The following is a 52,345-nucleotide window of genomic DNA, read 5'->3' as shown; positions in this document are numbered from 1 at the left end:
AATCAAGTGGTATAAAAGCTTAGGTCGCTGTAATTTCTTAATTCCAGCAGGCCTTGGGAGTTAAAGAAAAGAATCAAAGCTACTTGTGTTCAAGAATCATAGAAGAAGAAAGAAGCAAGAACGAACAAATTTTGCTGCTTAGGGACAACCTTCTTAGTCTAAATCTTGGAATTTAGTTATAATCGGAAGCAAAGAAGATGAAATAGCACATGTTGTTCGTGAGATTTCTCTGTTAGTGGCTATCTTTCCGCTCATTTTCTCTCTCTCTCTCTCTCTTGGATCTCATCTCTTATTGTCAGCTTGTAATAAACAAGATCTGAATATATTTCAAATAGATGAATTCAAGAATCTTGTGAAATGTGGATCGGCTATGTGTCCAAGATCCAAGATCCCTATGGTAAAAGGTGAAAAAAACATATCAGATCTGGAACTTTCATGTTTCTCTTCTAGATCTAGTGCTGATTTGGATCTTTAAGCATTTGGAAAGGTTGTTGGCTCTGTTTGAATTCGGATCAACTAAGAAATACAGAAATTAAGAAGAAGAGGTGTGGAATTTTAAGAAATCGAGAGTTAAATCATTGGACAGAGTTATGCAACATCTGTTAAATTAGTCCTTCATTCATAGTAGTGCTATTCAGACTTGAGAAGAAAAAGACTTGAGAAGGAAAAGATTATGTTATTTTCTTAGATTTGAACTCCTATTCCATACTCAAGTTTACAACAAGGCTTGTTTTGAAAAGAACCGACCTACATCTATCCCATTGTGTGTTGATTTGAAGAATTGGACTTAGACAACCAATACAGTCTCTCCATTTGCATTAATGTGGTTTTGTTAAACCAATTGGTGGACAAGAATTCAGCCTAAAGACCATCACGGTTTGTTATAGCTGCTGAAATTTCAACTTCCATTTCTCTGGTTACAGATGTGAGCTCCTTTATAAACTTTAGCTTCTCTTGGTATTATTGAAGCTTCATGTTCAAATTCAGAACTTCATAAGCAAATTTTCATTGTGGCTGAAGTAATGTGAACCAGAAGTTCAATCTATCCATGGATTATGAGAAAAATTAAAAGTATCTTGCAGTTGAAGTTGTGCAAAACAACATACATTGTTTTATCACTACGAGCTCTTGGAGTTTCAGTTGTACAAATTTGCACTACCTAGGTTTCAAAGTAAAGTTGGAGGGTCTCTATCAGGGGAAGTGTGGTAATTTCTTGGATAGAAGTAAAACACCACAACAAACTGATTTGCATAGCAGAAACAGTTTCTTCCATAGTACAGGTATAATAGTTGGATAGCGTATTGACATGGCTGCACGGCACAACCAGTCCCTTCTATTATATAAGCATTCTTTTCAAGAAAGGGAGCAGATTGGCCAAAAAGAGGATGATTTTGAGTAGTTTTCTACACGTAAATCAGTCCATAAATGCTTTTCTAACTCATATGGAGATAGACAAATGAAGATCCCAAAGTTTCATTGAGGAATGGAAGCCGAAGAGATCCGTAGTTGGATAAGCACTGTTGAGTGGGTTTTCACCATCAAGAAGGTCATTCTAGAGAGACAAGTACCTTTAGCTGCATCGAGATTTCAAGGCAAGGCCCGAAGTTGGTGGTGTACTTTGATATATCAACGACGAGAGATCGACAAGCCTCCAATTCAGACATGGGAGGAAATTAAAAGGGTAATTGCACGGGAATTAATTCCATCACCACCACCATAAGTTCGACACACAGTTACTCCTACTCCTGTTAGATTGGTAGTGGGATGCATTTGTTGTGGTATGCTTGATCACGACATGTGGAGTTGTCCGACTCGATGTCCGCCTCCACCTATTGCCACCACCATTGATGTTGATGATGACAGACACCCAGATTATCAGGTTGTCGTAGAGGAGATTGGCGATACTAGTGGTGGACTAGTTGTTCTTAGTGATGAGGTCAACATTGATGATCTTGTTGTAGAGCATACTAAGTCTGAGCCTATTGCTAAGATTGGAGATGTAGAGTCTATGGAGTTGACAGAGGTTTCCGTGATTTGTGATATAGTTGAGATGCCTATAGTTGCAGATGTTACTCACGAGAGGCAAGAGGACACATACATTACGTATGGCCATACAGTTACCGAGGAGATATTTGTAGATGTCGATCGTGTTGAGATGGTATTGCCTACAACATTTATAGCGAGTTGGCATGGTCGGCCACTACTTTTGTGTCATGTTCAGTCGATCATTGGATTGTGCCATATTGCCACTACTCCATTTTGTCGCACTTGTCAAGATGGATTGTTTTGGATAATCCTTATCATGGGTGACTTTGACGGCCTTCTACGCCTCCTAAAAGAATGGGTTATCTACATATTTGACCTAGGCGGACTACCATGAAAGTGAGGCTGGTGGGGAACTCAAGGACAAGTTCTTTCTGATGCATGAGCATCCCCTTGGCATTCACTACATCAGCCCATATTTGCTCATTAGGATAGGCGTTTCTTTTGTGTAGTGGTAGTTTAGTGATTTTAGTGGCTTTACTTGTGCTTTGATGTCATTTTTACACTAGTAGGGGTAGAATGGAAATTATAGTTACATTGGGGGTATTTTGAAATTTTCATGTTGTATTAGGGGGCTGCCAATATAAAGCATCTTCCCTCTCATTTGTAGTTAGTTTTTTAGATTTGGGATTGTAGAGATTCCTCCTTTGGAGAGAAATTAGGGAGATATTTTTTCTCTTCTCTTTTATCCCTAGTATTTCTTGAAATTAGGGCTATATAAGCCAATGATTCTTTCCTCCACTTTTCAATACGGGACTATTCTCTTTTGTGAAGGAAGAGAGAAAACTCATGTTTCAAACCAGTGTGGCTATTTTGTAGATAAAACAAACTTTTAGAAATACAAAAGAATGCCACATTTTGTATTAAAATACCAACACATCAAACTCTTCTAACTCTTCAAATTACTTCATTGGACCATGCATAAAGACATCTTTAGAAGGCACAAGCAAAGTGTCACGCCCTAAACTGCCTACCATGGCTTGGATCATAACAACACCATATACCTGTAAAGTAACCTCCACAACCATGCATGGCTAGCAATATCAAGAACCATGCTCAATAGATAAATCCAAATAAATCCATCCATCCACAATAAATTATTTAATCAATTACATCAAATATCCTTCTCCTCTCAACCAATACTAAAGAAATAATATAAGTCATTTGTGTAGAATTAGATGTAGGTAATTGAGAGAGAGAGAGAGAGAGTAAGAGAGAGAGTGAGAGAGAGAGAGAGATGACACACCACTCGTTACACAATAGAAGGCGAAGAACTAATTCTACATACTTGTGTTTGCAGAGTTGTAGTTATTAATAGGGTTGATACCATACAATATAGATGGCAAATGCCATATTTACATTGATCTTTTACAGTATGAAAATGGTCAATTGTGGAGTGATTTAAGCTATACAGATTCTAGATGGAAACTAATTGAAAAATTGACAATCCTTTAACAATATAAGAGGAAAGAATAGTTGGCTGCCATTTTCCTTAATTGGAATGTGTCTCACGAGAGATCCATGTGATCCTCGTGAGATCTAAGATTTCCTAACACATAGCTACACATTTACTTGTCAAGTAGAAACAGCGTAAGCCATTTGATGAGCTGTGTCCAATCAACTCAAAGCCTCACAAGATAATTTTTTTGTTGTTGTGCAAAGTTGTTCAGGTCTATGTTCAATGGTTCAAACCATGCTAGATAGTTCATGTACCACAACTAGGACAACATATCAGAAAACAAATATCCAACACATGCCATGACAAATTGTCATACTTCTCTAGTAATCACCTTAACTCACATACACCTACACTGATATACACTCACGCACTCTCACACACATACAAACACACACTCTCACAGACATACACTCACACACTCTCACTCACATACAAACATATACACTCTCATAGATATCCACACACACACACACACACACACACACACACACACACACATATATACGCACATACAATCATACACCTAGATACAGACAACACACACACATGCACACAACACACACACACATACTCACAACACACTCATACACCACTTCACATAGGCATACTCACAACACACTCACACATATATATACAGATGCAAACACACTGTATTCTAGCCTTCATGAAGAAATTATTCTCTAATGATACCCTCCGACTTTCATTTGATGAGTTAACAAATGAGACAACGTGACTATAAACGGAAGCACAATTTCATGACCTATTAAATCGTATAACACAATCATGTTAGCTTTCTCTTGTGTTATACTTTGAATTGATTCATTTATAGACAAATTGACTTTATTCTCTTAATGTCCCTGAACAAACTAATCATCATAAAAATAGATCATAACATGAGTTCTCCTTACAATTTTTAAAGCAAAATTGATAAAACAGCGCAAAGCTCCAAAGATTATGTAGTCAATATCCTTAAAGAACACACACTACAATCCTATAAACAAACTTAGTTTTTTCGAAGAAATAGATGATGAAATACAAGAATTTCAGTAGTTATACGATGTACATCCACAAAGCTCTTAGCAGGCTTATGAACATGCAAGTTTTACAACCTTCTAAAGGAAAATGATGACAAAATACAAGAATTTCAGAGACTGTTCACATCAGACCTATTAGCATGCAGTTTTTACAACCTTCTAAAAGCAAATGATGATAAAATGCTAAAATTTCAAAGATCAACTACAAAAATTTCAGAAACTATTCATGGCAGACCTATGAACAAGTAGGTTTCACAATTTTTCTAAGGGATACTAATGATGAAATGTGAAAATTTCAAAGATTATGTGATACTCAACCACAAAGAACACATAGCAGGCCTATAAACAAACAAATCTGAGATTTTCTTCGAGTTAAATCAAGCATACTATAAAATCAGAGATCTAATCAAGACAAGTAATCATCGCACCTTAAGAGACGAAAAACAAAAATCTCAGATGCCTTGCTGAAAATCTTCATATCTTTGAATTGTGTTGAATCTAGCGGTATTCGAGATCAAATCAGAGCTTTGCCAAAAGCTTTGGAGAAGAAATATTGCATACCGGAACTCCAGTAAGATTGGCCGGAGAAGAAGACACCAAAAGGTTAGGGTTCGAAAGGCACAGCTAGAGTTTCTAATTGTTAAGATAAAGTTTCTACTGCAAAAGGAAACAAAACTAAGCAAGGTAAAGCAGAATGGGTGTGATGATGAAAGAAAATTGCCGGCCATAGTACAAATCCTTGTCGGAATCTTGGACGATGCTCGATCGGAAGAGAAGAAGAAAATTAAATGGCTAGAGTTTGAGTAATGAGATTCGGCAGCTAGAAGAAGAAGAGGATGACAGAGAACTGGATTCAAGATAGTTAATGGCCGGCCGGAGCTCGAATCTGCCTGTGAATTTACCAGAGAAGAAGAGTAGATAAACTAGGGTTTGATAATTTGAAGATTTTTTTTCTTCTCTTTCTCGCTCTCTCCTAATCTCTCAAACGAAAAATCAGAGTCCCCTAAATGAGCCCTCTCAATCGGTATTTATAGGAGATAGCCACTATTTTTTACTTCCCCTCCAACTTGTTTAAGACACCCCTTATTAGTGTATTTTACTTTGTTTTGATTTTGAATATGGTGGTCTACTGAAAAAGACTTTAATGAAAAATAAGCTAAATTCTCGCCCCTTAAGGTGCCTAGGGACAACCTCCTGCTACTATTTAAACAATAAATTGCTCTAACAGGTCAGCCCTCAGACTGGATAAAGTACCTCCCTTTTGCTACACTATATTTTCACTATGCTAACTATTACACTCGATTGCTAAGCAAACCTTGGCGGATTTCGATGAAATTTTAGAGAGACCTACTTGGGACCCTAACCTATCTTAAAGTACGATTTAGGACTCTAAAACATTAGTTCACTAGGGTTTTTATTCGAACCAGGTTATTAGGGTTTGTGGACCCCGATCCGAGAGAGATGCGGCGGGGGACGGGCCCCACGCGCGAACAGTCTCAGGATCATCCACGTGAATGGAGAGCTCTACCAAGGAACTCTCGAAAGAAGAATGCCTCTCACAGCATGAGTGACGATATAAGGTGAGATACCTCTCGATTCGGAGACTAGCCCAGATTCGAGGCATACCTTAAACAAAGAAGAGTCGCCATCCAAGGAAGTGGGCCAATGATCCCATACTATGCTCTGTTGCAACGGATAACCAGAGATTATAAAAAGAGAGTTCGTGCCTCATTACGAATTTGGAAGGTCTAAAGAGCACCTCATCCGCCCAAGTGCAAGCACCTGGTCTCTTATGCCATTTATTATTGATTTTGAAGAGTTTTGGGCGAAAGTCATATGAAATAGGAACGAATATCTCTGAGAAGACGTCTATCTAATCATGCATGTCTCGGAGATGAAAAATAAGCATACATAAAAAGAAATGAAAGAAGTGTCACCTAAGAATAACTAGGTTATGAGTGTCATACCTAATTGGTGTCTGAGTTCTGGTGTGCAAACACATGCATGCTACAGCTAAAGGTATAGGATCTGTACATGAAAGTAAAAAAACACAGCAAAACACACAACACAATTCAATTCTATACATGACTGGACAAAATGAGTCCTAACTCTAATGCGACCTGACTCGGACCAAGATGGCCGTCCATCCCAGCTGCTCTACGTATCCCGGCCTCGGGAAGAATCGGAGTCAACGTAGTTCGATGCCCTATTCTAAACTACTATGCCTAACCATCTAAAGCCGCTATCCTAGACTCGATTCCACTAGACTCGACTGATTTTTAAAGCTTTTTTGTACAATTGCTTAAAAACATGTGAGTTGTGATTTTTAGGACTCTATATGCCCTAATTAATGCAAGTTGGTTAGCCTTAAGCTAATGCAAGTGGGCCCTACATCTTATGTGTAACTAGGCTGTGCATCCTAAAGAAAACTATGGGCTGACTATATGCTTCCTAGTCTAGCCATCAGTTCGACTAAATGTCTAACCGATCAACTTGAGGCCTCCTAACTCTAGGGACACTCACACGACTGGACACACCATATCAATACAAATCAAGACAGACTCCTAATTCTAAAATACCCTAAACAGCTAGGACATACTCCTAACTCTAGAGGAAGATCTTTTTGAAAAAGGATTTGAATATTTTTGTAATTTTGAAAGATTTGAAATGTTTATTTTTAAGGTTTGGCTGGACTTGGGATGTGAATCCCAAGCTGCACTACGTACCCTGTTAAAAGGGATCAAGCCAACGTAGTTCGGAAAAGAAATCCTAACTACTCTGAATGACTCAAGATTTTTAAGATTTTTGGTTTATCAGATGTTTTTGATGTTTTTGACACAAGAAGACAACATCCTATCATCATAAGGGGAGGACAGACTCCTGATATCCCGCAAAGGTTGGACAGCATCCTATGCTTTGCGGGGGAATGAAAAGAATAACAACTCTGCAAGGGTTGGACAGCATCCTATACCTTGCAGGAGCGCATAAAAAAAACACATGACTTGATAAGAGGTTGGAGAGAATTCTAACCCCTATGATGATAGGACCGACTCCTGAAAGAAAGACTGACTCTCTAGCTAAGGACAGACTCCTAGGCTAAGGACTGACTCTGAAAATAGGATTCTAAGAAGGAGGTGCTAATGAGACAAAGCCTGTCTTCTAAAAGAAAATGAGATAAAGGAGGGTGCTAGTGAGACTATGCAAGTCTCCTAGACACAGAAGTGGGCTCCAAGAGAGGTGCTGACGAGACATGGCATGTCTCCTAAGGGTGAACTCACTAATGAGACAAAGCTTGTCTCTAAAGAGTGTATGACATTTCTGCGCCTGAGACATAGCCTGTCTCCCTGAGAGGGCTCTAGAGAACTGTTTCATTGCCCTTGCAATGAATGAGTTTCTAATGTCTAAGGGATACACATATAAAAGACTGGTCAAGTCTTTTGAAAAGAAGAGGGGAGTGCTATTTGGACTGAGTAAGTCCCTTAATGATGGGCTTGGGCTAGCGCCTTCATCGCCCTTGCAATGATAAGGGCAAGGGTTTAAAGGATGTCTAAACATGTCTACAAGACTTGATAAGTCTTCTAAATGAGAGGGGGATACATATATTTTAATTTGTACATTGAAGCAACATCAGAAGTTTTGAAGCAAATACTACCACATAAATGTCAAGCCTTGAAACTATACAGAACCTATCTAAGTCATAATTCAGTACCTTTAACATTTAAACCAATTCATTTCTTCGTAAGCACATGAATGACCTATCTGCTATCATCCTAACAAAGCTGAAAAGCACACTTTTAATTCTAAAAATACAACAAATCTACTTATATTATTTATGCCAGATGAAGAGCCATTAATAGGATAATAATAATAGAAATGACACCTTTCTATTCCATACATGAGAAAATGTGTTTGCTTACTTTTACATTATAAAACATGTTGCTTACCATGAAAAATACTCTTGCACCTCAATCTCCCCTTGAAACCTTATTCCACAACTAGCTAAACAAAGTAGGGTATTCATTTTATTTTATTTTAATCTTACATGGAAAACATTTTACTACTGAGCCATGGGATCCTGTCGTAAAAATATGGGATTTTTATTTTAAAATCTCCCATACACATCAAGATATTTATCTAAAAAAAAAAAAACAACATAAGCTAATAGAGGACAAAGCATACCATTATGCACATGACGTTTTTGCCTTTAAACCCAACAGATGCTCATCACAACATAAACCAATGACACAACAGCCTTATGATTTGAACCAGTGGAAAACAGAATTTTATCCAAAAATTTGTAAACGAGACAAACATATTTGAGACCCAAGAGGTAGTCATCAAAGCCCAAAGTATCCTTCAGATCTTATGCATATCAACTTCATATACTCTAGAAAACGACATTATCAATATCCTTTTAATTAAAATCTCTAATTTAACCCTTCATCACTTTAAAAAAAAAAACTATTAAAATTTTCAACCAATAAAATTCTTCACAAAATAAGCTAAATTAGTTTAGCTCTCCAAGCCTAATGATGTTCATAAATACCAGACTCAACTCCTACAATCCTAATGCATTGTCTGAAGAAGACACCATCAAATTCAGCTCATTGTAAATGCCTTATGCTTACATCTGACACATCTTGAGACCATTCATAGATAAACTATCACCTAATGCATAGGGGTAAACAAAGGTAAAAATCTTCACTTTCTCATAACCCAGACAACAAGAATTATAAGATCTTCATCATGTATAGGTATGGATAATGACAATAACCACATTCTCATTTCAAACCCCTGTTATACAATGGGATACACTATGACACAAAACACTAACATCATCTCTCTACCAACATAAAACATGACCCGAGAACCTCCTTCTCTATGCTTGGGTTTGCTTAGATCAAAGAAATAGAATCTGATAAGGAAATTTGAAATGGATTTCAAAGGGGATTTCAAGTGATTGTTGATGGTACAGAGAGTAGAAAGTAGAGGGGATGAGAATGACGAAGGTTCAGCCAAATAACAGCAGTACAAGCCCACAATGAGCTTGCGTATTACCTTTCTTCTTAAGATTCTTTGCACTGCAAGTCCGAACCCAATTACCTCTCATTGACATACTCTTCTAATGTCTGAAATCTCTAATTCCTCTTCTTTCTTTTCTTTTAATGTCCAAAGGAAAAACTCCTCATCATGATTTACATCAAATCCATGAACCAAATATAATCAAATGAAAGAAATTTCATAATTATATATATGATCTCTCAACAAAAAAAATAAGTATCCTATCTCAATAAATCCAGAACAAACAGAAAACTTATCTACAATTATACAGAGTAAACATCAAAATGAATTTCTGCTTCAATATGATCCCAATTCCGGCATCAGATCAAAATAATAGTAATGCATTTGTAAACATAGCAATTCGTTAATTAACACACACACACACAAAATCCTCATAAACTTCTTAATTATAAATATTAATTTCATGAGAAATATGCAATTATTCTGCCATTTACTACAATCTAAAGGACTTTTTCTAAATTAAAAAAAAACTATATAATCAGTATAACATCATGAAAGTGAACAGTAAGAGTCCATACCTATTGAGAATCGCAGATTTCTTTCGTTATACCTCTGCCTTTGGATTTTAGTGTAAAAATGCTTTCAATTAGCCTTCTCCTCTTCCTTGTTCTTCTCTTTTCCAATCACAAACGAAAAGATCTATGCCTTTAAATGCTAAATATAATGAAATTGATGAGGAATGCTTAGATTTTACAAGAAGGAGGTTGAATCTACTGAGAGGTTGAAAACAGAGCTAGCTAAGATTAGAGAAAGATCTTAACTAAGGATTGATCGGAGCTGAAGATCCGGCCGAAGAATTAAACGGTATTTGGCCAGAGAAGATAACCGGTGGATGGAATTAGGGTTTACACAGAGGAACAGAGGAAGAAGGAGAAAAGCTTGATCGGAGGTTAGCCGGAGTTTAAGCTTGCCGGAGAAAGATCGGAAAAAATAGCCGAGGTTAGGGTGTGGGAGATGATCTCAGAGATCTGTAAAAAAAAATGGATTTAATGGTGAAGAAATGGAGATAGATGAAGGTTTGTGTGAAGGGAAGAAAAATGAGCAGAAAAATAGTCGGAGCTGGTCCAGATTCCGACCGGAATCCCGTTGGAGAAGACAACAGAAAAGGTAGGTTTGGGGATCTCTCTTTCTATGATTTTTTTTAAAATGAAAAATGAGCTACGGTTTTGAAAGAAGAATCAATAGATTCAAATAAGAATAAAAAAAGAAAATAAAAGAAATTCCTTGATCGGACTTCGCCGGAGCTAGACCGGAGAATGATCGGAGAGCATCAAGATCCCCTTTCTCTCTTGAAAAATGCAGAGCTTCTCTCTCCTCTGTTCTCACAGATTTTCTCTTCTTTTTTTTTTAAAGAATAAATGGCTATTTATAAGGGAAATTGAGGAGTAGATATCGGCACAACCAGATTTGATGGGCGCGCGGTTTGCGCGATTTTTGATGAAACGTGCCACAGAATCATGTCCTATTCGGCCAAAGCACACCCGTTCGAGGATAAATTCGCCCTCCTACCAGATAAATTCACCCCCCTTTTGCGAACTTGCACTATGACTTTGCTTGACTCGTTCGCTAGGCAAACGCGCTCGGATTTCGACGAAATTTCGCAGGAACCTTGGTGGGACCCAAAGCTAGCCTAGGATGAAGCTTGGGACCCTAACTCATTGATTTGATGGGGTTTTGCGCAAAATCGGAAGGATTAGGGCACGGTCAAAATGGGGTGTCTACATGGTTCGGTCAAAATGGGGTGTCTACAGAAGTCCTCAGATTTATTTACAAAAATTAATCTAAATATATTTTTTGGGCATAATCTCAAAGCCCAAATCTTAGAGTTCAAAGCCAACTTCTTGATCTCTTAGGGATATATCAATTCATCCCTTAGATTATCACACAAAGATTCTAACACCTTAATTCTATTCACCACACATTACTTCCTCGTTTTAAATTTTCTTTAACCACACAAACAGACTATAAATCTCTTACCTGGATTTGTAGACAGAGATTCCACGGTCGATTCTCCAAGGTCGTTCGCCCGAAAATCTTTCTCACAGGGCTGCAAAAATGATTAGGGCTAGTATTATGTTTTGCAGAACTCTAACTTCATATTTATAGCTTTCAATTAGGTCTCCTAATTGAATTCAAGAGACCAAAATACCCTCCTTATTAAGGACTGGCGAAATTGTCACTGGGGGTACTTTTGGTAAACAATTCGGGTATTACACAAAGATGGCATGAAAATGAAGATGTATAGAAATTATTAAATTTTGAATAGGAATTTGCTAGCGTCCATCGCATAAGGCATTTCGCGAAATTCCTGTTGCATATGAGAGCAGCCACCTCGAAAATTAAGACAAAATCGGCTGAAAAGTGAGCCTATGTGGCTGCTCTCACGTGTATTAGGCCATCCGCAAAATGCCTTCTACGATGGACGCTAGCAAATCCCTTTTGAATATAGGGGGCGTGGTTTCTGAGCTAGAGCTCAGGCTGAGCTAGAGCTTAGAATACACCATCTCCCATAGTAGTTCTACTCATCCAACCCATTCATTATATACTACCTCATATAGAGGGTGTCCCTAACAAACCAGCTCCATACCAAAATCCTAACCATTCGATCTATAGAACCCCATTTTCTAGCCATCCATTTTAAACCTCCACAAATCATAACCCTAAACTACCTAAAGCATGCATGTACATCCATGCAATATAAAAGGAGTTTTGCAAGTCATGGGGGGCCATGGCCCCCCTCATGATATATGTGCCTCCGCCCCTGATCCTAACCATAACCATAATCATAACCTATAAAGTAGGGCTGCAACAGGGTCGGGTTGGGTCAGGTTTTTCAAAACCCTAGCCCAACCCTGGATCCCATTATCTCGGCCCTGACCCGCCCTGACCCTGAGTCAGGGCCAGAAAACCTCAACCCATTGCCCGCCCTACAGGGCTCAACACGGCCCTGGCTCGCCCTGATTGGGCCGGGTCGGGCCAGGCTGGCTCTGATTGACCCTAGTGCAAATACCTGTTAAGAGTGCCAAAAATAAAGCAACCACATATCATATAGAACAAAATACTCAACAAAAAAAAGGGAACAAAATAAGACAATATGAATTCAACAACGTGATGGGCAACAGAGACAATTAATAATAATAATCTAAAGAAGCATCAATCCAAGATAATAGAAAACATTAGCAAAAGAAACATGCACAGATGGTTCAATTCTATAATAGAAAACTTAGGCTCGGGTCGGGTCGAGCTGACCCGAGGTATTAACCCTGAACCCGACTCGAGCCTGAGTCAGGGCCTAAAAAATGAACCCTGACCCACCCTCAGGGTTGGAAAGCCAGCCCAGACCCTGTTCGGGCTCAGGGTGGGTCAGGGCTGACAGGGCCAAACTTGCACCCCTACTATAAAGTGACTGGATTGGATATATATATATATATATATATATATATATATATATATATATATATATATATATATATATATATATATATATATATATATAAGTAAAGTGTTTCTGAGCTCTAGCTCATATAGCTTATATGAGCTCGAGCGTCAAAAACTCATGTGGGCCCACATTTTTGCAGTGATGCAAAGCATTCATTTGAAAGGCCCTTACATGGATAGGGTGCCTACAAAAAATCAGGTCCATATGATCATCCTAACCCATCCAAAAGTGGAGGGAAATGGACAGATATCGTTTCTCCACAGATCTGCCCATTTTTTCCCTCCACAAATTGAAGGGTTAGGATGATCCTATGGACCTGATTTTTTGCAGGCACTGAAATAAACAAGAGGGGGTTTGAATTGATTTTAACACTAAATTAACCCTTTTGAAAATTAATTATGAATCCTAATTTGAATTTTCTTCTCTTGATTAAATTTTTGGTTAGTGCAAATATGATTAAACACAAAATGAAATGCCAAACCAAAAACAATAATGAAAGTGCAAGAACAAGAAGGAACACACCGATATATAGTGGTTCGAGCAAAGTCCTACTCCACTCTTCTTAAGATCGTCCTTAAGGATTTTCACTATGCGAGACCTCCACGATGCCCGGCTCCGAGGCGGTTACACTTCCAAGGGATATTAAATGAGGATGCCCTTACACCTTTACAATGACTCTCCTTCTCCGCCGAGTTCTAAGCGCTTGCTCTCTAGGGAATTAATATAGGATGCCATTAAACTTTTACAAGAAATGAAAGAGAGATAGCTTGGCTTCTTCTTGAAAGCTTGATGCTCTTTGTAGTCCCTTGATTGCTCTTCAATGATGGTTGCAAGTGAGAGCTCTAAAATCCAAAATCAAAAGATTTGCAAGTTGCAAGGCAAGTTTGAGAAAAACAAATTCTTAAGCTTGAAAGGATTGCAAATGTGTTTGAAGGCTTAAGGAAGTTTTTCAAATGATCAAAGAGAGAGGAAATAATCCTCTAGATGTTGTACAAATAGTCTCTCCTCAAAATATGACCGTTTGGGGGTGTGGATATCAAAAATCAAAAATTAATTCGAATCCCAACGGCTATATTTTGGTCTGTCGCGAGGTTCTCGAAATTCCGAGAACCATTCTCGGAGCTCCGAGAAATATTCTCGGAGTTCCGAGAGAACGGCCAGAAGAAGAAAATATTCTACTGGACCATTTCTCGGAGTTCCGAGGGAACTCTCGGAGTTCCGAGCTCGGAGCTCCGAGAAAAATCTCGGCGTTCCGAGAAGCCTAAAAATCAGCATATTTTGAGATTTTATTGCTTGTTTGATTTTTGGCTTTTGGAACTCAACTCCTATGATAATTTTGGAATGTTTATGAGGGTCCCAACATGTTGGTTCACCACATAACCATTCACTAAACCTTTAAAGTTCTTTAAGTGTTTTTGAAAACTATTTTTAAAACACTTTGCCTTGACTTGAAAATCTAAAGAGAATGGATGTACAATGATACCTATGCAACCTTCAATTTCTCTTTAGTCTTGGTCTTCAATTGATCTTCCATTTTGTGTATGCTTACTTGAGAGATGATGTGAGCTTCACGTAGCTCCTTTGACTCTTGTTGGGTACATCTTCAAACATGACCATGCAGTGTGTTGGTTTCATCAATGATTAATCATATCTTAAACACAACACTTCAAAGCAAATTGATTAGTATTCAATAACACAATCAATTATGTTTAGAATCATCAAAACAAGATAGGAGAGTAGACCCTTGGGCTTACAATCTCCCCCTTTTTGATGATGACAAACAAAATTGATTATGAGGTGTGTGTGGAGTGACATAGTAGGCAAGTGAATGCTGGAACTCCCCCTCAATATATGCACACAGAAAAATGATAGTAATTAAAAGCATATGGTGCATATAGTCAATTGAATAGATAATCAATTTCAAACTTCTCCCCCTTTTGTCATCGACAGAAAGGGTGTACTAAAAAGTAAAGCAATTTTGGAGTAGATGAAGATTGAGTTACGTACTCCCCCTAAATCAATGCTTATGGTATAAAAATATATAACCAAGTAATGCACATATACCTGTTGATGATCGAGATGTTGACAAATGTCAAATTGTTAGGTATTTTTAATTAAAGTGAAGGTACCTCTCCAACTTAGAAAACTAAGAAGGCTAAGAGTACCAATTGAGTGATTTTTAAGATTAATATTTGACATCTCATTCATGCAGATACTACCAAACAAGGATGATATATATATATATATATATATATATATATATATATATATATATAAATACTATATAGATAAGCTGTTGAAAGGCACAAAGTATTTATTTGGCAATTTCTTTGACTTGATCCGCACTCCAAATGTTTAAGGCACTTCGGATATAACAAATTCTGTCATCACTAAGGGGTTTTGTAAAGATATCTGTCAATTGATCCTCAGTATTGATATATTTTAAGCAAATATCCCCTTTTTGTGAGTGATCTCTAATGAAGTGGTGCCTAATCTCAATATGTTTTGTTCTTGAGTGTTGTATGGGGTTCTTTGTTAAACTTATAGCACTAGTATTGTCACATTGGATGAGAATGATTTTTATTTTAATTACATAGTCCATCAATGTGCTTTTCATCCATAGGACTTGTGCACAGCAAGTTTCAGCTGCCACATATTCTGCTTCTGTTGTGGACAGAGCTACTGAGTTTTGTTTCTTGCTAAACCATGAAACAAGTGATTTGCCCAAGAATTGACAAGTCCCACTAGTGCTTTTCCTATCCACTCTACATCCAGCAAAGTCTGCATCTGAATATCCAATGAGAGTGAAGGCAGATGATCTTTCATACCATAGTCCTAGACTTTGGGTTCCTCTTAAGTACTTGAAGATCTTCTTGACTGCCGATAGGTGAGACTCTTTTGGATCCGATTGAAATCGAGCACAGAGACAGACAGTAAACATAATGTCTGGTCTGCTGGCTGTCAAATAGAGTAAGCTACCTATCATACCCCTATACATCTTTTGATCTATAGATTTGCCAAATTCATCATTTTCTAGTTTAGCAGTTGTACTCATGGGAATTCTTGATGTCTTACTGCTATCAATGCCATACTTCTTTAATAACTCCTTCGTATATTTTTCTTGATTTAAAAATATCATATTTTGGTATTGTTTAATTTGGAGTCCTAAGAAGTAGGTTAACTCACCCATCATGCTCATTTCAAATTCACTTTTCATTAGAGTTGCAAATTCATCACACATTTTTTGATTAGTTGAGCAATAGATGGTGTCATCCACATAAATCTGGACAAGGAGGATATCTTGATTTTCTCTTTTGATAAATAATGTTTTATCCACCTTTCCCATCTCAAATCCTTTTTCGGCTTCCTTGATGGTTTTAGGTTCTAATTCGAATAGGAACTCCAAATTGTTACTCACAGTACGATAGTATGATCTAGTTCTTACCGGCGATGTGGCATCACCTAAGATTTGGGATTCAGGATGATCTACCAATATTCTCCTATCCCTAGGCAATGAGTCATCATCTACATTTTCTACTTCCTCACTAGGCAATGTATTACTTGTAGATGCATGGGAAGGAACATTTGTCTTGGGTAATAGATATTCAATAGGTTCATCCTCATCATGTGGCATTTTTTGAAGTGTTGGCTCTCTCTCATCAAATGTCACATGCATGGATTCTTCTACAACTAGAGTTCTTCTATTAAATACTCTATATGCCTTGCTATGTGAAGAATACCCTAAGAATATGCCATCATCCGACTTCTTATCAAATTTGTGCAAATTATCTTTAATGTTTAAGATGAAGCATTTACATCCAAACACTCTAAAATAGCTTATATTTGGTTTAAAGCTTTTCCAAAGCTCATAAGGTGTTTTCTTAGAAATTGACCTTATATATACCCTGTTTATGATATAGCAAGCGGTGCTAACCGCTTCCGCTCAAAAATATCTAGGGAGATCATTTTCATGCAACATAGTTCTAGCCATTTCTTGGAGGGTTCGGTTCTTTCTTTCTACAACCCCATTTTGTTGAGGTGTCCTAGGTGCCGAAAATTTGTATTTTATGCCATATTCATTACAGTAAGTGTCAAAATGTATATTTTCAAATTCCGTTCCATGATCACTCCTAATGTAAGAGATGGCAATACATTTTTCATTTTGTATTTGATTGCACAATTTAAGGAAGTTTTCATAAGTTTCATCTTTATGTGCTAGAAATATGACCCCAGTAAATCGTGAGTAGTCATCCACAACTACAAACACGTACCTCTTTCCACCTAGGCTACTTGTCTTCATTGGTCCAAAAAGATCCATATGAAGTAGTTCCAAGGGGTAGGAGGTTGAAATCATATTTTTAGGAGCCAATGAGCTCTTCAATTGTTTCCCTAATTGACAAGTTCTACAAATGTGATCTTTGGTGTATTTGAACTTAGGCAATCCTCTAACAATTTCTTTTGAGGAGAGGGTCGAAATGAGATCCATTCCGGCATGACCCAACCTCCTATACCACAACCAAGAATCTTCACTAATGGCATTAAGACAAGTCACATTTTGGAGTCTAAGATCATCTAGTCCAATAGTATAAATGTTATTGTCTCTAGAACCTATGAATTTTACTTTTCCATCTATCTTATTTTTAACAATACATTTGTCGGGGTTGAAGACTACTTCAAATCCATTATCACATAATTGACTAATGCTAATAAGATTATGGGACAAGCCATCAACAAAGAGTACATCATGTATGGGAGAGGTAGAGTTACCTATGGTGCCTTCTCCTTTGACTTTTCCTTTCTTATCATCTCCAAAGGTAACGTCTCCACCATCCTTGAGTGATAGGGATGCAAATTGAGTGAGGTCTCCGGTCATGTGTCTAGAGCATCCACTATCAAGGTACCATGTGTTCTTCTTGTTATGGCTTTTAAGGCATACCTACATATGAATAGGCAAATGAGATCCCTTAGGTACCCAAATCTTCCTAATCTTGCTATGTTCATTTATTTTCACTTTAGAGTTCAATTTGATTTTATCTTGTTTAGCATGCAAGCAAGCAACTTTATAATGACCTTCTAAACCACAATAAAAGCAAGTTTTTGTACTACTAGAAGAAGCTTTTACAAATCTATTTTTATAGTTTGATATGGTAGTATTCCATTTATGTCCAAGTCCACTTTTATCATGTGACATTTTTTGAATGTTAACAAGCCTATCCAATTTCAATGAACTATGTTCAAATTTTTCAAAAAGTTTCTTTAGTTCATCATATTCAGAAGATAGTTTACCATTTTCATGCTTTAGCTTGTTGTTTTCAATAGAAAGTTCTTGACGATTTTCATTCAAAATCTTGATGGTAGCATTTAACTCGTGAATCTCAACTTTATATTTTTCATTTTCATCATCTAAAAATTCATGGTCTTTCTTTAACCAACCAAATTCTTTTGTCATGTTAGCAAGAGAATTTTCAAGTGATGCATTTTTATCAAATTCAATCTCGAGTTCATCATGTGCATTTTGCAAGGAATCTAGAACTTCTTTAAAGACAATGACATCATTTAAAGTATTTACCTCTTTATTGTCGTTTGTTGAGGCCATGAAGCAAACGTTTCTTGCTATCAAGCAATCTTCCCCATCATTTAGTTCGCCTTCACTTTCAATTTCCTCATCCCATGTAGCGTTCATTCCTTTCTTGCCTTCTCTTCTCTTGAAGCGATTATTTGAGGGTGGGTCATTGTTGAGTGAACAATCCGGGCGAATGTGTCCAAGCTTCTTGCAACCATAGCATCGGGGTTGAGAAGATCCGTCCCGAGTTCTTCTTTCTTCTTGAATGGATGATTGGTCCTTCTATTTCTCATGCCTCCCATATTCCTTTGCAAGAACTTGATTCTTCTTGTTAGGAGGGCAACTTCATCTTCCATGTCTTCCTTCGCATCTTCATTATCACCTATATTGCAAGCAAAAGCAACACATTTTTCTTTTTCAATTTTAGTTTCAATTTCGGGTGCTTTTGTTTTGAAAATCATCTCATGGGTTATCAAGGACCCTATTAGTTCATCTAGGTTCAATGTATTCATGTCCTTGGCTTCGGTGATTGCGGAAGTTTTGGATTCCCATGACAAAGGTACCTAAGGATTTTGGTCACTAAATCTCTATTTGAAAATTATTTTCCAAGTCCTCGTAGTCCATTTACAAGGTTAGTGAATCTAGTGTACATGTCGACAATTGTTTCATCGGGTGTCATTTGAAAGAGTTCATATTGCCGAAATAGATGGTTCATTTTAGATTCTTTGACTTGGTTGGTTCCCTCATGGGTGACTTCTAAGGTGTCCCAAATTTCCGTAGCCGAATTCAAATTAGACACTCTATTGAATTCTCCAGGAGACAAAGCACAAATTAGGGAATTCATGGCTTTGGCATTGTAATTTGAAGCTTGTTGTTCGGCTTCGGTCCAATCATTTAGATTTCTTGTGGGTAATGTATATTCATTATTAATGGCTCTCCACATTTGGTAATCTTGGGTTAAGAAGATTTTCATTTTAGTTTTCTAAAAACCATAGTTTGTTCCATCAAAATAGGGTGGCCTAGTGTTTGAGTAACCTTCATGGTGTTGAGGATGGTTTGCCATTTTAGAATCTTTACTCTAGACCGGTTAGGGTTTTAAAAGATTAGAGACGAGGCTCTGATACCAATTGAAATAAACAAGAGGGGGGTGAATTGATTTTAACACTAAATTAGCCCTTTTGAAAATTAATTATGAATCCTAATTTGAATTTTCTTCTCTTGATTAAATTTTTGGTTAGTGCAAATATGATTAAACACAAAATGAAATGGCAAACCAAAAATAATAATGAAAGTGCAAGAACAAGAAGGAACACACCGATATATAGTGGTTCGGGCAAAGTCCTACTCCACTCTTCTTAAGATCGTCCTTAAGGATTTTCACTATGCGAGACCTCCACGATGCCCGGCTCCGAGGCGGTTACACTTCCAAGAGATATTAAATGAGGATGCCCTTACACCTTTACAATGACTCTCCTTCTCCGCCGAGTTCTAAGCGCTTGCTCTCTAGGGAATTAATATAGGATGCCCTTACACCTTTACAAGAAATGAAAGAGAGATAGCTTGGCTTCTTCTTGAAAGCTTGATGCTCTTTGTAGTCCCTTGATTGCTCTTCAATGATGGTTGCAAGTGAGAGCTCTAAAATCCCAAATCAAAAGATTTGCAAGTTGCAAGGCAAGTTTGGGAAAAACAAATTCTTAAGCTTGAAAGGATTGCAAATGTGTTTGAAGGCTTAAAGAAGTTTTTCAAATGATCAAAGAGAGAGGAAATAATCCTCTAGATGTTGTATAAATAGTCTCTCCTCAAAATATGACCGTTTGGGGGTGTGGATATCAAAAATCAAAAATTAATTCGAATCCCAACGGCTATTATTTTGGTATGTCTTCTCGGAGTTCACAGAGAACGGCCAGAAGAAGAAAATATTCTACTGGACCATTTCTCGGAGTTCCGAGAAAATGGCCAGAAGCTACTGGACCATTTCTCGGAGTTCCGAGCTCAGAGCTCTGAGAAAAATCTTGGAGTTCCGAGAAGCCTAAAAATCAGCATATTTTGAGATTTTATTGCTTGTTTGATTTTTGGCTTTCGGAACTCAACTCCTATGATAATTTTGGAATGTTTATGAGGGTCCCAACATGTTGGTCCACCACATAACCATTCACTAAACCTTTAAAGTTCTTTAAGTGTTTTTTAATACTATTTTTAAAACACTTTGCCTTGACTTGAAAATCTAAAGAGAATGGATATACAATGATACCTATACAACCTTCAATTTCTCTTTAGTCTTGGTCTTCAATTGATCTTCCATTTTGTGTATGCTTGCTTGAGAGATGATGTGAGCTTCACTTAGCTCCTTTGACTCTTGTTGGATACATCTTCAAGCATGACCATGCAGTGTGTTGGTTTCATCAATGATTAATCATATCTTAAGCACAACACTTCAGAGCAAATTGATTAGTATTCAATAACACAATCAATTATGTTTAGAATCATCAAAACAAGATAGGAGAGTGGACCCTTGGGCTTACAGGCACCCTATCCATGTAAGGGCCTTTCAAATGAATGCTTTGGATCACCCCAAAAATGTGGTCCCACATGAGTTTCGTAGCTCGAGCTCAAATAAGCTTATCTGAGCTCGAGCTCATAAACACTTTCCTCTCTCTCTCTCTCTCTCTCTCTCTCTGTGTGTGTGTGTGTGTGTGTGTATATATAGACACACACACATATACATATATATACCATTTTTTGATGTACTTGAATTTTGATAGACATATAAAGAAAATATTACATGAATTCTCTCATTAGGGCTGCACAAATAACCGGCAAAATCGATAAACAGAACAGAACCGGGCCTTTCAGTTTGGTTCTGTTCGGGTTTTTTAGCCATTGGTTTGGCTACGGTTATGAATTTTACTAAACCGATAGGATCGGTTCGGTTTATGATTTTTAATCTGAAAAACCGAACCGAACCGATGGCATTTTTGCCATTTGGATTATAATTTATAAAGCGTTGTAAATAGACGGGCCATATTGCCAGCTATACTTATTTTGGGTGTCCCAAGTAAAGAAAATGGGCGGATAATATATCACTTCCTTTTAGATTTACGGGATTACGCCAATACGGGTTACTTTTTGGCTTTTGAGCAAAAAAACCCCTAGCCGACTTCTCTTCTCGTTCTCGACTTCTCGCTGAGTTTTTTCTCTCCCAAAACTCTGACTATTCTTCTCGCTGAGTTTTTTTCTCTCCCAAAAAACCCTCTGCGAGTTATTGACAAAGAAGAAGAAACATGTACATTTCTCTTCATTTTGATTGTTTTTTTCTAGCTATTTCTCTTAATTTTGGTTAGGGTTTCTATTCCAGTTATGATTTTCGATTTTGGTTAGGGTTCTTCCATTATCTCACTAGGTTTTGGTTTTGGTTTTGGTTTTGATTTATTAGGGTTTCATTCAGGGGGTCTCAAAAGCTTCTTCTTGTAAATGTATCATGAAACTCATAATAAGCCCTAATTTTTTTATTTTTTTTTCATTTTATTAGTTGTCTTTTTTTTTCATTCTCCAATGTGATCCGTTAATTTTGAAGCAAAAAATGGATGAACTGTGAACCGAACCGAACCGAACTGGTCAAAATCGGTTTGGTTCGGTTCACTTACACCCCCTATCGGATCAGTTACGGTTTGGATTTTTTCGAAACCGATGGGATTGGTTCGGTTCAAGAAATCCCCATAAACCGAACTGGACCGAACCATGTGCAGTCCTAGCTCTCATGGCGCTCCCAACCATAGACTCTTGTACACCCGCTAGGTTTTCCTGCACTGCTCCCCCTCCCCCACCTCGCCCCCGTGCTCTTGCCCCGCACTGGCTTTGTGCTTCTATGGGTATATGTTGGCCCACCACTTTGGTCATCCCATACAGGAAGTGATATATTCACCCCCTTTTCTTCCTTGGGCCAGCCCCTCTAATATATTTGTGACTACTCTTCTACGTTAAAATGGGTTGGCCCGGGGAAGAAAAGAAGGCAAATATATCATTTCCCTTCCCAAAATAGCTGTAACACCACAAAAAATTCCACATTGACATGAAAGATCCTAATCATTTGATCATGGCCTGCAAATGGTTTAAACCAATATTTTGAAAATCTAATAAGATCACTCATATTGATTTTTCTCCATAAATTCTTTTTGGGAAAAGACCTAGAAAATGTGTTTCAGTACTGGAATGACAGTCGATTGGCTGCATATTTTGATTTCACGTCAGAATTGCGTTGTACAAAAAAAGACAAAAATACCCTTTCGAGGAGTTTTACATCTTTCTTCCTTATTTCTCATCTTTTGGACAAACTACCACGGCGTTTGCTCCTCTTCGGTTGTCGCCTTCATGATGTTCTACCTTCCGTGCGTTGCGGCCTTCACAACGATTTGCCTTCAGTGAGTTGAGTGTTGCCGGGCCGTTCTTGCAAGCAATCTTCGTTAAAATATCGAAATCAGCAACCTCCGGCTATCTTACTGGTAAGTCACACCATTTTTTTTAATTCAATCTTCCTAAAAATGTATTGAATCAACAGTGGAAAAGAGTTTTGATGCCAAAAATCCGGTCTAACTAGTTGATTCAGTGTAAAATGATGAAATTTGTGGTTGACTTGGGTTGAATAGGTGAAATTTGGGGTTGTGTCTGGAAAATGTAAGGTCATGTCGGTGAAATGTGGAGCTGGCTCCACTTTTTCTGACATGACCTGACTTTATCCAACACGACCCCACATTTTCCTGACATGAACCGACCCACATTTCACCAACATGAACCGAATTTTTCCCGGTATGACTGGAATTTCCTTCGACTCGACCCCAAAGTTCATGTACTCAACCCAAAATTTCACCGATACGATTGATATATTCCGATACAAACAAATTTTTCTACAGGTGAAGCAGATTTCTTCCTTATTATTACACGACCGGCTTTCTTCGACCATGATTTCGATTTTTTAAGTTCGGTTTGAACACATTTCTCCACCCATGAGAGTAAATTATTAGTATAGTAATAATGTTGGTTCCTTATCTGAGCAACAAGATATAAGAGATGATTATAAATTTATGGAGCATTAGTTATTAGAGCTGATAACTTTATACTTTTATAGTATATGCTATGCCTATGTTTAAGTAGCATTACCTTTGAGAAACTTAGGACGTGTTCAGCGAGGAGTGCCCAACATCATTTCTGGCTTCCCATATCAAGATTGCCAAACATCATTTCTTGATTTTTTTTTGGCATTTCTCATTTGGCGTCCACAAAATGGTGGGGCACCCTTTTTATGAATGGTTAATGATCAGTAGCGATAAGAAGCTTGCTTTTGTATTCAAGATCAATCATCTCCATGCTCTTCTTGGGTCTTCTAAGAGAAACTGGTCCAAGCTCTCAGGAAGACCACCTTCCTACTTTCTCTTGCCACCATACCCATTGCAATACTTTGGCTATCATGGAATCAATCCTACTGCATTTAGACCAATATCCAACTGTTACAAAAGTGGCTAGTGTTTAGCCCAATCTCCTCCAGCTTTTGGGGTCTTTCTATGGACCCAAAGCCAAACACACCCCTCAATATGGACAACCATTCATGTGGTGCATCTGAATTTAGAGATGAAAGGGGAATGTTTTGGAAGCCAGACTTCATTGAGAAAATATAGAAACCATTTGAATATTGTGTGAAATTGTTGAGTTGGTGATACAAAATCACCAGTTCTATTTCATTCTTGGACAGGGTCCCACTTGGCCCTTTTAAGTCGGATGTGTTTTCTCTTTATATATATAGGGATTGTATATGAAAGAGAGGGTTTGAAGAAGAAGGAAAATGTAGGGAGGAGACGAGAAAAGACCAGGGCAAGGCAGGAGGGTTTTCTCTTGGGGGCTTAGGAGGGCTTTTGTGGTGGAGCAAAAGTAATGTTCTTCTTGAGAAGAAAGCTAAGGCAAGGCAAGAGGGGTTTTCTCTTGGGGGCTCTAGGAGGGCTTTTGTAGGGAAGCAAAAGCAAGGTTCTTCTACTCAAGGTTGAATAGAAAGTTAAGGGCAAGAAGACGGTTTTCTCTTGAGCTCTTGGAAAGCTTTTTTCTGGTGAGGCAAACAAGGGTTTTTCCTCGTCTTGTTTATCAAAGCGTATTCTTCTACTCCATTGGATTGTCTACTGTAGCACATGCATTGTGTTGGAGGATTTTCTAACTACTTCTTGAAGGAGGATTTTTCCATGTACTCGGTGTAGAGACTTGGAGGTTATATTGTGGCTACATACAAAGTTGGAGAGACGGGTTTTATCTGTGGATTTTACCGGTAGGGGTAACATTATACTATTTTGATTCTAAAGAGTGTATTGATGAGTGTTGCTTTATCGGTGGAGAAGCCCATTGTGGTGAACCACGTATATTCTTGCCTTCTTGTGGTTGCTTGTGATTTGCTCACTTTGTGGTTGTGGCTTGTTGGCGTATATTTTCTCCATCTTGTTGTGCAAGATCTTAGGTATTTTCGAGAATGCTTAGAATATAGAATAAACAGAGCACATCCCGATCTTGCCGGAGTAATTCACTTAATTAAGAAATAAATATAATAAGACATAAAAATACCAAGAAACTCCTGATAAATGAAGCACTTAACCTTCAATAATTTCTTAAACTGCAAAATATACAAACTGCTACAGATTTGGTTCACTACCCATATCATCATTGTTCATGCGAAAGAAGATTATCAAGCTTTTATCAGAGGGAAGAATCTGAACATATTATCATTTCCAAGTATAAGAATTGACATCTGGTAGTGAGATAAACAACGGGGATGTCTCAAAAACAAGAACCAAATGTTCGGTCATAAAATGACATCAAATCTGTTGAAGAAAACAAATATATTTCTTCCAAACTGTCATAACCAGTTTTATAGACTTGTCATCTCGACAAAACCCACCACTTGGAGATGCAATCCACACGGATTTTCTTTGCAACGCCTTGGCAGTCATAAGAGTTTTATCGGATGTTTTTTTGCCCAATGTCTATTAATTTTGATTGAAGTTGATTTTATGCACGCAGATCTTTGTCTGAGCTCCACACAGGGGCTATTGGAACTACACCATCTGTAATGAGGCCTGTTCCATTTTCGACGTTTATTAGAGGATCTGACTCGCTCTCCTTTGCCTGTTACAGTTTGTGAGAAGGGAGAATTAGCACTTTAGAGATGACAGGAGAAATTACGATAAATTAAACAAATAAGAAAGTTTATAAATGACATTCACAAATTGTATAGTTGTATCTTCCCGGGCCCAACACAATAAAGTTTTGGTTCCGTTACTATTTACCAGCACAAAAGCAGAAAAGAGAATGAAATGTAGATTCGTAGACTCATGTACTGTGAAGTAGCAATTACAGCCATAAAAAATCTTCAGCTTGGGTGCCAATACTCTAGAATCTGACAATGCTTAGACGCTTCAAGTCATTATATAAATTATTTTCTACTTTCTCTGGAAGAAGAGATTGAAGAGGATGTTAACCACATAATAAGAGCAAGTTGGTTGAAGCTAAAGCATGCTCCAGGAGTTGTGTGACCGTAAAACACCTACCAAGTTAAAGGGAAAGTTTTATAAGAAGCTGTGAGGCCAGCCATGCTAAACGGCTCAGAATGTTGGGCCGCCAAGAAGCAGCATATTCATAAGATGAGTGTAGCGGAGGTGCGAATGCTTAGATGGATGTGCGGCGGCACAAGGTTAGATAGAATTAAAAATGAAGACATCCGTAAAAAGGTGAGGGTGGCACCAATTGAGGAGAAGATGAGAGAACACCGCTTAAGATGGTTTGGGCATATCCAACGAAGGCTTTTAGATGCTTCAGTGAGAAGAAGTGACTTGTGCCAAGTTGGAGTAAAAAGAGCAGACCGAAAACAACTCGGGTAGAAACAGTAAGGAAATACTTGATAGCTAGGAACATGACAGAGAACATGACCTTGGATAGGAGAGAATGGAAGAAAATGATCCATGCAGACGAACCCAACTAGTGTCAAGATTAGACTTACTCAATTTGAGCCGGGTAGATTCTTTCACCTTCTTCATGAAAATTTTCTAAAGGATTCGTTAGCCGACCCCGACTAGTTTGGGACAAAGGCTTTGTTGAGTTGAGTTGAGTTTCTCTTGCCACTCCTGATTTGGATTCCTGCTGCTTCTGGTAGCTAATAAAGCGAGGACACTATTGACAAATCATATCACCTATAATGTCTAGGAGCTGACACTGGTGGGAGATACAACCACATTACACTAGCACCTAGTCACATAATGTATATTCTAGATAGGATTTGCTAGGGACCATCGTAGAAGGCACATTTCAGGGACCGGCTGTTGCATGAGGAAGCAGCCACACAGGATCAGATTATGTCTCATTCATTTAATTCATCTGCGGCTGCACTCTCATGCAACAGCCGCACAGCGAAATGCCTTCTGCGATGGTCCCTAGCAAATCCCATCTAGATATCCTAATTAATCAACTACACAAATTAAATGTATTATAATGAAGCATTTGTTTCAACTAAATTTTAACATGTTAAACCCAATTAAGGGAAGAAAATTAGAATAATTGTTGGGAATCACTTGGCATTGGACTAGTGTTTACCTGATTTAAGGGAAGAAAATTAGAATAACATGTTAAACCCAATTAAGGGAAGAAAATTAGAATAATTGTTGTCACTTGGCGTTGGACTAGTGTTTACCTGGTTTACGATCCATATGACCATATTGTGAACCTGTATCATGTGAGCTGGTTCAACATAATTCATTCAAATAAACGAATTGCAAACTAGAATAATGCAACAATGGCTCACTATTAGTTGTTCCAGCATTTAGTTGTTGCTTTGTTCATGTGTAAGGGAAAGGGTGAATGGCTAGAACGATTCCCGTGTGTAAAGGTTCGAGAAACAACTTTTTCTCTCCAAGGAACCACCACCCTTTGCCTTTCTTTTGCATTTACATGCTTGAAATATAACAAGGCTTCCAAGATTTGTTCTATTGTGAATTGCCTCTCTCCAAACAACTCCAATCTAATGCTTACTCAGTAAAAGCAAAAAAAATCCTAAATGCTTACTCAGTAAAAGCAAAAAAAATCCTAACAGAAACCAACACATCTCACATGCTGACCATGTCATTTTGTAAGACTTCTCCCTATTTAGTGGATGATTTCCATACTACAAATAGGGGGTAGACGAACAAAATAGCTAAAAAGAGTAAAGAAATGAGCTCGCACACTTTAAAATTGATTGTATATCCCGATTTTTAAAAAATGATAGCCAATTTGATTGAGAAAAAGGCCGAGATGGTCAAGATACAAGGCGAAATAAGCCAAATAGAAAACAAGATACCACGGCGAAAATAAAGCTTTAAGGGGGGAGAGAATCAAAAAGACCTAGCGCGTCCTTAGAAACTCCATCTCTCGCAAGATCACCCACTTGGTTAGCGGAGCGGCGAACATGAAGAAAAGACCAAGAGAACCGAGCCATCCAATGGAACACTTCATCAAAGAGATGATCAAACCACCAAGGTGGCTTTTGGGATTTCTTGAACAACTTGATGGCATTCATAGAATGGCCTTCTACTCGCACATTTTCCACCCAATCCCTTGCTAACAATTTCAAACCTTGATGAACCGCTTTTTCTGCCTCCGATTGTATATCCCGAATTCCCGATCTTAAAAGCAGGAATCTTCCCTCATGGGTGCCGCTTGCGCCCCGGAATCATGATTCAACGCTCATTAGGAAGGAGCTTCCAGGTAGCGCGACCTCAAAGAGACAAAAACCGCTCCAATGGAGCTGATTTTGGTACACACCTTATCCATGACGGGGCCTTTCAACTGAATGCTTAGGATCACCAAAAAAAGGTGGGCCCACCATGTTTCCTACACTTGAGCGCAGATAAGCTTATCAGCGCTCGAGCGCAGGAACTGTTTTCTCATATATATTTAGGCACAACATATAAGAAGGGAGAGAAAAAATGGATGTCAAAATTCCCAGATCCCACGCTCACAATCGTATTCTATATGCAGCATTGAAAGGTGTGTATATACAATATGCATGTTTCTAACCTAAAAAGTCGCGGATGTATTTTTGCATTAATTGTGCATTTTTCCGTTCATGTTCTTTCTGCCAAACATCAAGTCGCAGCATGAAAAGATGTAAAGTTTCCGCTTTGTTTTCAATAAATTCCTTATCCAGATTTCTGATCACAAAGCGTCAGGCAACGAGAAGCTCAGCCAGCACAATGGCACTTGTATTATCTTCTTCTCCCTGGATGGCTTCTTCTTCTCCCACCTTAGATACAGCTAACAACCCGTCATCCGTGAAGATTTAGTGCTCGGCGAATTCCTCGGGTTCAACAAATTTTCATGGTCAGGCTGACGAACTCACTGCTTATCCATGCTATGTTACGTCTGTCCACCGCATCACATGAAGCTGGTCTCTCTTGCTGATGAACTCACAGCTTATCCATGCCATGTTACCTCTGTCCCTCGCATGGCCTCTCTCTCTCTCTCTCTCTCTCTCTCTCTCTCTCTCTCTCAATACAAGCCACAACACTAAATGCTACTAAGGAGGAGAAAAAAATGAAGGGGGAGTTCATAATTTCGAGGAAAATGACATCTTCTATAATTTTCTATTCCCTAGATCCAAACATGCCCGAAAAGACAAGGTGAGTTCGCCCCATTATCAAAACATTGTAGTGCCAATATCAGTAGCCTTAATTAAACATGAACAAGGTACCATTCATATACCAAAAGATGGAAATTTATATATGCTAATATTATATCACTTGATAAGCAACTGATATTTTTTTTCAATAATTAAATTCTTATAAATAAGAAAGCATGAATACAAACAAGGCAAACTAGACAGAGGTAGAGCAAAAGAAAGAGAAAACAAAATTGCAATCTTGGCATCTCATTCCATAATCTCAGACCCGTAGACGTTTTGTTAGAGAGATATTCAATCTTTTGACGGATGTATAGTGTTTATTTACTCATATTGATAGAGAAGCAAACACCTCTTCTGATCTATTGGCTAATTTTTGGAAGTAGTCCTCTTAGTGGAACAAAATTTAATGAATAAATGGAAAATGGAAGAAATTGAAAGTACCTGAGACAATTGTGCAGATGCCTCATTAGCCTTTTGTTGGCCCTCAAGATTGCAAAAGTAAGAATAAAGGATCATTCCAACTAAAGCAACCAGGATGCCAAAAATATTCCGCCAGCTAAATGGATCATGAAGTAGAGTATATCCAAAAGCCAAAACCAGACACGTTTTCAGATGTCCCAGGACTTGATAAGTGACAGGAGATGTTTTTCCAATTACGAGAAAAGTACTAAAGTTAACAGAAACAGAGATAAGGCACGACAGCACAATGAAAACCTGCATGGAAAATTATTTAGTCGTAAAAAATTTGAACAAAGAATTTAAGGGAAGAAAAATAGCATCCAAATGTTTTGCAATGCATACCAGCACTTGAGGTGTATACTTGAAGGCAAAAACATTTTGATTTGTCAAAAGTCCATCGAGAAATGGACCGGTGATGAACAGGGTCATTGCTTGATAGGGGCAAGATTGATATAAGAGTTGGGTCGAAGAGACCTTAAACCGCTTCTGGATAGTGTTTGTCATCTGAGAACTGATTAAGGTCTTAAACAACAAACTTTTAAAACCTAAGTTTGAGACGACTATTCATGTCTGAATTAGCATACTGCATCATCCTAGTTAAATGCATGGTAATTTTGGCCGAAATCCAAAATTTCGGCCAATCTAAAATTTTCAGATTTCGGTTTGGATTTCGGCCTAAATTTGATTATTTTGACCGAAATTGTAAAAATCTTGGCCAAAATGACTGAAATTTGAAAAAAAAAGAGGTTTCGGTAGGGACTAAAACCGAAACCGAAACTTAAATCCATGGTTAAACGCCCATTTAAAAAAAGAAATATGTTGCCAGCACTAGTTTTTCACTTGGAGAGGAAGGAAAGCATTTGAAATAAATTCCAGTTAAATGACAACTCTCATTACATCCTGCCTGATACGCGAAATTCAATTGCTTTTCTTTAAAATGGAAGCTTTAGAGTAAATGAAGAACAAAGGTTATATCACTTGGAAAGGATACAATTTGAGCAATGCAGGTTGTAACAACTGCAAGGAGAGATAAGACAGAACCCAGAACATTGAGCTGGAGATCCGTCACAGTGGCAATGCCAACACCCAAAAGAAGGATGACAAGTGAGAACTGGATAGTCCGACTGCAAATAGAAGAAAACTTTAGAACATTACAGTCATAAACAGGTAAAAGAATAAATAGGACGGCATAAATCACAGTTCAGATAGACTGGGATACACATGAGTGATACAAGTTTCCTCAACAAAATTAAGTGGTTGGCGTGAATTAAAGTTCAACCATACTAGTTCAAACATGAGGGAGCACAATTTGAAGTAGAACATTACAGTAATAAACAGGTAAAAGAATAAAAAGGACGGCATAAATCACAGTTCAGATAGACTGGGATACACATGAGTGGTACAAGTTTCCTCAACAAAAATAAGTGGTCGGCGTGAATTAAAGTATAAAAACTGCATGTAAGACTAAGACCCAAGCATGTTCAACCATAGCAGTTCAAACACGGGGGAACACAATTTGAAGAATTCTGCCACTGAAGGGTGCAGAATATCATAATATGTAATTTTTGTGTTGAAGTATAAAAACTGCATGTAAGACTAAGACCCAAGCATGGAAAATGAAGGGCCAGATTCAAGAAAGTAAAACAAGAGTAGCTAGCTGATTGAAGCCTGACTAAAACTATAATAGAGAAGTCAGTTATTAAGTTGCAGGAAAAACAAACCGCCATGAGAACATTGCCATTCAGAGATGAGACAAGCAGCTACGATCTACAGCAAATGAAAGGATTCTTCTTTTCATTGATTATTATTTGACAAAGAAAATTTATTAAAAGAAACATTCAATGGCTTAGCAGAAGTCTTGCTTATCCATGGAGGTTTGAACGGGGGGTTGATGAGATTTTGGATCGAGCGGTGGGATCCTCCATCTCATTTCACCATGTGAGAAGAGCGGCTAACAGTAAGGCTGATCGGCTCGCTAGGGAGGGAGTGGCAAGGGCGTCCTTGGAAATTTTTTACTTTCTCCACTCTTGATGGTTGATGTTCGGGCTTGAGTTTTTCGTCCTTTTTTTCCATGATCTACATTTTTGAAAACGCAAGTTTGCAAGACTTGGTCTGAGTTTTTGACAAAGAGTTGATTCAAGACGAGTTAGGCCCAAGCGAAGTCAAAAGATTCCATGCAAATTTTAGTCTGAATGCTAACTCAAGCCAAATCGACTCAGTTGAGTCTCAAATCATTCAATGAGCTTTCTAACTATGTTATATACATGAATATACATACATATGTAAATGCAAACATTTATAGGAGCTGATATTCCCACTCTCATTTCAATAGAGATAGCCCAAGTTGTCGTGTGCAACATTAATGAGAGCTAGTATGAGGACACAACCGTTCCAAGGAGGTTCCTAACAGACCTCCATATTGTGTAAAGTGTCCAACGCCGGAAGTAGGTGATTCTAGACCGGCTAGTGACTCCTTCCCTCTTTGGCTATTTGTTAATACATATATCCAGTTCCCCGCTGACTAGAATATGAGTTGGTTTCCCACTGACTGGACTCACAAATAGTGCATTCAGCAGTAGGGGTTCGAATCCTCTATAAATTCAGAGAGTGTTTTACGGCTGTGACCGAACGCGACTCGAGGAACTGGCAAAACGGTCTTCCAGTTGTCATCGGGGGGCAACAGGGGGTAAATCCGCTGGCAAAGCAAAGACAGCTTGAGACTTTCCTTTGCTTTGGTAAGGAAAGGGGTCAGGAGCGCGATGTCTTCCTTGCAAGAAGCCTTGCAGAGAGATACGGGATTAGACGGCTTCAGTTGGTGTTCTCCCTTGGGAAAGTCTGAATTATTCACACACACACACACACACACACACACACACACACACACATATATATATATATATATTATTTACCTCGTGAACGTTGTAACAACAGGCTATAATTACATTGTAGCTCCACATATCTAAACTCACCCCTCCATGGCTCCATCATTTATTATAATGGTTGGAATGCATAATTAACTATTTCTTTCTCACAAAGCAGCTTCAGCACCAAGCTATAAATTTTATCATGTCAAGGATCCTAACAACTGAATGAACGCCGTACAGCTCAAAAGAAGCAAAGAAGTAGCATGAGTGCAAAAGTTTCAGCTAAAGTTCACATGATCTCATCTCTTGGAAGAATATATAAACCTTCTTGACCTCTTGGCAGTTGGCATAGAGACGCCAGCAGAGTGTTGTAAGCAACCACATCTAAAAGTCATCCCCTTAAGAGAATTTTTTTTTTCAAACACCTTCAATAATTCAGATGGATTTCCGCCATCTCATCCCTTCATGAAAATGTGTAAATTTTCGGCCTCCCTAAAAGTCAGACTTTCCTCCATCAAAGCATGTGACTATAAGGTTGTTTCCATAGAGAAAGAAGAGGAACCAAACCATATATTTGATACTTGACTTCGAAAAGAAATCAAATAGCCCTTTTCGTAAAGGACTAACAGAAATTATTAGCAAATTGGCTCTGAAGCACACCAAGAAGCTCAACATAGAAATGTTAGGCTTGATTACAAAACCCCCATCTTTCATCTCTGAAAAAATCCCAAATCATAGATAATTGCTAGAAGCTACATAAGATATCTAGGAGGACATGATAGCTCTTTATGCTATCAGAGAAATACAGAAGATTTCCTATTTTCAAAGGAAAAACAGGAGAGAAGAATCTCTTCCCCTTCTCAAGACGTATTTGACAAAATTGGTTACAAATTTTATACGGAAAGATCAATGATGAATTCAATTTCGTGTTGGGGGCTACAAAAATCGCTACGATGGGATCTATACTGCTATTAATATCCTCGAAACCAGTGTTTTAAAATGCAGATGTGGGTCAAAACACGGCCAACGAAATCCTAGTGGACTCGGCACGATGCTGTCAAGTACTTGGTTAATGCGGCTGAGTACTCGGTTGATGCGGTCATAACTCCGGAGAGTCAAAGGAGTTTTGATTGACTTTGTAGGGCAAAATGCGAACTCTGACAAGAACACTGCCAAAGTAAAAGGGAGTCGACACGGGAGAGTCCATGATGATGCATGGGAGTTTTGAAACTATGCTCGAAATTGGGAAAACACTAATCCCAAACCCAGAACTTCATATAATTTAACAATTTGGGAGATGTGAAAATGAAGTAGTAGTTGAGATTTGGGAGATGTGAAAAAGGACTCGGGAGAGTCCACGATGATGCATGGGAGTTTTGAAGCTATGCTCAAAATTGGGAAAACACTAATCCCAAACCCAGAACTTCCTATATTTTAGCAATTTGGAAGTTGTTGAAATTTGGAAGATGTGAAAATGAAGAAGCTGTTGAAGGAATTTAGGAAGGTTTCTCAACTCCTTCAAAACTTGTTATCAGCAAATTATCACATGGATGCTCTTTGCAACTAGCGATCTTGAGTTCAATAATGAGAAGTTAATGGAGTCTTGCTGGTAAGCAAGGTTTTAAATTTCGGTTTCAGTCATCAGCGAAACCGAAACATTTCAATTTCGGTATGAGATTTCGGCCGAAAACTTGAAAAATCATGGAAAAATTCCGGTACGAAATCACAACCAAAATCCAGGTGAGATTCTTCACTGCTGGTTTTTTTTATGGCGTTTTTTTAGAAATTACTTAAAGGGATCTCGTTGTTCTTCTCTTTTCTGTGAGTGGAGATCATTTTTGTCAGGGTTTCTGTCGCAATGTTGACATTTTCAGTCACAGAAACTTTATTTTTTTTATCTGAAAAGTTGAACATTTCACATATTTAGACCAAAACATTAACGAAATCCCTAAATACAGGGCGAAATCTGGTATTTTTCCGAATACAAGTAGATTTCGTTTCGGTAGTAGATGAAATAAAAATGTTTCGGCCGAAATTTGAAGCCGTGATGGTATGTGGGAGAATGAGGATAAGGCTTCTAATACATAACAAATGCCACTCACTCTAGCAGCTGCACAAAAACTATATTGGACATAAATAAACCCTAGTTTTTTGGAAATTTTATTTTCATTGAGATTGGTTTTATGGTCTTTATGTAAAGAGTTTCTTATAATTTCCAAAATGACATCATATGATTTTGATAAATAATGTTATTTTGCTAAATACCCTGGAATTAAAAACCCCCAAACCTGAACTTTCTCTCCTTCTCTTCCCCCTTTCCCTAGGGTTCGTACCCGAACAGCCGTCATTCACGTTGCCAACACCATCACCAGAGATTCACGTCAAAATTCGGAGTTTGACATATCTTCTCCATCTCCAACCACCACATGCTAGAAGTTCCGCGAAAAAGCAATCACTGAAGGTGGAGTTTCCGCACGAACTACAGCACTTGCCATATCATTTTTTCGGACGACTCACGTTGTGTGTCATCTATTAAATGGATGCACTTTGCTGAGAGAGGAGAGAACAAAAGTGGAAAAGGAAACAGATGGGGATTTCTTCTGACAGCCGTATTGTAGAATTCTGGCCACTAGTTGTAGTTGTGCCGTAGGTCGAGTGGTTATACGATGTCGCACAGGTGGGGCAAATTGTTCCACACCAACACAGACTAGCTGGCCTGTGTCTGATTACCCTCAAACCGAAAAATAAAAGTTTGTGGTTGTATAGTTGCATCACCATCTGGCCACCAGCAACCGACAAAAAGGCCAGACGACGAAACCTGGACATATAGTTGTCAACCCGTGACTCGACTCGTGACTTGATTTCTTAATTTTATGACTCGTGACTCGACTCGACTCGACTCATGACTCGTAAGAGTTTTTGACAAGAACAGAAATTTAGTTGAAAAAATATAACTATATATCAAAAGGTGAAGCATGTACATTGTTAAAGTATAAAAGATAAATAACGTCTTCCTCCAACAGCTTAAGCTTTTGGAGAAGTTGGCAAGTTAACATGGTATCAGAGCCAAAGGTCTCAAGTTCAAACCTCCTGAATAGCAAAAATCCTTATGCGATGGTCGGCCCAAAGTGGGACCACATGTGCCACGTGTTTGCCAAGTGGGCCACACGTGCGGGGGAATGTTAAAGTATAAAAGATAAATAACGCCTTCCTCCGACAGCTTAAGCTTTTGGAGAAGTTGGCAAGTTAACATACACTTTCAAAAAAAAAAAAAAAAAAAGATGAAGCATGTAAAAACTATAACCCAATAGCACCTAGATAAAGCACTAAGCCAAAAATATAAATAACTATATGCTTGTAACTTGCATGCACAAAAATAATTAAGTTCAAAGTTCCAACTTCCAAGTTTTCAACCATCAAAACAAGGAGGCTTTCCCAGCAACTCGACTCGACTCGTAAGTTGACTCGTAAGAGTCTTATTTTTTCGAGTTGACTCCCAGCGACTCATTCGAGTCACTAGACGACTTGGACGAGTCTTCAAAAGAGGCGAGTCACCCATGCGACTCACCTCGAAAGCCTAGCGACTCGACTCGACTCAGGAGTTGACTCGTACGACTCGTAAGAGTTTGAAAATCTGCAAGTCACCCATGCAACCAGCCTAGAAAGCCCAACGACTCGACTGGACTCGGGAGTTGACTCGTACAACTTGTAAGAGTTTGACAACTATGCCTAGACAAGATAACTAGTCATATACCAACTCCGGCCTTTTCGACATGTAGTGGGACACACAAAAATAAACAAAGGGTTTTTGAATCATCAAGCCGCTTTCTTGTTGTTTCCCATTGAATAGAGGTTGGACTATCGAAAGTAAGGCACCGCCCGAACTGTGCTACTGACCAACAATCAACCAAAAGGGGAAATATGGGGAGAAGGTTTTGCTCGAGGGAGATGAAGAAGAGAAGTCTGGGTTTTTTTCTTTTTTTTTCTTTTGATAGTTCCGTCATTAAATTTGACTTCCATTTCTGTAAAATAGTGAAACTTGTTTTAAATGATGAAAAAAAGAAGTAAAAAACATTGTTAAAACTACATTTTAAGTATTGATTATGGGCAATTCTTGTCCAACACATTTTTGTGCAGCTGCTAACATGAGCTGCACTTGTTACAGGTTAGAAGAAATAAATATATATTTATACATACGGGATTTGCTAGGCCATTTTGCGGCTGACTTTTGCATGATAGGACAGCCACACAGGCTCACTTTTCAGCAGATTTTTTTTTTTGAAAGTTACTTTTCAGCAGACATTGTCTTTTCCATTTAATTCTTCTGAGGTGGGGCTGTTCTCTCATGCAAAAGTCAGAAGCGAAATGGCTTTCCACGTATCCGATTAGCGCTAAAGCCACTCCATGATCATTAAAAACAGCCCCTGACGAAAGTTCAAGGCTTGAAACTACTTGCCGCTTTCAAGAACTAGTATAGCTTGAACTGGAGTGGCTAACGGAACAAGATTGCCTTCTCTTGCCTAGCAAATCTCTATATGTATATACGTATGCATAAAGAGGTCTATAACTTACTATCTCTAGGGGACATCATGCTTCCCATATCCACAAGACAGATATCGACGCCATTTCTAAACAGGCCATTGGGATTTCTGAATTTTGTATCTAACATTAGTTTCCATCATACAATGGGTATCTTTGGCTCCCAATTGTGGTGATTTTACTTTTACTCCAATGAACTCTGCCTTTTTAACATAGAGACATTATTCATCAAGAAACTGTGAAAAGGAAAACTAGAGTCAAGGCTCAAAGATAATTTTAAGAAACTCAATTATTGGACCTGTAGAATGAATGTTTCATTCTCTCACACAAAACCACATACAAAATGGCCATGAGTTCCACAAAACTGCTGAAGGTTTCACCAAACAAAGAAGCTGTTTCATAGTCATAATGTTGCACCTCTAACACAACACAAAGGAAAAATCAATAACTATATAATTCTTCAATAGAAAAAAGGTGTTGTGTGTCAAAAATATGCTAACAAAAAACAAGGATGCAGAGCACTTCAAAATAGAGTAAAAATCATTTAAATCTTAGGCACATAAGCTTTGAATGTCAAGTGTGAACAGACCTGAATATTTTCCTGAAGAAAAGTGTTTCTAGAAGAACAGTAAAAGGAATGATTGCCAGCTTTGTCATCTGCAAATGAAAAGAGAGGATGAAACATCAGCAAGTAGAAGTCCCTATTCTCCCAAACAAGGAGGATAACTGGAACACTTGAGGTAATGAAGAGCTTAAATTCTAATGGGGCATTCTTACAATATATTTTAATGACCCAAGGCCAAGTAAAGTACTGGATGTCCTCAATGGCAACATGACAGTACCAATCCAAAGAAACGTCAACATGGACATTTTTTTTTTAAATGGCAAATGAATTTCATTGAAATAGAAACAGAGACCGAGGGGGTCCTTGACATTACAACGCAAAGCAAAGAAAGGAAAACATCGGCTAGAAAATAACAAGCAACTAACTAGTGAGGGAGGAAATCGAAGAGATCTAGCCTGTCTTTCGACACCCCTTCTCTAGCTAATCTATCCACCTCACCATTTGTTGATCGCCTTACATAGGAAAAATATATGGATGCCCCACCTATTCTATCCTGAATTTCATCAAATATGGATGCGAACCTCCAAGGTACCCCTTTTGAACCTCTAAGCCATCTAATGACATTGAGAGAATCTCCTTCCACTACGACCTTATCAAGGTCTACATTTCTCAGAAGCTTAATTCCATTGTATACGGCTCTCACTTTTGCCTCATTTGCATCTGCCACCCCGATGGATCCCCTGAATGCCCAATCATCACCCCCCTTCATTTCTCACAAGGCCTCCAATACCGGAGGGCCCTAGATTCCTTAAACTTGAGCCATCAAAATTCAGTTTTAGTACCCTTTGGGAGGGAGGCGACCATGCTTGTACTGCTTTGGTAGTGTTGTTGACTCCTTTGCCTATTACTCTCCACCCATGCCATAAATCATAAGCTGACACAAATGTAGATGCTGGCAGAGATTTCACGCATGAGATAGTTAAGGCAATGACTTTATTGAAGATGAAATGAGCTCCATTGGAAAATCCTAGTATTAATTTCCTTCCAAAGCACCCACATTGTAGCTAAGAAAGAGACTCGCCACAATGTTTTTCCTTTTCCTTTCCATGGAGCGAACGCCCAACTCTCCAAGGCATCCAGAATGGACATTATTGACCACAATAATCCATAGAATTAAATGAAACCAATCTTCCATGACAACGGTCACAGTTCAAAAACAACAAAGACAATTCCCAGGGAAAAATAATCTAAGGCATGATTGGAATGAAAAGGAAACCCTCTATCCCCTAGGAATGTTGTTTTGTATATAAAAACAACAGCAGTTTCCTAAACATATATCTGATGCAAAGTAATAACAGTTAATTTGTGTGAAGAGACGCTTCACATATCGATTACTTCAAAACAGAGTTATCAAGCAAGATGAGATGCAGTTTCTGAATAATTCCATTGGATGGTGCGCTAGAACAGTAGTACATGAGTAGAAAAGAATTATCAGAAAACATAGTATGTCTGATATTTGATCAGAAATGTATGGACTGTATTGTTAACCTAGGGTGATAAATAAATATTTCTATAGAGGCATGGGAAGATAAATTCAATATCCAGAGATGGCCCCAAGAGAAATATGTCCATCAGGATTAGGAAAAAGATTATACCTGATAAAAGCCAACAGAGTTGAAACCCAAACTAAGATTCAAAAGTCCAATAGAGATCCCATTAAGTATGCCAAAGCCCATTACAGCTCTGGCATCAAAAGGCTTGTGTTCGAATAGTTTCATCCATAACGCCACATGAAGAGAACAGAATGTGACCAGAAGATGCCAGCTTGTCAAAGTTGTGGCTGCAAATCAGGGAAGAAACATAAGCCCTACAATATCTTAATACAGATCAGGGAAGCACAACCATTTAATATATATAAAATTCAAAATATGTATGCATCCAAAGCCCAGAAATTTCAAGACAAAAGAAGATACAGCATACTTTGTGTAAGATCAGTTTGGTTATTTTATACGAGGTAGGGGTATTTTGGTCAATTTCCATGAGATAAGGGTATTTTGATAATTTTCTACAGGATAGGGTTGATTATTTTCTAGAAGATAGAGATATTTTGATCATTTTCTATGAAATATGGACATTTTGATCATTTCTGATCACATGAGGCTATTTTGATCATTTTCTATGAGATAGTGGGTTTTTTTTTTTTTTGATGACATAGGGTATCCCCATGCCATTTTAGGGCGGGACTAATCCCTATGGATGCACGCAATCACCCATAAACCACGTGATCAGAAATTATGATCTTGACTAATCCCTATGAGATAGTGGTGTTTTGGTCATTTAATTATGATATAATCAACAAACTAATCAAGCAAGTTCAAGGTTTTCTATGAGACTTGATGAAAAGACTTGTGTAATATGGTCACAGTTTACTTCTCATAAGTTTATGCATTAATGGGTTCATCTACGGTTCTGAACGGTCCAATTAAACCCTAAACCAGAGAGAAAGGAGAAGATTCGGCTGGCATCCTTACTTTTAGAGAAAATTTAGTGAAAGTGACGGACATGTTGCTCCAATGATAATCATTCACAGATGCATTTGTCGAAGAGATTCAAAAAACAGTATCCTTAATAAAAGATTTGGGAGGTAATCTCACATATTCAACATACACAACTTCATAATTTTTAATGGATATAAGTGACCTTAATCCATGATTAAATACTACTATAAAATGATGAATTGATGTAGAATCTATGTACATGGTGTATGAACCATCTCTAACATCCAGTCAGTGCACATGCCCATCAATCTAAAGTGTTCGAGTGATGGGCAAACTCTTGGATGTTCCACATCCTAAACATTGCATTGATCGACAGAACTAATCAATCTGATGAATGGAAATTTTTTCGATCACCCGTAATCTTCTTTCTTTATGAAGATGTTACTAATTAGATTAGTTAGGAACAATAGTGCTTGTGATCTGACGTTAAGACCCGTCTCATAGGTGACCCATTATTGAGACATCCCAATAGATGATATTGAACAGATGGAATGGTTGAGGTGGCATGAATTTCAGCTTCATCAATTGGACTTTTATTTCTTCTCCTAAGGGTGGTCCCACCTCGAACGCATGTCACTTACGTAACTTAAAATACAAATGGAAAAAAATGGAAAGCCTCTTTTGAGAAACGGGAAACCCCCCTTTGAGAAAAAACTCGTTCGTACATAGCAGAGGCCCCATCTGCATTCTTCTCCAACACTGTTGGAGCGCCCTTGGCGTCAAGGACTTCCAAAAGGCGGCCTTCATTTTATCATTCCTCGGTTAAAATTACTCAGTTAGAACCAAAAAAGAAAGGCAAGAAGAACAATAGAAAAAACTAGGGCAACCGGAGAAATGGTGACCGTGGCGATGCAGGGAGAATCATGGCAACCGGAGAGATCAGGGCAATCGAAATGTTCGTTCAGAAATCCATCGAAGCAGAGATGACACCTGGGAGGTGCAGCACTCAAAAAAGAAAAGAAGATTGGAAAGTGTTGCTCGAAGGCGTAAGAATGGAGATTTCGGAGACTGGATTTGCTCAAGGTGCAGTTTCAAAAATTTCAAAAAGCGTATGATGTGTCTGAAATGTTCCAAGATCTGGTCTGGTTTTGATAAAAAACCTACCATTACCGCAAGTCCAAGCTAGATTTCTCGCTAGACCTTGTTGGAGGCCTAGACAGCAAACGAGTTCTCAAACTCCTTTAGTCTCAGAGAGGGGACAGCAGGCTGAGCCTCCATCTGAAGCTCAGACGATGGATAATCAAACGCAGGATGTCTCGAATGTAGAGTCGTGGATAGAAAGGATACAACTGCAGTCTCTTTCAGATGTTAAGAGAGCCATATGAGGTAAAATCAGAGAGGAGCCGAATATGGAATACAGTAAGATGGAGGAATGGGTGAAAACGAAGACACAAGGAAAGGCATTAATAAAGAGGCGTGATGTCAGGGAGGTTCTCATCACTCTAGAAGGGATGAATGCTGAGGGGAAAAGAATGACTGGAGCAGAGACCCTGAGAATCCCTTCTCTGAATTAGAAATGTGTTACACTCGTTTCTCAGGGACACTAATAGCCTCATGGTGGTCAATTCAGGGGATCACTCCTCATGCTTGGGAGGAAGAAAATTTCCAAAAAGTGGGAAGTAGAATTGAAGGGTGTTGGCATTGATGATTCTTGCAAGGAAGGAAGGACGTACATTGAGGGTTGAATCCTGCTTTTGGCCTCTGGAAACATTCCAGAAACAATAAGGTACCGGTCTTCATAGACGATGACGTACAATGGATAGCAGTGTCGAAAGTAGAAAAGAAAAGGGCTCAATCAGCAGCGCCGCCGGATAATGGTGAATCGGAGGCTCATATCAGCGCTGGTTCTCAGTGACAATCCGACCAGAGGAGGATCGGTCCAGTGCAAATTAGCGGTGTGGCGCACGATAAAGGCGCAGGCCCGGTGCAGGATAGTGAAGAGGCCTATGCTTTTTAAAAAATTCGCATGGGATGAGGTGTCAGACTGATGGAACCCAGTCCTGCGATGGACCACACGTGTGGAGAGATAATCCTAGGAGGTAATTACCGGAAATGAATTGCTTGGGATTTATTTCGCACAGGGAGGAGCCAGTCTCTCAAGCCAGGAATTTAAGCTGTCTTGACTGGATGACCGGAAGTCACAAAAGCCCATTGAAGGGGACCCCTCAGTCTCGTGCGTGGACACGGGTGCAAAAAATGATTCAAAACATGGATTCTCCAGTCAGAGGCCCAAGCCCAAAAGTGCAGAGGAGCCCTCAAATGGATCTCTGGCTAAATGGTGTTCGAATGGGCCTCCAAATAGCAGATGCTGGAAAGAAAAAGAACATGTATTCAAGCCCTAGATCGCCTCTGATTTCTTTCTCCCCTGTTCCTGTGGCCCAATGTGAATCACCTAGGTCTCGTGGGCAAGCTCGTTCGAGAGAATCTCTCTCAAGTGGCGGTGGAGCTAAACTTTGGGGATCTTGTACAAGAAGTCGTAAGGTCAGATTCTCAGTCTAGAGAAGAGCAAAGAGACGGAGAAAAGAGTTACACATATCCTCTGGTGGAGCAGAATGTTAGAAGCACCAGTAAGGTGATTTCTTATAAGAGTTCTTGGCTGAAGCCTTGCTTAGAGAAACCGGGCCTGTATGACTCTAATCAAGACGGTGTATCTGTGCAACAACACTCAGGTATGCTTGTAGGATTTTCTAAAGAATTGGTACCCTTCATGTCTCCATTGGATGTCACTTTGCAGGTACCCGGGCAAGATCCATCAGTTCACAACTATACCCAGAATTCTCCCCATCCTGAGTGTCCAGACCTAAATTCGAATTCCGAATCAGTTTCAGTGGTAGTCAGAGAGGTGGAAGATATGATTGTGGCTGTTAGAGCTGAAGAGGACATTATCCCTATTGATTGGGATGGTCCAGAGGAAGATGTAATTGAGGAGTTTGTTAATCACGTGGTGGAAACGAGTAGAACTCTGGGATTATCATTCTCTGGCCTTATGTTAAGACTCAAAAAAATGTCGTGGGAAGGAGAAGAAAGAGAGTTAAGCCTCAGAGTTCAGTTGGATGCCAATTCTGAGTTTATCTCAAAGAAAATGATGAAGGAGTTGGCCAGACTTAAATCTGATATCAATTATGAAGGATCAGCAGTATGTGCATTGAAGGGGAAGCAGAAAAGCGGGAGTGTCAGAGGCACTCCTAAGGGAAACTTAAAAGGCACATTAAGGTCTCGATGAAGATACTCTCATGGAATATCAATGGGTTGGGTACCCTTAATAAGAAAGCTCAAGTGAAGGAGGTATTTTACAAGTATAAGCACGATGTTATGTGCATTCAGGAAACAAAATGGTCATCAGTGAACAGAGCTGCAATCAAAGGTATGGGTATTAGAAATAACTGGGAGTTTGTGGCGTTGGAATCGATGGGTGCTTCAGGGGGTATTTTAATAGTTTGGAACGCTGTGAAATGGGAGTTAATTGATTCATGGACTGGTAGTTTTTCTCTATCGACGGTATTAAAGAACGTGAGTGATCAATCATTGTGGACATTTACTGGTGTATACGGGCCGGTTGTAAGAGAGGAAAGAGGTCAGTTTTGGACAGAGTTAGAGGAGGTGAGCAATAGATGGCCATTCACATGGTGTATTGGAGGCGACTTTAATGAAATAAGATTCGTAGAGGAGAGATTGGGGTGTAATCATTATACCCAGAATATGGAAGCCTTTGCGGAGTTCATTGCAGCTAAGGAACTCATGGATATTCCTCTTTTGGGGGCTCGGTTCACATGGTCGAGAAACGAAAGTCATAGCAGATTAGACAGATTTCTTATATGCCTCAGATGGTTGGATAGGTTCCAGGATGTTTGTCAAATGGCTCTCTCTCTCTCATTCTGCGTCTGATTACTGTCTGATTTTATTGGATCCCAGGATTGAATCTTGGGGTCCGATCCCTTTCAGGTTTGATTTAGCATGGTTAGAGTATCCCAAGATGGATGAGAAATTGGGGACATGGTGGGTGGAGCATAAGGCAGCGGGGGCCTGCTGACGTGGTGATCGGTTCCAAGTTGAGGCATATTAAGAAGAATCGCAGAAAATGGAAGAGGGAGAGGGAGAGGGAAACAGCAATGAGAAAAGAATGGCTGCTTAATAGAATAAAAGACATAGTTGGGAAGGAAGAAAACAGGGAGGCATGTATAGAAGAAATGGAGGAAGTTGGTCTCCTGAAAGAGGAGCACAATCGGCTTGTTCTTCAAGAAGTGATTTCTTGGAGGCAGAAGTCAAGGGTGAAGTGGTTGAAAGAGGGTGATAAAAATACGACGTACTTCCATGCTATGGCTTATATGAGAAGAAGGGGAAATAGGATTGAAGTATTGAAAGTTGATGAAGAGATCATTGAGGGAAAGGAGAAAATAACTAAAGAGATTGTGGATTATTATCAGTCATTATACTCTTCGGAGAGGTTGGTCCGCCCCTACCCTGAGGGGGTCTCTTTTGATAGTTTGGCGGAGATGGACAATTGTTCCCTTGAAAGGCAGTTTGAGGAAGAGGAGATTGAGAGAGGGTTATTTTCTTTGGGCAGAGACAAGGCGCTGGGTCCAGAAGGATTTTATTTGGCTTTTTTCCAAGAGTGTTGGGGTTATGTGAAGGAGGATATTATGAGGTTCTTTGAAGAATTCTATCTCGGAATGGAGTTAAATAAAGCTATTGGTGCCACTTTCATCACTTTAGTGCCAAAAGTAAAGGGGGGTCTAAAGATTTCAAACTTTAGACCTATAAGCCTAATGGGTTGTTTATATAAGGTTTTAGTGAAGGTACTTGCTGAAAGATTAAAAAGGGTGCTCCCAAAATTAGTTTCTTCATCTCAGTGTGCCTTCATTAATGAGAGGCAGACTGTGGATTGCTCCTTGATTGCTAACAAGACAATTGATTATCATGCTAAAATGGGGTCGGAAGGAATAGTATGCAAGTTGGACATGGAAAATGACTATGACAAGGTGGAGTGGCAATATCTTGATTACTTGTTGGGGCGTATGGGTTTCGGTGCTAAATGGAGATTGTGGATGAAGAATTGTATATCGTCAGCTTGGTTTTCTGTATTAGTTAGCGGGTCTCCAAAAGGTTTTTTCAATTCTTCCAAAGGTTTGAGACAATACGATCCCCTCTCTCCATTCCTCTTTGTGTTGGTAGCAGAAACTTTAAGCAGATTATTTTTATTTTTATTTTGAAAGTTAACTTTAAGCAGATTATTGATGAAAGGAAAGCTAGAAGGTTTAATCAGAGGCTTTTTAGTGGGTGAGAATCAGATAGAGATCTCTCATTTGCAATTTGCAAATGACACGTTACTGTTCAGCTCCTCGAATCTTCTCATTGTGCGAACCTCAAAACGATTATTAGGTGCTATGAAATGATCACAAGTCAAAGAACAAATTTCTACAAATCAAAAGTGTTCGGGATTAACATATCAGACGAGAAACTAAAGGGGTTGGCTGGTATTATGGGGTGCTCGGTAGACTCTCTGCCCTCTACCTATTTCGGGCTTCAGTTGGGGATAGGCAAACCAAATAAGGAAAGTTGGGAACCTATTGTTGCCAGGGTAGAGAAAAGGCTTGAAGCATGGAAGAGAAATCTGGTGTCAAAGGGGGGGTAGACTGACATTGATTAAGTCGGTGTTGGCAAACATCCCAATCTACCAGTTATCAGTTTTCAAATGTCCTATGAGCATCATTTTAAGAATTGAAAAGATCCCGAGGCGTTTTTTATGGGGAGGGGCTAATGATAAAAAAAAAAGGATTCCCTTTAGTAAGTTGGGAGAAAGTGTGTAAACCCATTAAGGCTGGCGGCCTTGGTATAAGACGCATAAAAGAGACAAATCAAGCGCTCCTAGGGAAGTAGCTTTGGAGATATGGAAAGGAGGGTCACAATTTATGGGCGGAAGTTATTGTTAGCAAGTATGGATCGTGTAATGGTCATTGGGGCACGGAAGATAAGTTCAAAAAATCACAGAGAACTATTTGGAGGGATGTTATGTTTCTTAAAGTGAAGTTCATGGAAGGGATCAAGTTCAGAGATTACGCTGGGGATAGAGTCAGGTTCTGGTGGGGCAAATGGTGTACAGCGGATGCTTTGAAAGATTTATTTCCACAGTTGTTTGTCTTAACGGTGCATAAGGAGGTTATGGTTAAATATTGTTTTAACAGGATAGAAGAGTGGTATGGTCTCCAGCCTGCAGAAGAAGATTTTTCAATAGGGAGTTAGAAACAATAGGGAGATTTCTTCAGATTCTGGAAAGTTGTTACATCAAGTCATTAGGGGAAGATAAAAGAATTTGGGTCTGGAACTCAGGTGGAGAGTTCTCGGTAAAATCATTCTATCACCATCTCCTACCTTGCCTCAGTATCTCTAAAGTTGCCAAAGTGGGACATTCATGCTCCACTGAGGGTATGCCTATTTCGGTGGACAGCGATGCTTGGGAGAATCCAGACCATTGATTTCCTTAGAAAGAGAGATATGTGGTTCATAGATTGTTGTCCCCTATGTATAGAAGCAGGGGAAACGGTGGACCATCTATTGATTCGCTCCAAGTTAGCTTCAGAGGTATGGGGCAAAGTTTTAAGTAGATTTGGGATCAAGTAGGTGTTCCCGGCATCGCTTGTGGAATTATTTGAATGTTGGAAGTTGGCACCTTGGAAGGGTACCGGAAGGATCTTGTGGTATGTTTCTTTTTTAGTTACTATTTGGGCCCTGTGTAAGGAACGTAATGCTAGAGTATTTAAGGGTTATTCTAAGGGAGCCCGGTACATATTCAATAAAGTAATTGCTATGTCTATCTCATGGGTCCAAACACTAGAATATTTCATATCAGTATCGACTTATGATTTGTGGCATGGGTGGAGAGAGATATGTATGGCCTCTTCTAATAGGCCGAAAGTAGCACAAGCTTGGTCCCCTCCGCCTCAGGGGTTTCTCAAATTGAACTTCGATGGTTCCAGTTTGGGGAATCTGAGGACCGCAGGTATTGGTGGGATATTAAGGAACGAAAAAGGGGAGGTCATTTGGACTTTTAGTGGTCCAATCGGAGAAGCAGACTCAAATGAGGCGGAAGTTCAAGCCATTCACCAAGGATTTAAGTTTCTACAAAGTGTAGACATAAACAGGGTGATGGTCGAAGGTGACTTTCTCAATGTCATAAGATGGCTAAAAGATCCACTTAAGGTACCTTGGAGATTCGCAGCTCTATTGGATGAGATTCTGGACAGGGTGGGATCTTCTTTGATATCTTTCAATCATATAAGGAGGTCGGCAAATGGTGAGGTGGATAGGCTCGCCAGAGAAGGGGTTCATAGGCTGAGTTGAGCTCTTCGATTTTCTCCCTCCAAATTTGCTAGCGTCTATGTCTTTTCCCTATGTAATTTTCGTCTTTATTTGGTTTTACTATGTATCTTTTCGAGACCGCCTCGGTTTCGTTTTTTAATGAATTGATCTTTATCATTAAAAAAAAACAATAGAAAAAACTACAGCGATGCATAAATAAATATATTATAGGACCAATCATTTGTTAATCTCATGTAAAAATATATCTAAAATCAACACAATGCAAGTACCATCAATACTCTCAACTTAAAGAGGTTTTATTTATTGTTAAACATCCCCCCACCCAAATTATTAAAACATGGTAGTGCCGATATCAGGAGCCTAAATTTATGCAAGATCCTATTTTTCCTTGACAGAACTTCAAAGACGAGACAAGAAAAATTAAGTCAGTTTCAATCTTTTCAATATCCCTAATTATTTCAAACAAGAAAACAGGTATCCCAAAAAAGAGGAAGTGTTCTAATCTGACATTTTCCCTAGCCAACTGATATAACCTAGGATAAAACCTGTATCAAGTCATTGGGTAGCTCTTGATAAAAAAAAATTACAGCAACTTACCTCAAGTCTGTGAGCAAACTATTGAGATAAAAACTGCTCAGAAAGTCTGATCTAAAACCCAGCAGATCAAAAGAATAAATAAACCTGCAACAAAAACTCACAAACAGCTTTTCTTGATTCACGTTGTCATACCCCGCATTAAAAGCAATCATAAAAGTCCGTTTTTAGTTTGAGGCCCTACAATTGTTGACGACTTTTCCAAAGAGTCGAAGCCAACCTGGACCATCTAAAACAGAAGGAAACCACTCAGCGAATATAAAAAAGCTGCTACCTAAGGTTTCTAAATATAATGGACTTTCTAAAAAGAAATGACAGTAGTAGGATTGTAGGAAACTCTTAAAATTCCTAAATTTGAAACTCATTTTCTAAAATAACTAAATAAGACTCCTACTAAAGTAAAATAACTGTCCAGCTAAAATAAATAAAAGAGACAATTCAAACTGGTGTCGTATTGAAGTGGGTTCCATCCAAGCAGTGGCTGAAAATCCTGGTTTCCCATTTACGAGAAACAGCAGATCCTGGTTCCCTTACTCAAGCAGCAGCCGATCCTGGCTTTGGTTCACAAGCAGCAGCCTTCCCTTTCCTTTCATACGCCTTAATAATAGCAGGTCGAACCAGTGTTTAAAAACATGGATATGGCACGGAAGGCAGCCGAAGAAAATCCTAGTCGACTCGGCATGACGCAGTCGAGTACTCGGTCGACGTTGTCATGATTTAGGAGAGTCAAATGAGTTTTTATTGACTCTGTAGGGAAAATGCGGAACGCAGATGCAGAGCAACGCGGCCAAGGTAAAAGGGAGTTGATGCGGATGTGGGGGCGTTTTAAAACTACGGGTTTAACTGTTTTATCTCCATGAGCAGCATATCCTTGCACTTCCTTAGTCACCCCCTCTTGAAAAGAACTCACCCTCAATTTTGCAACTTCATGCGCCCCATAATATGGTGAAAGATGTTTTACAATGAATGTGACACTAACACACAAGTCTGGAGGCAATTTCACCTTATAAGTATTATTATTAATTTTCTGCAGAATCTCGTAAGGACCAATCTTCTTAGGATTGAGCTTGTGAAATTCACCACTATAATATCTCTCATTTGACAAGTACACCCTCACTTCATCTCCAACTTCAAAATAAGCTTCCTACAATGTCTATCCACATTCTCTTCATATTTTGCATAACTAGCCTTAATATTAGCCCAAACTAATTCATAAATAGTCACCAAATCAGTTATCAATTAATCCATCCTGTAATTCAGCTTTCCAGCAATAGGCATAGCTGCATAGGAATGAGATTAAGTGTTCCTTGTCGATTACGACCAAGAACCATTTGAAACGGAGACAATCCAGTCGTCCTATTTTTGGAAGAATTAAAGTCGAAATTGATCTTTGGTAGTACAAGACCCCAATTTTCCATGACTTCCACTTGAGACCTCAACATATTTCATAATGTAAGATTCAACGCCTTTGTTTGACCGTCGATTTTAGGATGATAAGAGCTTCTGAATTTCAAAGAAATCCCAAGCTTTCGCCACAAATTGTTACGAAAAAAAATATATAAAGTCAGTATCTTGGTCTAATATAAGTGTTTGAAAAAGCATCATACCGCAACACCTCTTTGAAAAAATAAATTCGCAATCTTGCCAGCATTATGTACTGTCAACAACAGCCAACATACTATCAGAAACCCTCGGAGTTCGAGGAAGACCAAGTACAAAGTCCATGTAAACATCTAAGGGTAAGAAGGAATGGGTAACAGAGTATACAAACCAGCATTTGTAGATGTACCTTTAGAAGTTTGAAATACTCAGAGCTTGTTTATATATAGAGGAATATGACTATCCAAGCAACATTCAATATATATATATATATATATATATATATATATATATATATATATATATATAGAGAGAGAGAGAGAGAGAGGAATAAGATTGTGCGGTCGACCGCACCAAGCTTAGGTGCGGTCGAGGGCCCCAAACTCATGTGGGCCCACTTTGTTAGGATGATCCAAAGCATTCATTTGAAAGGCCCTTACAGAGATGGGGTATGTACAAAAAATCAGCTCCATAGGATCATCCTAACCTATCCATTTGTGGAGGTAAAAATGGACAGACACCGTTTGCCACAAATCTGCCCATATTTGGCCTCCACTTTTGGAGGGGTTAGAATGATCCAATGGACCTGATTTTTTGTACACACTCTATCTATGATGGGGCCTTGCAGATGAATGGTTTTGATCAACACAAAAAATGTGGGACCCATGTGTTTGGGCCCTCGAGCGCACCTAACCTTAGGTGCGCTCGACCGCACACTCGTTTTCCTCATATATATATATATATATATATATATATATATATATATATATATCCAAGCTCGGCAAAAAGAACCTCTCTTCTTTTATCTCGTCAATTCTCCATTAATTTGAATTTCTATCAATTTGTCAGACAGCGAAGCTTTTGTTCTGTCATCTTCTAGGATAACACCTTACATTCCCATCATTGGACCCACCTTCGTGCTTGCTTGACCTTTCTCCTCGTTTAAAGGACTCTTTGGCCATATTTTATGTGAATTTTGTAATAAATTGAAATACTAATACAATCAACAATGGATAAATAGAACTTATAACCAACAACTCTAAATTCAAGTATTCTAAACAAGAAGATCCAATATGAGGAACAGAAATTACATGGCAATTAAAGTATAATCAAGGCAAAAATTACACACATTTATATTTAAGAAAAAAGAAAACAACTTCACGCAATTAAGCCACGCAACCCTTAAATTCAAAGTAACTACAATTAAAATCGGCATGTTCACCCCCACAAACCACAAAAACTAATCACTGATATTGCAAATTAACATAATAAAGTCTATGATCTTTGTTGAAGAATAAGATCCTTGCAGAAGAGATAGCTCACATACAAAAATTATGTGCATTTATATTAAACAAAAAGAAAACAAATTCAAGCCTCACACAACCCTAAAATTCGCAGTAACTACAATCAAAATCAGCATTTTCACGCCACAAATCACAAAAATCTTAGCTCTAATATTGCAAATTAACGTAATAAAGACTGATATTCGTTGAAGAATAAGATCTTTGCAGAAGAGATCGCTGGCATAAAAAAAATTACACGCATTTATATTTAACAACAAGACAACAAATTCAAGCAATTAAATCACACAACCCTAAAATTCATAGTAACTAAAATCAAAATCAGCATTTTCAAGCCACAAATCACGAAATCTTAGCTCTGATAATGCAAATTAACGTAATAAAGACTATGATCTTCATACCGAAAGTAAACCCTAGCGAGCTGATAAGTGCCTTGTTACAAATCACGATTGAAACTGAAGAAACCACAGACAGAGACAAAGCCCCTACGGTTCCGAGCTGGAAACGCTCGCTCTCGCTCATCTTTCACCCTCTTGATCAGTTATTCTGAGATCTGGATCTAAAATTATACACATCATATCACAGAAAACAAAAACCTAACAGAAGAAAAAACAAAATGTGAGATTAGAAACCCTACCTCATTCCTGGATTTGTGAAAAGATAGTGAAAAGGAATTCGATGGAAATCAGAAGAGAAATCAGTTCAACTCCAACGAATTCGAAGAAAGAAAATTTCAGAAATGCAGGTTTTGAAACCCTAGATCAGGTTCGAATGATAAAAGAGGAGAGAGAGTTAGAAACCCTAGATCTGGTTCAAATGATAAAAGAGCAGAGAGAGAGAGAGAGAGATTTTGTATTTTACTCTCCTCTTTCACGCCGATGAGTACGGTATTTTAGATGAAATAGCGCGAGCTGCAATTGATAATACGCCCCTGGGTTTATGGATACTACGAAGGTGCCCCTTGGAATGAGGTCACGATCTAATCATTAGTCACCAAATGAGATATTTCTTTTCTTTTTTTTTGGCACTGATCGATACGCACCCCCTATACGATAATTCGCACCACTGTAAACGTTAGAAAAGCTTTAAAGTCTGCCACAATAAGGGGTGCAACTTGGGCGGGCTCAACCCGAACCCGGGAAAAAGTCGGGTTGGGTTGAGTTCGGGTCGGGTTCCGGTTCAGGTTCGGGTAGAGTTTTCTCAATCCGGGTTGAGTTCAGATCGGATTCGGGTTGAGGGCTTGGACAA

At 38.7% G+C, this 52,345-nt stretch overlaps 1 protein-coding gene across 2 annotated transcripts; it reads right to left on the bottom strand.

Annotated features, from left to right (window-relative positions):
- Positions 1 to 25,222: 25,222 nt before the first annotated feature.
- LOC143880209 (UDP-xylose transporter 3) lies at positions 25,223 to 51,998 on the bottom strand. Of its 2 annotated transcripts, none has more exons than XM_077383021.1 (8): positions 51,735 to 51,998; positions 51,499 to 51,656; positions 39,384 to 39,568; positions 37,753 to 37,820; positions 30,752 to 30,884; positions 30,103 to 30,264; positions 29,743 to 30,015; positions 25,223 to 25,775 (listed from the first exon to the last, which is right to left on the bottom strand). In XM_077383021.1, the coding sequence occupies exons 2-8, from the start codon at positions 51,617 to 51,619 to the stop codon at positions 25,659 to 25,661; spliced, it is 1,059 nt and encodes a 352-aa protein (XP_077239136.1). In that variant the 5' UTR covers positions 51,620 to 51,656; positions 51,735 to 51,998; the 3' UTR covers positions 25,223 to 25,658. The 2 variants fall into 2 exon arrangements, with proteins under 2 accessions (XP_077239136.1, XP_077239137.1); XM_077383022.1 differs by having other exon boundaries at positions 51,499 to 51,650.
- Positions 51,999 to 52,345: the final 347 nt, after the last annotated feature.

This window comes from Tasmannia lanceolata, unplaced genomic scaffold (genome assembly GCF_043159265.1).
Source record: "Tasmannia lanceolata isolate RefF3 unplaced genomic scaffold, GAP_Taslan_0.1 ptg000006l, whole genome shotgun sequence".
NCBI classification, from domain to species: Eukaryota; Viridiplantae; Streptophyta; class Magnoliopsida; order Canellales; family Winteraceae; genus Tasmannia; species Tasmannia lanceolata.
The sequence above is the reverse complement of the archived record's forward strand: the minus strand, read 5'-3'. Positions and strand labels throughout refer to the sequence as shown.

Coding starts and splice junctions, on each gene's coding strand:
- LOC143880209 (XM_077383021.1), bottom strand. CDS start 51,619: ATGAGCGAGAGCGAGCGTTTCCAGCTCGGAACCGTAGGGGCTTTGTCT. Junction 37,821..39,383: donor ACTCTGTTGGCTTTTATCAG/GTATAATCTTTT, acceptor TTTCATTTGCAG/ATGACAAAGCTGGCAATCAT. Junction 30,265..30,751: donor CAACCTGCATTGCTCAAATT/GTATCCTTTCCA, acceptor ATCAGTTCTCAG/ATGACAAACACTATCCAGAA.